The following is a 71,685-nucleotide window of genomic DNA, read 5'->3' on the forward strand; positions in this document are numbered from 1 at the left end:
CGCGGTAAACGGCGCGGCGCTGTAAAATTTTTAGGGCACATGAGCCCTGGTGGGACAATGTTTTCGGAGAACGGCGCGGTAAACGGGGGGGGGGGGGGGGGGGTGTTGTGGGCGGGGTCAACATTTCAATATTTTGTCAGGTTGCATTAATGTACCACCCTTTTAAGAAAGATATCGTGCTTGAGTGACATAGACCCATATGGACCTGATAGTGTGATTATCTCGATAATTGATGTGTGCTAAGACCTGCATTGAAGAGTGTACACTCATGTGACAACATATGAAACATGCATGCGGTTTGTTTGTTACCGTGTGCATATGAATCATACACCAGCCTTATGTTATGTATTACCACATGCCGTAAGTTGGGTCTTCAAATGAAATTGTGATCTAATTTCGTGGAATATGCATGTAAATATGCGGTACATAGAAAACCATTTATAACCAATCACTATCATGATCAGAAGCACAAACAAAACTTGACAAATGATCAGAATCAATCTCTTTTCCGCTACGTATCGAGTGACCTCGGTCTTTGTGGCACATGAGCCCTGGTGGGACAATGTTTTCGGAGAACTAGCTAAAACCCAACCTGTAAAAGGTGTCTAACATGACATGCTGGAAACTAACTGCTCCTCTTGTCACATGCGGCAATACAAAGTAAAAAAGCAAACACCAAACAATTAGTGAATGGTCGGTCAGATGCGACCGAGCCAAGCCGAGCCTCCCTAGGCCAAACGTTGCGAAAATTCTGGCTACAAATTACTTAAAATAATGAGTAGGGGGAGATGGAGGGGATGTCCATAGTTCAACATTTTGGGTAGATGTATTAACATGGTGCGATTCATAAAAATAATGATACTTGAGTGACATAGACACGTTGGAGATAATCATTTGATTACTGGGCGACTAAGAGCATCTCCAACAGACGCGCTATATAGGCCGCGCGGCATAAAAACGTCCGATATAGCGCGCGCGGGACAGAATGTGGCGCTCCAGCAGGCGCGGTAAACGGCGCGGCGCTGTAAAATTTTAGGGCGCGCGGCTTTTGCACAATCCGGAGCGGCATATCCGCGCGCGTCGGCTACGAGCGCGCGGCATCGCTCGTCCAAGCGCGAAAAGCCAACGGCTGGAAAATTCCTCCCCGCGCCCGCGCCTTCATTTCCCCACCTACCGCCGGCGCGAAATCCAGCCGCCGCCGGTCGACTCCGCCGCCGCCCCGCTTCGCGCGCCGCCGCGTCGTAGATCCGCGTCGCCCGCACCTCCTCCTGGCAGCGGCGGACGTTCCGCCGCGCTGTGTCGCTCGCGCGGCCGTCAGCGAGGAGTTGTAGCCGGCGGTCCTTCTCCGCGGCCCCTTCGCGCCGCCGTCGCGTTCTCCTCCGCGCATGCGTCGACATGTCGTCCTCCTCGTCGTCGAGCTTGCTTGCAACATGGCGCGCCCATGGTGCTCGCCCATTTGCTCGCAAGGTATGAACCTCCGCCGGCCGGCCTCTATTACTCGCCTTGATGGGGGTTCCCGTGCAAGCGACGAGGCCCGCACATAGGATTGCCCGATTCATTGCCTCATACCATGCCATTCGGTGCAACGACACACATGATGATCTTCAAAAAGATCTCATGGAAGAATGGTGGAATTGGAATGGACAACAATAGTTCCATATTTGTTGTATTTGTTTGAAAACTATGTGTTGTATTGTCTCAAAACCATGTTGTATTGTTGTATGTGTTGTATTTGGTGTGAAGTATTGTTGTGAACAATGTATTGTATTTGGATGGTACAATATATTTGTGAATTTTTATATATTGTTTCATCTTCTTGGATGCATATTTGTGTGTGTTTGCTGTTTGCGCCGCGTCCGCGCGCTGCAAAATGGCGCGTCCGGCGGAGGTGCTATTTTACCGCGCCAACGCGCGCTGCAAAATGGCGCACCCGGCGGAGGAGAAATCGATCCGACGCGCAGCAACGGTATAGCGCGCGTAGAATTTTGCTTTTAGCGCGCCGCGATATAGCGCGCCTGCTGGAGATGCTCTAAGATAGATGCCTGCTAGAAGCACCGTGAAATCTATCCAACATATGTGATGCACCATGCCCGGTGCCACTTTTGCTCCCAGCCACTTGCACTCAGCACTGTCACCAGCCACATTGCTAGTTCCTACCCTGTTTCCGGCACAAAACCGACCTGCTGAGGGTACACATGTTTTCACCGGGCATGTTTCTCCGCGGCAAGCTCCAAACTAATCCGGCAAACAATATGTAGTGATTCTACAGATAGCAAGTTGCTTGGCAAGATCACGTTCCGTGACAATTGCATTTTGATATGCTAAAACGAGACAATAAAGATGGATGGCCTAGCACAAGGTGGAGTGATGTGGACGGTACAATTTTCAATCATGGGTTTATAACTGGTGCTCGCAAGTGAAAGAATGATTAATTACATGGCTGTATGTTAACTCCAATCCCATGAATTAATGAAATGAAATCGATCCATGGCGATCATGAAGCTCACTCATGTTTATGGCCGAGCTGATTCCACACCTGCACAGCCCCTGCCAAGAACACCTCGATCCATCATATTGATCTGTATGTGCCGTATGATTTGTTGTTGTTGACAATTCCTGTTCATGATCTGATGATGCTGATTTGGGTTTCGTCTCCTTGAATGTGTCAAGATCTCCATGAAACGAGTTTCTGAGTTTGCAAATGACATGTCAAGATCTCCACAAAAAGGCAGGCTCATGATGAACCGAGACCATGCAGCTGCTTGGTACCCACTCAGTTTGGTTAAAAACATACTTGCAAATTCCCATCTTCCAGATAGTACTCTTTCACCCGTTCAAACGTTTGATTCTTTGCAAACTAGTGATGCTGCAGATATATAGCAAGTTGTTTGCGAAGATGGATTTGGGATGGTACTAAAACGAGCCAATAAAGATGGGATGCTCTAGCACAAGAGGTGGAGTGATGTGGACGGTAGAATTGTCAACTACCGTGTTATAACTGGTGCATCAAGGTGAAATAATGATGTCTGGCGGTTAATCACATGACTGTGTTAACTCTGATCCCATGAATTGCTGTAATGAAACCAATCCATGGTGATGGTATGGCTGATCAGCTCATGAAACACCCTGCACAGCCCAGCCAAGAACTTATCATCCAAATACGAACTTGCTATATATGCTTGTGTGATTTGTTGCTGTCAATCATTCTTTTCCATGATGTGATGCTGCAGATTAGGTTTCCTCTGTTCGAATGTGCTAAGATCTCCATGAAACGAGTTTGTAAGTTTGCAAATGACACGCCAATTCGAGGTTCACAGGGGTAGGCTCACCATGAACCGAGACCATGCAGCTGACTGGTGATCACTCAGTTTGGTGAAAGCAAACTTTCAATTTCTCATCTTCTTGACAGCCTTTCACTCCTTCAAACGTTCGATTGTTTGCAATTACGAACTTTGCTAGTGCTGGACTTTACGAATTCGGTTTGTTGGGGTTTCGATTTGGCCAGCTCGATCATCTCGCTTGGCAGAGAGTAGTACCACACTCATCGAGCCAACTTTGACCTCTTCCTGGACACATTTCCTAAATCCGAACAGTGACAATTTTTTTCGAAAATCTCAATTCCATACCTCGTGCAATCAAATACTCGACGCAGATCGCAACATGGTTGAGAAATCATCCGGAATCACGATCAATTTCGGCCGGAGAGGTAGAACAGGCCAGCTCGTATCACACGGTAGACTTTCCCCAACCACAAGAAGAAGCTCCGATCACTCCCCTGCAAAAAAATCCGAACTCCAGCTAGTAATCGCAAATGCAGCAGCCGTGAAGCCTTCCACACGTCCACACCTACCATAGAACGTCGGTGCTCCGGCGAGCCGGCCGGCCGTCGCGCCGGTGAAGGGAGCAAAGCCGGGGTGAACTCACACACGAACAACAAAGAGCGTCCCAAGTTGTGTCACTTGGGTCGCGTTCAATCGATCCGCAGCCTACCGAAACGGCGACGGATCGGCGCGGTTCCGGTACCGACGGGTAGCTACGTTAGCCTGCTACATGACCATGCCGGAAAATCTCATTGTTCGCCGGCGCTCCCCGTGCCGCCGGCCGGAAATGTCCGGCAAACTCGCACAACTGCGCCGTCCGGACCAGTCCCGGTTCTCCGACGATTTTCTCCCAGTACAATCAACCAAACGAAACAAAATTTATACCATTGGAAAGCTATGATATGTACCTACATGATGCAAGAAATTCCAGCAGGATTGGTGGACTGTACGCAGAGATATTCGATCGGGAATCGGGAGGAGAAGCACACTCTGGAGGCAGGATCGCGAGGTCGAGTGCCGGGCAGGCAACTTGGGGGGGCGTCAATCCGTGGCATCGCATGGGGAGAGTGGAAGACCGTTGGATGGGAACAGATCGGACGGGTCAGGTCCAATGACGGCTGCGCGGGGTGGCGATCCGTGGCGCGGCGGTCTGGACCAATCAGCGCGCGGAGGCCGTCTTCCCGGCGTCTCCACTATATAACCAGCGCTGGCTCCGCCACGAGGTCCTCACCCACCACCGCGCACACACAAGCTCCGGCAAGAAACCTCAGCACCAGCAAGCGCTCTCCTCGCTCCCAGCCAGCATTATGTCGACCGACGTCGCCGCCACCGAGACCCCGGCACCCACCACGGAGGCGCCCGCCGCCGACCCCGTGGTCGAATCCCCGGCCGAGACCGCCGCCGCCGACCCAAAGCCCGCCAAGGAGACCAAGGCGGCCAAGGCCAAGAAGCCCTCCGCCCCCAGGAAGCCGCGCGCCACCCCCGCCCACCCGACCTACCTCGAGGTACCCTTCTTCCCACCGTTCTTTCTCGTTCTCGTTCGTAATTCCGTTTGTTCGTTCGTTCCTGGATCTGACTGGTTTCGGTTCATGTTTGTTCCGCAGATGGTGACAGAGGCGATCACGACGCTGAAGGAGCGCACGGGGTCGAGCCAGGTGGCCATCGCCAAGTTCATCGAGGGCAAGCACGCGGCGCACCTGCCGGGCAACTTCCGCAAGATCCTGCTCGTCCAGCTCAAGAAGCTCGTCGCCTCGGGCAAGCTCACCAAGGTCAAGAGCTCCTACAAGCTCGCCGCCAAGGCCCCCGCCGCCGCCAAGCCCAAGAAGGCCAAGCCCGCCGCCAAGAAGAAGCCGGCCGCCAAGAAGCCCGCCGCCAAGGCCAAGGCCCCCGCCAAGAAGAAGCCTGCCGCCAAGAAGCCCGCCGCCAAGGCGCCCGCCAAGAAGGCCGCGCCCAAGGCCAAGGCTCCCGCCAAGACCAAGGCCGCCGCCAAGCCCAAGGCTGCCGCTGCCAAGCCCAAGGCCGCCGCCAAGAAGGCCGCGCCGAAGGCCAAGGCCCCTGCCAAGACGAAGGCCGCCGCCAAGACCAAGGGTCGCCCCGCCAAGGCTGCCAAGACCTCGGCCACCGCCACGCCCGGGAAGAAGGCGCCTGCCGCGGCCGCTGCACCCAAGAAGCCCGCCGGCAGGAAGCCGCCCACCAAGCGGACCGCGCCGGTGAAGAAGGCCCCCGCCGCCGCCAAGAAGGCGCCCGCCAAGAAGGCCGCCAAGAAGTAGGCCAGCACTGCGGGAGTTTCCGTGCTCGGTTTCCATTAGCGGTTTTTCTTGTTCTGTGTTGTTGCTAGCTGAGTTGGGAGGGGTACTAGGCTGTAAATTTGATGTCGGGGCGGGGGTACAGCGGTCTTCCATCCTCTGGACCCATGGGGATCATCTGTGTGTGTGTGTGTTGTGTGAGAAGATGTTGATGATGACGAGCGAGTCTGTATTAGCAAGTCTGAATTCTGTAGCTGATTTAAGGGTTTATTGTAGCAACATCAGTCGAAATCACAGTAATTTAATTCCGAATTCTGCAGTTTCTTGTGTTAGCTCTGAGCTATTGTTCTCTGCATCTGACCATTGCTTTGTTGCCTGTGAGTTTGTTCTCTGCATCTGACTCATCCAAATGGAAAGTTCACTGCAGGCATATAGTTTTAGTTCTGAAGAATATACGGAGTATTTGAGATCTGAAAATGTGTTGGCGTTGAATTTAAGCAAAATCACTAATCTGCTGCATCTCCTTAGTTCTAGATCTGAAAATGGATTTGAGATCTGAATTGAGATCGATTCAGTTGGTGAGAGTTTGCTTGTTTTTTATGGCAATTCCAATCTTCTCGTCTCCAAGTTGGCTTCCGTCCAACGCCAAGTAGTACGTGGCTGGCTGGCTTTATGAGCTGTAGAAAAGGCTGTTGTATTCTCTCTGTATAAGACCGACCGGTGCGTCGGTTACTAATTCTGAATATTCAATCAATACGTTTCTAGGCCTCCGTTGATTCTGCATCAGCTGCCACTCCTCTGGGTTAATGGCCGTCTACGTGCATAGTACTGGATTCCTACAAGTGCCATGAGAGGTATTGATCTGTATATCGAAAGAAACCCGGCCTAGATGTATGGATGGGCTGCGTGTTCTTCATTCTGTGGGCTAGCATTGATGGTAGTACCTTAATGAGATCTTAATGGTGTAATAGCAATAGTCAGGCCGTTAATGGCGAGTGGCCGCCGGCGCCGGCCGTGGATTGTTGGCGGAGGCGGGAGAGAATGAGTTTGGGAAAAGGCAGCCCGGGAACATTGGGCGCAAGATTCGCAGTAACCGCCCGTCACCTGTGGCAGGCAGGCAAAGACGTTTCGGTGGGGCGCGCGCGCGCGCTCGCTTTCAGTTTTTTCCGTTTCCGCGCTTCGACCCAGCCTCTCTCTTTCTTCAGCCAGCCAGCGATGGACCTGTAGATTCGTAGTACAGTACCTGTGGAGCCTGCCGTAGCGAGCACAGATTGGCCAGAAACTGCCATGCGAATGTGCAAACGTGTAGATGTAGATGAGTCAGTGGCTACTTGCGTGCAAACCAGAGGTAAATGAGTGGGAAAACTCGTGCTTCACCGGCCATAAAATTGGAACAATTTGAGGCCGAGATAATCATGGGTATCATGTTTACATGGATCGGGGTGGTGATGTACCGGCAGTGAGGGTGTGTTTGGTAGGCTGTGTCTATAGAGAATCACTATCCCTCCTCATACATGATGACCTCAACTAAGTTGAGTTGAGATATTGGCATGTGTTTGGTAGTCTGGGTTTGCTGAGACATGCTGAGTTGGGAAGTTGTTTGGTGGGTTCGTATGTGTTGAGATTAACAGGAGGTCCATATTTTACACAAAAGCCCCTAAACAAAAAAACGAAAAAAGCAATCGGGTCCTCAGATCCCGATTGAGACGAACGTGGCCCCGATTCCGGAAGGATTCGTGCCTGGTGGGGCTTGCGTCTCGCCATAGGTCCAGAATCTCGGTGGCCGGGGCGGAGCTTGGTGCTCGGGGGCGGGACACACCAGCGGATGCCGTGGCGGCGGAGCTCGGTGGACGGGGGCGGAGCTTCATGCTCGGTTGTCGAGTCCAGTGATACGTCCCAAACGTATCTATAATTTCTTATGTTCCATGCTACTTTTATGATGATACTCACATGTTTTATACACACTTTATGTCATTATTATGCATTTTCCGGCACTAACCTATTGACGAGATGCCGAAGAGCCGGTTGCTGTTTTCTGCTGTTTTTGGTTTCAGAAATTCTAGTAAGGAAATAATCTCGGAATTGGACGAAATCAACGCCCAGTGTCCTATTTTTACACGAAGCTTCCAGAAGACCGAAGAGGATACGAAGTGGGGCCACGAGGTGGCCAGACAACAGGGCGGCGCGGCCCAAGCCCTGGCCGCGCCGGCCTGTTGTGTGGGCCCCTCGTGACGCCCCTTGACCTGCCCTTCCGCCTACTTAAAGCCTTCGTCGCGAAAACCCCAGTACGGAGAGCCACGATACGGAAAACCTTCCAGAGACGCCGCCGCCAATCCCATCTCGGGGGATTCAGGAGATCGCCTCCGGCACCCTGCCGGAGAGGGGAATCATCTCCCGGAGGTCTCTTCATCGCCATGATCGCCTCCGGATCGATGTGTGAGTAGTTCACCCCTGGACTATGGGTCCATAGCAGTAGCTAGATGGTCGTCTTCTCCTCATTGTGCTATCATGTTAGATCTTGTGAGCTGCCTATCATGATCAAGATCATCTATTTGTAATGCTACATGTTGTGTTTGTTGGGATCCGATGAATATTGAATACTATGTCAAGTTGATTATCAATCTATCATATATGTTATTTATGTTCTTGCATGCTCTCCGTTGCTAGTAGAGGCTCTGGCCAAGTTGATACTTGTGACTCCAAGAGGGAGTATTTATGCTCGATAGTGGGTTCATGCCTCCATTAAATGCGGGACGAGTGACGAAAGTTCTAAGGTTGTGGATGTGCTTGTTGCTACAAGGGATAAAACATCGATGCTTTGTCTAAGGATATTTGTGTTGATTACATTACGCATCATACTTAATGCAATTGTCCGTTTTTTACAACTTAATATCGGAGGGGTTCGGATGATAACTCGAAGGTGGACTTTTTAGGCATAGATGCATGTCGGATAGCGGTCTATGTACTTTGTCGTAATGCCCCGATTAAATCTCATAGTACTCATCATGATATATGTATGTGCATTGTTATGCCTTCTTTATTTGTCAATTGCCCAACAAGTAATTTATTCACCCAACATCCGTTTATCTTATGGGAGAGACACCACTAGTGAACTGTGGACCCCGGTCCTATTCTTTACATCCGAAATACAATCTATCGCAATTGTTCTTTACTTGTTCTTCGCAAACAATCATCATCATCCACACTATACATCTAATCCTTTGTTTACGACAAGCCGGTGAGATTGACAACCTCACTCGTTACGTTGGGGCAAAGTATTTTGATTGTGTTGTGCAGGTTCCACGTTGGTGCCGGAATCCCTGGTGTTGCGCCGCACTACACTCCGCCGCCATCAACCTTCAACGTGCTCCTTGGCTCCTACTGGTTCGATAAACCTTGGTTTCTTACTGAGGGAAACTTGCTGCTGTACGCATCACACCTTCCACTTGGGGTTCCCAACGGGCGAGTGCTTTACGCGTCAGCAAGCTAAATTTCTGGCGCCGTTGCCGGGGAGATCAAGACACGCTGCAAGGGGAGTCTCCCACTTCCAATCTCTTTACTTTGTTTTTGTCTTGCTTTACTTTATTTTATTTACTACTTTGTTTGCTGCACTTAATCAAAAATACAAAAAAATTAGTTGCTAGTTTTACTTTATTTACTGTCTTGTTCTCTATATCGAAAACACAAAAAAATTAGTTACTTGCATTTACTTTATTTAGTTTGCTTTATTTACTACTGCTAAAATGGGTACTCGTTGAAAATACTAAGTTGTGTGACTTCACTAGCACAAATAATAATGATTTCTTATGCACACCTATTGCTCCACCTTGCTACTACAGCGAGAATTCTTTGAAATTAAACCTCGCTTTACTCGAATCTTGTTATGAGAGAGCAATTTTCCGGTGTTAGTTCTGATGATGCTGCTGCCCATCTTAATAATTTTGTTGAACTATGTGAAATGCAAAAGTATAAGGATGTAGATGGTGACATTATAAAATTAAAATTGTTTCCTTTCTCCTTAAGAGGAAGAACTAAAGATTGGTTGCTATCTTTGCCTAGAAATAGTATTGATTCATGGACTAAATGTAAGGATGCTTTTATTGGTAGATATTATCCTCCCGCTAAAATTATATCTTTGAGAAGTAGCATAATGAATTTTAAGCAATTAGATAATGAACATGTTGCTCAAGCATGGGAGAGAATGAAATCCTTGGTAAAGAATTGCCCAACCCATGGACTAACTACTTGGATGATCATCCAAACCTTTTATGCAGGATTGAATTTTTCTTCGCGGAACCTATTGGATTCAGCTGCTGGAGGTACCTTTATGTCCATCACTTTGGGGGCGGCAACAAAGCTTCTTTATGATATGATGATAAATTACTCTGAATGGCACACGGAAAGGACTCCACAAGGTAAGAAGGTAAATTCTGTTGAAGAAACCTCTTCCTTGAGTGATAAGATTGATGCTATTATGTCTATGATTGTGACTGGTAGATCTAATGTTGATCCTAATAATGTTCCTTTAGCTTCATTGGTTGCCCAAGAAGAACATGTTGATGTGAATTTCATTAAAAGTAATAATTTCAACAACAATGCTTATAGGAATAATTCTGGTAACAACTATAGGCCATATCCTGCCGCTAATGGTAATGGTTATGGTAATTCTTATGGGAATTCTTACAACAATAATAGGAGTGTACCCCTGGTCTTGAAACCATGCTTAAAGAATTTATTAGTACACAAACTGCTTTTAACAAATCTGTTGAAGAAAAGCTTGATAAAATTGATATTCTTGCTTCTAAGGTTGATAGACTTGCCTCCGATGTTGATCTTTTAAAATTGAAAGTTATGCCTAATAAGGATATTGATAATAAGATTGTTACTACAGCAAATGCCATCCAAGTTCGAATTAATGAGAATATTAGATTGATGGCTGAATTGCATGCTAGGTGGGAAAGAGAAGAAAGTGAAAAACTAGTTAAAGAGAATAATGTAGCTAAAGTTTGGACTATTACCACCACTAGTAATGATAATGCTTCACATGTTGCTACACCTCCTACTATCAATGGTAAAATAATTGGTGTTGGCAATGTTTCTACTCCTAGTGCAAAGTGTGCAAAATTACCTGGAACTGCTAAAACTGTTGAAACTGCTTGTGATAAAACTGCTGAAATTTTTCAAAATGTTGGCGACAATGATTCCATTGCCGTAGGACATCGTGATTTAGACTTTGACGATTTTCACATCTCTGAATTTATAAAGTTCTTACAAAAACTTGCTAAAAGTCCCAATGCTAGTGCTATAAATTTGGCCTTTACAAAACATATTACAAATGCTCTCATAAAAGCTAGAGAAGAGAAACTAAAACTTGAGACCTCTATTCCTAGGTAGTTGGAAGATGGTTGGGAGCCCATCATTAAGATGAGGGTCAATGATTTTGATTGTAATGCTTTATGTGATCTTGGCGCAAGTATTTCTGTTATGCCTAAGAAAATTTATGATATGCTCGACTTGCCACCATTGAAAAATTGCTATTTGGATGTTAATCTTGCTGATAATGCTATAAAGAAACCTTTGGGGAGGATTGATAATGTTCGTATTATGGTTAACAATAACCTTGTCCCCGTTGATTTTGTTGTCTTCGATATTGAATGCAATGCATCTTGTCCCATTATATTGGGAAGACCTTTTCTTCGAACTGTTGGTGCTAGCATTGATATGAAGGAAGGTAATATTAAATATCAATTTCCTCTCAAGAAAGGTATGGAACACTTCCCTAGAAAGAGAATTAAGTTACCTTATGATTCTATTATTAGAACAAATTATGATATTGATGCTTCGTCTCTTGACAATACTTGATTCACACTTTCTGCGCCTAGCTGAAAGGCGTTAAAGAAAAACGCTTATGGGAGACAACCCATCATTTTACTTGTGCACTTTTGTTTTATATTTGAGTCTTGGAAGTTGTTACTACTGTAGCAACATCTCCTTATCTTTATTTTATTGCATTGTTGTGCCAAGTAAAGTCTTTGATAGTAAAGTCAATACTAGATTTGGATTACTGCGCAGAAATAGATTTCTTGCTGTCACGAATTTCGATCTGCCTCTCTGTAGGTTACTCAGAAAAATCTGCCAATTTACGTGCGTGATCCTCAGATATGTACGCAACTTTCATTCAATTTGGGCATTTTCATCTGAGCAAGTCTGGTGCCTCAAAAAATTCGTCTTTACGGACTGTCTCGTTTTGACAGATTCTGCCTTTTATTTCGCATTGCCTGTTTTGCTATGTTGGATGGATTTCTTTGTTCCATTAACGTCCAGTAGCTTTGTGCAATGTCCAGAAGTGTTAAGAATGATTGTTTCACCTCTGAACATGTGAATTTTTGATTATGCACTAACCCTCTAATGAGTTTGTTTTGAGTTTGGTGTGGAGGAAGTTTTCAAGGGTCAAGAGAGGAGGATGATACAATATGATCAAGAAGAGTGAAAGGTCAAAGCTTGGGGATGCCCCCGTGGTTCATCCCTGCATATTTTAAGAAGACCCAAGCGTCTAAGCTTGGGGATGCCTGGGCATCCCCTTCTTCATCGACAAATTATCAGGTCACCTCTAGTGAAACTATATTTTTATTCCGTCACATCTTATGTGCTTTACTTGGAGCGTCTGTTTGTTTTTGTTTTTGTTTGAATAAGATCGGATCCTAGCATTCTTTGTTTGGGAGAGAGACACGCTCCGCTGTTTCGTATGAACACATATGTTCTTAGCTTTATCTTTAATGTTCATTGCGAAAGTTGGACTATTTCATTCATTGTTATATGGTTGGAAACGGAAAATGCCGCATGTGGTAAATGGTTTAATGTCTTGAATAATGTGATACTTGGCAATTGTTATGCTCATATAGATCATGTTTAAGCTCTTGCATCATGTACCTTGTACTCATTAATGAATAACTACATAGAGCTTGTTAAAATTTGGTTTGCATGATTGATCTCTAGAGTCTAGATATTTTCTCGGTTAAGGTGTTTGAACAACAAGGAGACAATGTAAAGTCTTATAATAGTTACAATATGTTCATATGTGAGCTTTGCTGCACCTTTTATACTTGAGTTTGCTTCAAACAACCTTGCTAGCCTAGCCTTGTATTGAGAGGAATTCTTCTCGTGCATCCAAATCCTTGAGCCAACTACTATGCCATTTGTGTCCATCATACCTACCTACCACATGGTATTTCTCCGCTATTCCAAAGTACATTACTTGAGTGCTACCTTTAAAATTCTATTCTTTGTCTTTACAATATATAGCTCATGGGACAAAATAGCCTTAAAAACTATCGTGGTGAAGAATATGTACTTATGTGTCTTATTTCTTAATAAGTTGCTTGTTGAGCGGTAACCATGTTTCGGGGACGCCATCAACTTTTACCTTTGTTGAATATCATGTGAGTTGCTATGCATGTTCGTCTTGTCTGAAGTAAGGGAGATTTTCATGATCAAATGGTTTGAGTATGCATAATGTTAGAGAATAACATTGGGCCGCTAACTAAAGCCATGATTCATGGTGGAAGTTTCAGTTTGGACAACTAATCCTCAATCTCTTATGAGAATATTAATCGTTGTTGAATGCTTATGCATTAAAGAGGAGTCCATTATCTCGTTGTCTATGTTGTCCCGGTATGGATGTCTAAGTTGAGAATAATCAAAAGCGAGAAATCCAATGCGAGCTTTCTCCTTAGACCTTTGTACAGGCGGCATAGAGGTACCCCTTTGTGACACTTGGTTGAAACATATGCTATGCAATGATAATCCGTGTTAATCCAAGCTAATTAGGACAAGGTGCGAGCACTATTAGTATACTATGCATGAGGCTTGCAACTTATAAGATATCTTATACATAACACATATGCTTTATTACTACCGTTGACAAAATTGTTTCTTGTTTTCAAAATGAAAAGCTCTAGCACAAATATAGTAATCAATGCTTACCTCTGCGAAGGGCCATTCTTCTACTTTATTGATTGAGTCAGTCTACCTATTCTTTCTATCCCAGAAGCAAACACTTGTATCAACTGTGTGCATTGATTCTTACATGTTTACTTATTGAACTTGTTATATTACTTTGTGTTGACAATTATCCATGAGATATACATGTTGAAGTTGAAAGCAACCGCTGAAACTTATATCTTCCTTTGTGTTGCTTCAATGCCTTTACTTTGAATTTATTGCTTTATGAGTAACTCTTATGCAAGTCTTATTGATGCTTGTCTTGAAAGTATTATTAATGAAAAGTCTTTGCTATATGATTCATTTGTGTACTCATTATCTTCATCATTGCTTCGAATCGCTGCATTCATCTCATATGCTTTACAATAGTATGATCAAGATTATGATAGCATGTCACTTCAGAAATTATCTTTGTTATCGTTTACCTACTCGAGGGCGAGTAGGAACTAAGCTTGGGGATGCTTGATACGTCCCAAACGTATCTATAATTTTCTTATGTTCCATGCTACTTTTATGATGATACTCACATGTTTTATACACACTTTATGTCATTATTATGCATTTTCCGGCACTAACCTATTGACGAGATGCCGAAGAGCCGATTCTTGTTTTCTGCTGTTTTTGGTTTCAGAAATCCTAGTAAGGAAATATTCTCGGAATTGGACGAAATCAACGCCCGGGGTCCTATTTTTCCACGAAGCTTCCGGAAGACCGAAGAGGATACGAAGTGGGGCCACGAGGTGGCCGGACAACGAGGCGACGCGGCCCAAGCCCTGGCCGCGCCGGCCTGTTGTGTGGGCCCCTCGTGACGCCCCTTGACCTGCCCTTCCGCCTACTTAAAGCCTTCGTCGCGAAAACCCCAGTACGGAGAATCACGATACAGAAAACCTTCCAGAGACGCCGCCGCCACCAATCCCATCTCGGGGGATTCAGGAGATCGCCTCCGGCACCCTGCCGGAGAGGGGAATCATCTCCCGGAGGTCTCTTCATCGCCATGATCGCCTCCGGATCGATGTGTGAGTAGTTCACCCCTGGACTATGGGTCCATAGCAAGTAGCTAGATGGTCGTCTTCTCCTCATTGTGCTATCATGTTAGATCTTGTGAGCTGCCTATCATGATCAAGATCATCTATTTGTAATGCTACATGTTGTGTTTGTTGGGATCCGATGAATATTGAATACTATGTCAAGTTGATTATCAATCTATCATATATGTTATTTATGTTCTTGCATGCTCTCCGTTGCTAGTAGAGGCTCCGGCCAAGTTGATACTTGTGACTCCAAGAGGGAGTATTTATGCTCGATAGTGGGTTCATGCCTCCATTAAATCCGGGATAGTGACGGAAAGTTCTAAGGTTGTGGATGTCTTTGTTGCTACTAGGGATAAAACATCGATGCTTTATCTAAGGATATTTGTGTTGATTACATTACGTACCATACTTAATGCAATTGTCTCGTTGTTTACAACTTAATACTTGGAGGGGGTTCGGATGATAACCTCGAAAGTGGACTTTTTAGGCATAGATGCATGCTGGATAGCGGTCTATGTACTTTGTCGTAATGCCCTGATTAAATCTCATAGTACTCATCATGATATATGTATGTGCATTGTTATGCCTTCTTTATTTATCAATTTCCCAACTGTAATTCGTTCACCCAACATCCGTTTATCTTATGGGAGAGACACCACTAGTGAACTGTGGACCCCGGTCCAATTCTTTACATCTGAAATACAATCTATCGCAATTGTTATTTATTGTTCTTCGCAAACAATCATCATCATCCACACTATACATCTAATCCTTTGTTTACGAGCAAGCCGGTGAGATTGACAACCTCACTCGTTACGTTGGGGCAAAGTATTTTGATTGTGTTGTGCATGTTCCACGTTGGCGCCGGAATCCCCGGTGTTGCGCCGCACTACACTCCGCCGCCATCAACCTTCAACGTGCTTCTTGGCTCCTACTGGTTCGATAAACCTTGGTTTCTTACTGAGGGAAACTTGCTGCTGTACGCATCACACCTTCCACTTGGGGTTCCCAACGGGCGTGTGCTTTACTCGTCATCATCCAGCAGCGGAGGTATGCCAGGGCGCCGCCGGACGTGTGAGGGGAGCTAGGGACGGCGCCATGGCCACGAGGAAGACGGCGGCGCGCTCGCAGGGACTGTCGGCGGCGAGGGAGAGGCGGAAGCGCGCGGCCAGTGTTCAAGGGAGAGAGAGCTGAGAGAGAGGTGCGGGGGGGGGGGGGGAATGCAAGGCTTGGACGGGGGCGGGTGGGCAGCCGCGTCCCACGCGTGGCTCTGCGGGTCGCACGAGGCGGTTTTTTCGGATGCCCTCAGCCGAGCTCACTTGAGAAGCTCGATTTGAGCTTCCCAACCCGACCAGGCTGAGGGGCGTTTTCCGTGCGAGGTGGGCAGTGCCCAGTCGGACCGACCCGACCTAACAAACAGCAAAAACTGAGAAAAGGTGGGATGAGGTGGGAAAATCTGAGTTCACCCGGGCTGCCAAACACACCCGGAGTCTCCGGCTTTGCAGTATCAAGTTTTTTTTATAGGGCTAGTGCCTCAGAAACCACAAATGAAGTTCGAACTGGATTGTGTTTATTTACCTTGAAAATATGAACCGGCAACTGGATTGTGTTTATTTACCTTGAAGATATGAAATAAGGAAAATTCGAATGATATTCTTTGTGATGATAATGCCAAAAAAGATCAAGTTGGCCCATGTGTCTTTCTTCCTTTTCCTTATGTCAGTCATTAGAGGCCTCTTGACTTTTCTCTTCCCTATTTTAGATTTTTTGTGCGTAATCGTAATATAGAAATTATCAATTACAACCTATCTTTGCTTAGTGGGCACAAAATATCCATGCTGCGCCTGGCGTAAGAGCTCATTCCAAACATGTGGAAATTCTTAGTTTTAATAACAAGAAATTTAGTTCACTACTTGCAAAACATTTAGTTATTCAAATGTATAAGCAGAGTTTTTAGATGAACTCGGTTAATCATCCTAACCAAGATCAATTGTTGGCCGCGTAATGGATCCTGCAACACTATTTTTGCACCCCCAACCAAAACCTCCCACATTAGGATTGCTTGTTAATGGTTGATCAAACTTGATGGATTCCCTCTCCGAAACAAGAAGTTTTGGCCTGAGAGGTACTTGACTTGGTTCTGCTTCACCTCGTTTTTTTAAGAATACCGAGTCGGGTTCTTCTCCTGCCAGTATCGAACAAAACATGCTAAAAAATATCTTCATGGATACCTGCTCGATTTAGATCGCGAAAATCGTACAGATTTTATGAAACCATATGCGATGACTCGAATCCATAATTAATCCTATTTTCGATAGGACCGTGAATCTAATATTTTAGAAAAAAATAAGTCTCTTCTCTTTAATTTTTTAACTTCAATTTATTACCCTAGAAAAAGAAAAACCTTCTGCCAAGAAAATTTATTACCCTAGAAAAAAGAAAACCTTCGTGCTTTAAATCTGTGGTATCCTTCAAATCTTCGCTATCCTTCCTGTCTTCGATACGATCCACAGAACATGTTGATCTTCTGCCAAGGCAAGGCCTTCTTTGCAAGCAATAGCTTCTAAAATGCCTTGGACCATAGGTGGAGAAGGTACAACAAGTGGAGATCTCACCACTTGATCTAAATCCACTTCGGCTAATTAGTTCTTGACGAACCGAAGGGTGGATAAGGGACTCTCGAATGTATATCTTCATGAATAGATTTATGTCTCGCTGGCCCAAATTGCCCAGAGAGTAACAATTACCTTAATAAATTCCCTATGCTCCGGTTTTTGATAAGGAAAAAAAGATCAAGTCCTTTGCAGTGCAACACTTGATGTTCCGTAAGTTCTTCACGTAGTAGTGCTCAAACACACCTTATCATTGTACAATCCAGCAAGGAATGGCGCCGATTATCATTAGCAGTGGTACAAGTTGGATTTGTCACCATATTGCGGCGATGACATACTTCGCTTGTTGGAAGAGACTGGTGTGCAAACCTCCATAAAAATACTCATATGTTGTTGGGAACTTTGGTCTTCCAAAGAGTAGTCTAAGATTTCTGCTTGGTAGCTGAAGATGAACTAGCAGGCCGACTTTTGAGCCAATCTTTTCTAACTTTCCTCGTTGCAACCATCAACTGATCGATAAGCAGAACAGGAAGAGAAGGTATCCACTCTCTCAAAATGCCACACCCATGTATCATTTTGGTTAATAGTGCTGAACGGGGTTGACTTGATTATCTCAATACCCGTGGGAAGAAAATGTTCCTCTAACGCTTGAGATTTCCGCTCTCCACAAGTAGAATCAACGAGTTCTGATTTCTGAAACTAAAATAGGAGGGTTATTAGTTCTAGGTATGGCTGGGCAAAACTGAAACCGTGCAAACCCAAGCAAACCAGCTAAGGCCTCATTCGGTGCCAGCGTTTTTTTGTGTTTTGAGGAGTGTTTTCAGGAGTGTTTTGGGTGAAAACGCCAACCACCCAAAACACTACTCAAAACACTACAAAACCTCTTCTACCTAAAACACTTGTTTGGAACACAGGTTTTGCAAACGAGTGTATTCAAGTGTTTTCAACACAAATGGATAAAAATTCAATCTTTTTTAACAGTTTAAACTAGACTTATATCACAAATAAAAACATGATCTTATTAGCTCACTAGAATCGATAGAAGATCAATAATTACAATGAAAATAGAAATTCAATAATTGGTACGGTTAGCTCATCGCCTTAGATCTCATAATCCACTTTTCGGACACATGAAACAAATAGAGGAATTCAAGAGGTGTAAGAGTACGGATCCATGCAAATAAATAACGTTTCAACTCAGTTCCAACAGCAAGTATCTTCAGACACTGAAGCTAAAGACTTGCTAAACAATAAATTATCCAGTATTATTTCAGCTCAGTACTAACAGTACATATCTTCAGGCCTGGTCCCTAATATCTTCAAGCACAGCAAAGGGCAGCATGAATATAAGTCTTCTCTAAGCCATGCTCATCTATAAGTACCCTGCATCAATAAACAAGTTGAGAGTAAAATGAAACTCTAACTGGTAACTAAGCCTTCCTGGCAACTAAATTGCTACAACAGGACCATCATCATAGATCAGTGCACTTAAAAGCAGATAGTTAGTATTCTGATGAAATGCTAGACGACAATCATCGAGGAAGTTCTAAGTAGTAAAAGTTATCTTATGCAACACTATTCAGACCACCAACTGCAAGAGAAAAAGATGAATGAGTGCAGTGCTTCATAGGCCCATATATATTTAGACAGGCATTGCTATTCCAAGTGCACATTGCTATTCCAAGTGCACAGGAAGAACATACAGCAACTCTACCAAAACTGAACCTCACTTAGCATGAAACGACCATCGCTAGCAGTAGCCCACTGTTTAACTTTCACTTTTAGTTCCGAAATTAGCTGCTAAATAGGTATGAATTTGTATTCAAAAACACGACCATTTCTTTCCCTCCATACCGACCAGGCGGTCAGCGGCAGGGCAATCTAATGTTGACAAGGAACATTTCTTACAAAGAATGGAAATAATATGCAAACATATCTACTTATCTGTTGTTAACGAGATAGTGGGTGACGATGCAAATGCTCCTACCTTGGTCAGCATGCATACTTGACCAATGATCATTATGCAAATTTCAGACCTGGCTTGTAATATGCACTTCTTCAACCATTCAGTAGATAACCATCTCATCCAAATTCGAGGTTGGAACCGTTCGCGTTTCATTCGTCAGCCAGAGTGTGTAGCTAATGGCTAATAGATTTTCTATACATCAAGTCCAGAAACCAATCAACTGATCCTAACCTTTGAAGCCGGTCCAGTACAACAAACTATCAAGGAGGACTAATCTCCGTTGAGACATGGAAGGTAACTGAATCAAATCCTAACTAGCATAGAGACACTGCATAACAATCAAGATCCCAAATAGCAGCGAATTTTGTACTTCTATAGGCAATTCATGCGAATCTCACATCAAGAATCAAGAAACGAACCAGATCCAACATCAAGAAACCGTAGACCTAACATCAATAACCGGATCCCACATCAAGAACATCGGGAGAGGAGAACATGCTTACAGAAGAATCCTCCTTGGCCGGAGAAGAGGGGCGGCAAGCAAGCGCTAGATGACGTCGAACGGGAGAGAGGGCGAGCTGGTCGCGTGTATCTCCACCCTCGCCGGCGGTGACGAAGACAGGGCGCTGGAGGATGGCGTCGAACGGGAGACAGGGGGCTGGAGGGACGACGTCGAATGGGAGAGAGTGCGGCGGACGGAAGGCGTCAAACGGGAGAGCTTCTGCGGCAATCGCCTTGCGCCGCCGCCAGCAACGAAAACGCGAGGGGGGTGGAGCGTTTCGATTCCACCCCGACCCGACGTGTCTTCGGGTGTTTTCTGGGCCCTAACCCGGCCAAATCCGGTCCACCGAACGGCCTACGAGTGTTTTGAAGTGTTTTGGAGTGTTTTAATCTGGCCCGAGAAAAACACCTCAAAACCGGCCCAAACACTTCTGAAAACACTGGCACCGAACGAGGCCTAATGGTGAGGTAGTTCATTTTCCTTCGCAAACGAAATCAAAACTTTCAATCTAGTTTCAAAAAATAAAATAGCCGAAACCGGCTAAACCGGTCAAACCGTTTTTGTCCATCTCTAGTTCTGGGCTCAACAGCCATCAGCCGCGTGCTTCTACGAACTAGGAAGCCAGTTGGAGACGGAGTGCACCGCACTGTGCCGTGGAGCCTGTGCTTCTAGGAACTAGTCTGGGCCTCAAACGTTTGGCCATTTGCTTGGGTTCTCCCAAGGTCCGGTCTCCTCTCAAAGTTCCCACGCAGCCCTCTTGTCAAAGCCCAGCCCAAGGCCCTCCACCACGACCACAGGCCCGCTAGACTACATCCAGTAGTGTTTCGTTGCTAAACTATGGCCATTCTTCTTCCACTAGGAAAGAAACTAAGGCTTAACTAGTGTTTAATTCGTCGCTAAACTATGGCCATTCTTCTTCCATTATCAGGAAAAAAAAACTAAGCCCATCATCTTCTGACAGCTGAGGCTTAATTTGTCAGTAATCTCCGTGGCTGGGACCTGATTGCCTTAATTAATTAAGGAAGCAAAAGTTGCAATTGGATTGCGTGGTAGGATACCATGATGGAACCATTTGGCTTACATTTCGCTTAAAGCGTCCCCTTTTGTGCTAACCGAAACGGGTAACCCATCACCAAGGATTAACCCGCACTCTTCTCCTTGCAATCCCATGATTAATTCCCTGTACCTTCAGCCTTCAGCCTTCAGGCTCCAAGCCTCCAAAGGTTCCAACTTCCAAGGGTTAACAGCGATGAGTTATTCTCTGTATAACATATTATTGATTGTGACTAGTTCATGCTATTTGTTTTAATGTGGCAAGTTCATGTTTCAAATGAACGCGGTTAGTTCATGTTCGTAGGGCAGCGCAGCTGTTAAGTTTGGGATCTCCGCGCTAGCAATGCCACCTCCATGTCGATGTCGTAGCGAGCCCTGACCCGCCGTCTCCTCCTCCTCCTCCTCCACCACCACCACCATCACCGCCACCGCCTCCTCTATCTCCCGTTTCTTCTGGTCCACCTCTGCCACGCCTCCACCATCACCTCGCGTGCCATGTGGTGGGCCACCACCCTTGAGACTAATGTCCAACCAGGCCTGCCCCTCGATAGTCATGAGCTTGCGGGCGGCCTCGTTGCGGTGGGCGTTCTAGAACGACGGGGGCAAGGGACCGCTGCTCGTCGCTAACATCCGACGCATCTCCATCATCGTCGAGGTCCACGTCCACCCACGCGCCGGCGGGGGGATGCTGCACCCCCGCTAACGATGCATGCGCCTCCTCCAGCAAGTGGGGCCTAGGCGTCCGCTAGGTCCGCGTCGGTCTGAGTTCCTAAAGTCACCTCTAGCGACAATATCACAGCTGTTCCACCTCCTCCCTCGCCGCCCCGACATGTATTGCGACCTCCGCCTCCCCCATCCCCTCGGTGTACAACATGTACCGCTACTCGTGTTCTGCTTGTTGGACATACACGGTGGTCTCCTTCGCCTCGAATGCCTCCCTCACAACGAGCTTCACCATGTCGAGGTCTCGCGGGAAGCGGACACGCGCCATCTCTCTTAGGCGGGCCTAGGCAAATGGCCAAACGTTTTAGGCCTAGGTTTTCCCATCCACCTCGACGACGCCTCCTCTCTTATAACCACGACCAGGGCAGGAAACAACAAGGCACGCGCGGGACGCCGGTGATGCAGTTAGTGACGGAACAAGCATGTATTAATCGTCACGACGTCCATGGCGGCTAGGCCTGCCCCCCAATCCAAATAGACAAGAGGTGAAAGCAGCCACGTTCTATCCGTAGGTCGATCCGAATGGATCGAATAAGAAACCAATTTATGTCCGAAATGGATCGACCCACTAGAGATGAGTAAGAGAGTACAATACCCAGCTATTCCCTGCATAATGCATACTACCATCTTGCCTTGTTCACGTTATTTCCTTTTTACTACTATTGTGGTTAGTTTCACGCTCTTTGTTTTACTGTGGTTAGTTCATGTTCTTAGGGAAGCTTTGTCGGCCGAGTACTCTACCGAACACGTACGTATAGTAGTGGAGGCCGGCGGGACGACGTGAGTACATTTAAAATGCTTAATCACTCACGCAGGGCCGGATCATGGGGTGATGCATGATGCTTACGGTTGACCGGCTACGCTGCTTAATTGTCAGGTAGAAGAAGCATCCAATGTTCAGCAACGGGTCGGGGCCTCTCTCACCGTGGTCCGGTCGGTCGCGTTCCTCAGCTCTCGTCTTCGAGATCTTCTGTGTCAAGCCATGAATATTTGTGTTGGGAACTCCAGTTGTTCTGTTTGGTTTGCACATTTCTGTCGTGCAACTCTCCAATGTTTAGCAAATACTCATCCGTCTCAAATTAATTGACACATGCTTTAAAAAAATGAGTGAACCTACACATTAAAACACGTTTAGATACTTATGTATCTCGAACAAATTTAACTAAGACTGAGTGAGTTAATTTGAAATGGAAGGCAATACTTAGTTTGTGGCCTCCGCCGCCCTTATGTTTAGCTTGCAATTATGATATAATATTGGGAGTTTATCTTTGAAAATATTGGGGATGAAAAGTGTTGATTAGACTATGAGTCGATGCATGCTAAAAATCGGAAGAAGCTTTTTGGGAAAGAATTTCTAAGAGCCATGACTATCATATGTTTTTGTGTTTAAACACTTTATTCTTGTGACCCTCACCTCGCATCCGAGGCGAACCTATTGCAAGAATGACCGGCTACCTTTCTATATATTATACATAACTTTTGTTTTAGAATGAGGGTGTCACTGACTATACATACATGTAATGTAATGTATCAAATAAACATGGTTTGGATACGGTGTCGTGTGCACCCTGTTTGATGAACCTGGCACGCTCCCTACCCTCCATAGCATATTCTAATGTGCTTATCTTTCTTTTCTCGATCATTGTCTCTTCACCTTCGATTTTCTCCCCTTGCACAATCACACCGTTGATGACTAGATTTTTAGATTTTGGTTGTTCAGTGCCACTAACAATGTGGCATGGTAAGCATCAATGTAAGCCTAGGAACACTGACTTTATCCATATGGCCGCTAGCCAACTCTAATGTTATCGAACATATCCACATCACCGGCCTCCCCCTCCGGCATCTTCTCATTTTCATTTTTTTTTCGATAAATTGCGCTTTATTACTCAAAGTTTCAAGCAATACACCTAGCCTATGCATAACCAAGATGCACACAACCGTCCAGAACGTTAAAATCAGACAAAGTCACTACAAAAAGTGGAATAAAGAACATAGCTACTCATCCGAAACAACCACAGGAGGCAAGATTCTACGACTATGTAGCCACTCATGTTGGGTAATAAACTCATTGGCCGTTTCCTCCAACCGTGTAGACACCTTCGTAAAGGGGTTGCGGTCCTCCAGGAACTGGAGCGGTGACCATAAACGGAGAAAAGCCATACACCAATAGATGCGTAAGTGAAGAACATTTATCATTAAAAATATTATCATTTCTACATAGCCAAAGAGACCATATTATGACAATCGCTCCCACCCTGATAAGAACCTTAAACCTAGAATCCACTCCATTCAGCCTATTGCTAAAAATATTTGCAATACTTTTTGGAGGGTATAAGGTAGAATCTATCTGAATGATTGACCATATAGAGCTAGCAAACCGGCATTAGAAAAAAAAATGTTTTATTGTCCCTTCTTCATGACAGAAAACACATCTCGTATATCCATGTCAGTTACGTTTTGCAAGGTTATCTTTAGTAAGAATGACGCCATGACGAAGTGCAAACACCTTAGTTTCCAATGGTATCTTCATCTTCTCATTTTCGTACTCCTAGTTCGTCGTCGGAACAACTTCACTCCCTATTGTCGATGTTAGCAGAAAAATAATGTAAAATAACATGTATTTGTACCGTGTCCGTGAAATATTGAAATACCACATGTATTCCACACTATATGCGTGAACAGGTATGATTCGTGTGCCACCACGGGTCCATGTCAAGCCATGACACGGCAAAGGCACCTCCTCCACTTACACGTGGGCCCCATCACGGAGCAGCTTCGCGGAGGCGCAACGCACCACCCCCTCGTGCACCTGGGGAGCCACACGGCGAAAGGCACACTTGATCTGCACACACACACACACTCTCTCTCGGCAGCACGGTGAGCTTTAGCTAGGGAGGTGGGTGGAGCCAAGCCGTGGGAGGGGGGAGGCGACCTACCTACCGACGGCGGCGCGGCGGCGGGGGGACAGGTGAGGCCGGCGCCGCGAGGTCAGGAGGCAGCAGCCAGGCGAGCTCCCCCCGCTCCGCACCGTCCATGGCGGCCAGCGGCGAGGGGGGCGGCGACGCCTCGGCCGCGGCCAGGCGGCGGTGGGATCTCACCAGCAAAGCGCCGGAGAACATGTAATGGCTACATTAGTATTAGTAGTACTAGTTAGTACTTATTACCAGCTGCATTTTGTTTGTCTGTATTTTTCCTGTTGGGGATTGTTTACACGGGCGTGGTTCCTTAGCAATGTTGGTTAGTCAGAGCCCTTCTTTTGGCTCGCTGCGTTAGATCCGCGGGGGGCGTGCATGATTTATGTGGGTTTTCGCGATTTAAGGGGATTTTTTTTTTGCTTGGTCTAGATTGGCGAGCTAGGGTTTCAGTATCGGAAAGGGGGAGGTAGCTTTAGCTTAGCCCGCAAAATGTCTCTTATTCAGCTGCTGTTTGCTTGTATGAATCCTAGCAGTAAGATTGTCTCGGAGCTTGGTTGACAGAAGGAATGCTCGCCAAGGATCCCATCAGTTCTTCTAAAGATTTGAGAGTTTGCCTTTTCCCCATTCTTCGAGAGACATAAAGCTTGGAGTGCATCGATGTCCCATCTTGTTTTAGCATGCTTGAAGAACCATTCGAGGATGCTCGAGAAATTTCTGATGGAGCTGCCTCTGGACTTCTACTGGCCATTTTTTTTTGCGGAGAACTGGCCATTTCTTAGCTGTCACTCAAGAAATTTCTGATGGAGCTGCCTCTCTACTGGCCATTCTTTTTTTTTTTTGCGGAGAACTGGCCATTTTTTTTTAGCTGCCACATATTGCAGGAATTTTTAAATGCAACTGTTTCCGAAATCATAAGCTGCCCCATGTGAAGATTTTGAGATATTGTCGTAGTGGCCGGCCTCGTTCTTAGGATTGGGCAAGTTGACTTTCTGGGATCCTGTTCAGATACTGTATCGCCCGCCGGTTGAGATCTGGTGATCTTTGTCAATAATTACATCCGCTAGACTTTCTGTGCATTGTCGAGGAAAATCGTATGCGTATCTTGTGTCTTAATAGATGCATGGCCACATAAGTGAATATGTTGTCACAGATTATTTCCTTTTTTATTCAACACTAAGGCATAGGCTGAAATGCTTTTATTTCATCTAGAACGATTTGATTCAGATATCCAATTTGAAGAGCTCTGAGAAATAGGAAATTATAGGTTTGCACATAAGAGGTGTCCAAATAGAAAATATTGCTAAACTGCTATTAAGTTTATACTTTAGGGTCAGTGGCCACGTATATATGTGGGCATTATAATTTTTTATGGGGGACTGGCTATCATAATGCTCAAGTTAGAAGCCTACCACCATTTGCCTGAATGCACTAAATGCACCTGACTTCTAGTTCATCATTGGAGAGTGCTTAGAGTATTTCTTTATGTACTGAAGTTGCTTGCATGATATTTGCGGTGTATAGTTTATGAGATTGTATCTTTTATTTGTACAAGGTAGTTGAAGCCTTCAATGTTTAATATACACTGTACTCTAATCTATTCCTCTCATTAGAATTCCTAGAAAGCTCCAGCTAGCTTCAGAGCTGTACTTGTATTTATATTCTTTATTTTCTGCAGTCCAATGGTGAAAGAGGCTGTGGAAATCTCCACGGATGAAGAATCAGACGGTATTGTTATATGCCCGCCAGATGGTAACACTCGTGATTGCGAGGAAGTTGTTAGTGGCAGTGAGCATGATAGTTCTCCAGAGGGACAAGCAACCTCTGTGGAACCAGTCATAGACGGAGAGACCGAGGAAGACAAGCTTGTAAACCAAGATTCGCTGAAGTTGATCGATCAAGAAAATTTGGCTCTTCCTAAGTCACCAGCAAAGCCTAGTATGTCTGGATCAGAGAGGTCCAAGCGTACTGTTCCTCAACCATTCACTCTCTCAACTCAAAGAAGGGCTTCTGCAGGAGGAAATGGTGTCGTGGCTCACCCATCCAGTGATGGAGAAAAATCTGGGCAAGGAAGTAGCGCCTCTCCAGCAAGCATGATAAAGAAGGTATGCTTGATATCTCTGTGATCTTTAACATTGTATTATGATTGCTGGCTGCTGCCAATGTGACGACGTGCCTCTAGTTCTGGAGTTTATTGTAGATTACAATTTTATTTTATTTTTGGCCCTAATGCCCATGAAATTTCTATAAATACTTGCATTGCTATGGTAATGTTTACTAACTACTACCTCTGTTCCTAAATGTAAGACGTTTTGGAATTGAACTCCCAAAATGTCTTATATTTAGGAACATAGGGCGTAGATCATATGGAAGCTGTCTTATAACTAGCTGGAGTATGTTGAAGAGCTCCTTTGGCTTAATAGATCATTTCAGTTGATAATGCTTGGAACAATCAACATTGTAATATCGCAATGTCTTCTGATTCAAGAGCTCCTTTGTGTGCTGAAGTTTATTTTTCTTCTCTTTTGTCAAGGAACATCCTGAATTTGGTTGTGAACATGAGCATGCATATTTGATGCATGTTAGTTGATGACATGTGTCTTTTCTTTGTTCCCAACTGTTGTGTCTATTTCGCTGAAGATGTCATCTTGTAAGCTTCCTATGGAGAGCTGGTTCTGTTGACAGAATTATTCTGTCCATTACTGCAGACAAATCTGATGGCACCTAAGAAGACTTCGCAGCCTGGTCATACTTTTCACCCTCAAGAAGACGATTCCTGTTCTGTGACTTCTTCGTATCCTTTTCTAATTTATAGTCTACAGTTCTACACTGTTCTATCATTATGTGCCTATAATTTTAGTTTTTGGAGATGTTCTTCCAATTTTCCATTTCAAGGCTCAAGTCTGAAATATGACTAGAAAATATACAGTGTTCTGGCAATTTTTGTTCTTGTGTTTTTGGAAGATCTTCCAGTTTGTTCTATCAAACCAAAATCTGTATCTTCTCAATTGACATTGTTCTCTGAACTGGAAACATTGTCAACATGATGTTTTTCCTGAGCTGCACAAAGAACAACAACTTCGACAAGAGCTGGCAAAACTAAGACAACTGTTGCCTTTGCCCCTACATTTGTATGTGACGACCGTGCTGACAAGAGGAAGGAGGTGTGTATGCAATTTGACTATGTTATGACAAGACAAAACGATCATTTAGTACACAAAACAATTAACTGCTATTCATACCTAAAGAAAACCTGGTACTTACAATATTACTAATTCTTCAGTTCTACACGAAATTAGAAGAGAAGCAGAAAGCTTTGGAAGAGGAGAAGAACCAGGCTGAAACAAGGAAAAAGGTAAGAACATACGTCGTTTCATATCATGGGTCATTTTAGTCTTTTAGGCCTTAAGAAAAATGGATTTTCGAGCATTATTGCGTGATGCATGCTGCGTATATCAGAAATATAATTGGAATTGTTATAGAACTATAACCAGTGCAATTGAAAAATATAGTTTTGTTAGATTATGACTATATCTCCCTATATTGGGGCTTATTTGTATATTTACAGTTGGGCAATAGCACTATATATGTATATCAAGATTATTGAATAACATGGTATCCGAGCCTAGGTTAGACCCTTCCAAATTCTAGCCCTTGGTCCACAACCTCCTGCTACTGGCAATCTTCTTTGACCAAATGCATATCTTTTAACTTTTTGTTGATAATGTCTTTCTGTAGAGTGATTTAACTACCATTACTAACATTTCTCATGTTCAATTTTCGTGTAGGATGAGCAAGAAGCAGCTTTAAAACAACTAAGGAAGTCCTTGGTCATCAAAGCCAAACCCATGCCAAACTTCTACCAAGAAGGCCCGCCTCCAAAGGCTGAGCTTAAGAAGGTAATCCTGATTTCTTGTATTTCTGTATAAAAAGAGCACTTACAGTTGCTTATATGTGTTTTGTAAATCATTTCTTGTATTTAATGCAAGAGATATTTCCTAGGAGAATGCTGTATACATCACTGTAATGTGCCAATTCCTTATTAATAAATGTGTTGTTTTCTTCACTGAACAACACTAGTTGCCCCTAATACGGAGGCTTATCATAGCTGTAATTTGCTCGACAAAGTTACATCTGAAAAGGATTTCCAATTATTTTTCTTGAGTAACTGTTGATGCATCATAGCATGGTTTTAGGGTAATGTCCAAGTGTAAAATTTAGCCAAGTTTCCATATTGTTAGCTGTACCGACTACCGGCAAGAAATATGACAGGTTTGTGGCTTTGTTCTATGAAGGTGGCTCCAACCCGCGCCAAATCACCAAAGTTCACAAGGAGAAAGAGCTACAGTGACACACCGCCAACCCCAGAGTCAGCAACTGCCAGCGCAGCATCTCAGCGGTCACATCGTCACAGCATTGGAACTCCTAAAGATGCCAACAAAGCTCAGTGCTCGCCGAAGAGTGGTGTAGGTGCCAAAGCCAGAGCCGTCAAACCTGTGAGCTGAAGGCCCTCCGAAAGACCATGGAGCAGCCAAGCTTGAAGGGCCACAAATCTCGCTGTACAAACCCTAACTCAAGGCTTCTCCGCTTTTATGGCATTTCGCGATTAAGTTAAATCATGTAAGGAGTCAGTCACCTGATCGTTTAAAGCCCTCGACGAACTAATTCGTGAGCTGAACTATTGTATTTCTATGGTGGATGTTTGCCTGGGTAGTTTGCAGATTGTCTCAAGTTCTGTTCTATTCACCATCTTGTTATGTGTTCTGCTCATGATATTGTTGTTATTACCACTGCTGGATTGGATAATGGGCAGCAACAACTACTAACACATCGCTCTGAAACGGATTAGGTAAGTAAATGGTGAACTGAGAGGAGCTCATGCATCAGGTGCTAGTGGCGGGTTGTCTGGTTGAATTGACACTTTTCCTGTTAAGCTTTGAATTTTGCAAATTTGCGGGAAATGCTGCAAAACCTGTCCCACCATGAGAACGGCTGGGCTACTGTTACATCTGGAAATAACTCCATGACATGGAAACCCCTTAGCAATAACTTTTTCAACGTCCATTTTCAAAATGGTAATCTATTCACGTTTACTTTTCAATCTGAAAAGGAATGAAGCACTACTAACGTCAGGTATCAATTTTTAGCAGATAAACTGACCTTTTCCCATTCCCCGACCCAGTTTTCAGAAAATAAAAGAAAATGCGGAGGAAGAGGTTTATATGGGACACGATGCCTTATTTTAATTGAGAATTCAGAAAGACACCCTGTTATGTTTATTTCGAAAAGAAAAGATCATGTCCATTTACCTGTCGCCTCTTCTTCTTTCGTCTAATCTTTCTGTACAGTTCCAACCTGTTGTGACAAGTTTCGGAGGTACACATCTCAGAGTTGATGCTCCATTTGACTGGATTTATTGTTATTGGTACACGTAAAATCTCTGTCTTTAATCTTTTGTTTATTGGTTCTTGGTAGTTGGCGAGTAGTGCTCCAGGGCCCAGGAAACGGAGGAGATCTGAGCTTTGTTTCTTCCCCTTCTCCTGATTCCCTTCTCCTGGTCAAACACAAGGAAGATCGATCGAAGACCGCTTGGACAAATGGGATGAAGGTATGTTAATCGTCCATGCGATTGGATAGTTTTCATTTTTCAGTTTTGGTTTGATTTGATCTGCTTCGCATTTCCGATCGGTTTCTCTGCTGTGAAACTTCGAAGTTTGCTTTGATGTTCATCATCAGTTTGATTAGCAAGCTTTTAGCAGCCCTGCAGCTCCCCTGCTTCACCTAAACTCCAGACTTAATTCTGATTAGCCATCTTTGTGTAGTAGTATCTTCATCTACAACCCTTCTTCCCAGGAAAGAAGCAACCCTGTAAATCCATTGACAGCCTACTGAAGTACTCATTCATCCATTCCCAAGTCAAGATCAATGGCTCCAAGAACAAGAACTAATGGCAGCACAACCTACCGATACCAGCAGTTCTCCGCTCTGCTATCCTCGGCGGTCCTCGAATGGGTCTTGATGCTGCTGATGCTGCTGGAGGGGCTGCTCTCCTACCTGGCCACGTCCTTCGCGCGCATCTGCAAGCTCCCGCCGCCATGCCCGATGTGCGCGCGGCTCGACCACGTCTTCGGCGACGCGCGCTACCGGGACCTGATGTGCGGCTCCCACAAGGCGGAGGCATCGACCTGGGCGTTCTGCCATGTCCATCATAACCTCGCCGATGTCCACGGCATGTGTGAAGGTTGCCTGCTTTCCTTTGCCGCCGACGGCAGGTCGAACCTCGAGACCTACCGGTCGTTGACGGGGAAACTTGGCAGTGTTGGGATCGGCGACGTGGGTTGCAGGCATGGCTCGAGTTTGGGAAGCGGGTCTGGAGGAAAGGGCATGGAGGAGGGTGCTTTGTGTTCGTGTTGCTCCGTGACAGTGAAAGGCAGATCCTTCCCTTTTGCGGTTCTTCAGAGAGATGATGCTGATGTTGACATTGGAGGGTTTTCTAGAGATGTTTCGAGAGATCGGTGTGTCGATGAGGTCGATCATGCTGGGTATAGTGTGCTCAAGACCTCTGATTCTGAATCGGAGCTCCTACAGCGCATCGGTGAATCTCGAAGATCGCCGAAGGATGCCGCCGCCATCAATAATTTGAAGGAAGAGTTTACTTTTGGTCATACAGAAATAAAGATTGCAGATGGCAATGCTGAGGAGGAAGTACCCAATTACTCTGAGCTGGCACAAGTTCAGGATCATGTCACGGACAAAATCCATCCTGAAGATCCAAAGGAGTGTCCCAACATCAAAGCAAACATTCAGTCAAATGATCTTCCCAGAACAGATGGTGAAGAGATCACTAGAAATTCTGGCACCAGAGGTATGCATTATCCATCACAAATATTCATATGTTTTCCCCGTGTCATTCTTCTATTTGCACATGTGAAGACAATGCCATCTTCTCTTCCTGTAGATAAACCAGAAGATGATGTTTGGCACAATGCCCTTGATTCCACTGAGGAGTCGCCAGGAACTACTACTGATAGTGACAAATCTGCAACAGATGAGCCGAAGCCTGAATTTTCTGACAGAACCACAACACGGCAGGATTCCTTCATAGTTCATCATGACCTGAAGCTGCTGCTCTCACAGGTCTCCACCTCTTACCGGACACCTGATCCCTCGGACGTCTTCGCCGCCGATACACCGAACTCACAGGAACAGCAGCATGAACAGGCCGTACTGCGCAACATCACCAGAGTGCTCTCTCTGCAGAGGAACTACTCAGGTGTCTCTGACGGCAACATATTCAACACTGAAGGTGAAGCAGAAGAAGGAGGAGAATGCAGCAGCACGGTTGATGCGCTGAGGCGGCAGGTGGAGCTGGACCGCCGGTCCATGGCGGTGCTGTGGAAGGAGCTGGAGGAGGAGCGCAGCGCGTCGGCGGTGGCGACGAGCCAAGCGATGGCCATGATCACGAGGCTGCAGGAGGAGAAGGCGGCGATGCGGACGGAGGCCGCGCAGTACCGCAGGGTCATGGAGGAGCAGAGCGCGTACGACCGCGAGGACGCCGAGAGGCTGGCCGGCGAGGTGCGGGACCTCGAGGCCGAGGTCAAGAGGTGCAGGGCGGAGCTCAGCGACCAGGCGATCGCATGCGACATCCGCGACCAGATGCGGCTCTTTCCGCGCCCGAGGGGAGGCCGCAGCGTGTCCGGACTATCCGCAGGGGAAGAATCCTCCGGCGGCTTCGTGGACGAGGAGAACGCTTACATCTCGAAGCAGCTGAGAAAGCTGACGGACAAGCTCCACCGGTTCTCGAACGACAGCAGCCGGATCATGACGGCAGACCTTGCCGGCGACGAACAAGAAGACGTAAACGACGGTGGCGAGGAGGAGGAGGACAGAGCGGAAACCTCGGAGGTCGGGAGGCGCGTGAGGAACGCTGACAACTTCACAAAATGGCAGCAGCTTCAGTACATGGAAGTGACCAAGGTCCGCGGTGGAGACAACGGCGCTTTGGTCGGCGGCGAGAGCGAGAACATGGCGGTACTGGAGGATGAGATCTCCGAGCTCAGCGGGAGGCTGCAGGCGCTGGAGGCAGACCGGAGCTTCCTGGAGCACAGCGTGAACTCTCTGAGGAACGGAAGGGAAGGCGAGGCGGTGATCCACGACATCGCCCACAGCCTCAGAGAGCTGCGAAGGACCCTCGGAAATGATGTGTTCGATCGTTAGCTCACAAAGTTTCAGAAGTTTCAGAGGTTGGCCATGTGACATTACTACAGAGTACAGAGGTAAGAGCATCTCCAGTCGCGTCCCCCAAACCGTCCCCCAAAGCGATTTGGGGCGCGCCGGACAAAAAAAGCGTTCCAGCCGCGTCCCCCAAAGCCCTTTTTTGTCCGGCGCGCCCCGATACGGTGTCCGGCGCCCCGAGCCCGTCCCCGTCCCACGGGGGACGCACCGGGACGCCGGACACAACGAAAGCGAGGCCAACCGACGCGGGCCCGACCCGTCAGCGGCACAGGGAAAATTCGTCTCACACTCCCGCCAAATCCCGCCGCGCACAGGCCTCCCAAAACATATCCTGCCGCCGATTCATTTCTCCTATCCCGCCGATTTCTTTCTCCCTCCCGCCGTGCACCCGCCGCCGCCGCTACCCTCTCCCCATTCCATGGCGCCGCCGACAGCCCCCAAAAAGATGGCGAAGAAAGCGGCCAAGAAGCCGCCGGGCAATGCGACGATAGGGGCGAAAGCGCCGTTCGCGAAGCCGCGGAAGGCGCCGGCTGCGAAGAAGAAGCCCGAAGGCATGACCGAAGATGAATGGCAGCAAGATTGCCTGCGCCGGAAGCTATCGACGGCGGAGCGGAAAGGACGGAGGGCGGCGGAGCTGGAGAAGAAGGCTCGCGGCGGCGCGCAGCACTCGCGCATAATCGCCGGGTGTATCGCCGCCACCAACGCGAGCCCATATAGTACGAACGTGCCGGTGTACGTTCGGGAGTCTTCTCTCGTCGCAAGCCGCCTTCTACAACGACGGCCCCTCCGCCACTCCCGGGTGCGTGACGCCTAACTTGTCGCCGCACTACCGGGATGCGCCGCCGCACGGCGGCTTCAACCCCAACAACCACTACTCCCCGGCGTACGAGCAACGCGAGCAGGACCCGGTCCGGACGGCGGCCCTTTCACCGGCCGCAGGGGTCCGCTCGAATACGACGGCGCCGGTGCTGAGGAGGACGACGGGGTTGAGGAGGAGGACGACGAGGAAGAGGACGGGGTGGAGGACGACGAGGAGGACGACGTTGAGGACGAAGAGGGCGGCGACGAAGAGGGCGGCGAGGAAGAGGACGACGAGGGTGCCGGTGACGATGATCTCGTGGAGGTAGACGCGGACGGCGTGAGGACGAAGAAGAAGAAGAAGAAGAAGGCGTCGGGCACACGAGGCCCGAAGTGGACGGTTCTGGAAGATCTTTGTCTCTGCGAGTCGTGGGCGACGGTGAGCCATGACTCCATCATCGGCGCCAACCAAAAAGGCGGGAAGTATTGGGCGAGGATCAAGGCCGAGTTCGATGAGCGCAAGCCGATCAACAGCGACTACCGGAAAGTGCCAATGAAGAGGAGCCAGAAGGCAATGTCGACGCGATGGGCCATCATCCAGGCGTCGGTGAACTCCTTCCATGGGTACCATCACGACTTAGAGACCAGAGGCGACATCGGCGCCGACGTCGGCCAACTGGTACGAATGTTTCTTCCATAATCCGTAGCGCCCACATTGTGTTCGATGAAATGACTCTGCTTTCTTTGGTTAGTTTGATCGGGCTATGGAATTGTACGCCAAGTACTCGGATGGTCACGAGGCCGTTCGCGCCGACGCATTGCTATGGCAAGCTCAAAGTGAATGAGAAATGGAAGTTGACGCGCTCGTCGTTGTCCAAGGGGAAGGACGCCATTGATCCGGACGCGTCGCCGGCAACGTCGGCAGGGCGTCCTACCGGCAACAAGGCTGCCAAGGCCGCCTTGGCCGACGCTGCGTCGTCCCGAGAAGACGCAGGCGTCGATCACGAAATGCCTCGCCGACGTCTCCTCGACCTTTATCTCCCGCGACAAGAAGGCCGACCAAAGGTGGGCCGAGCTGCTCAAGAGGCAAGAGGAGAAGCCGGAGCTCAAGAAACGCAGGGACGACATGTCCCCGCCGAGAACGTCGACGAGAGGAATGTCTCCCCGGACGCGAGCGGCGCACAACTTCTTCAAAGGCCGGATCCTCGACGACATCGAAGCCAAAATGGCGGCGGCGGACGCGGCGGCCCCGGCAGCGGCATCGGCATCGGCGGCAGCGGCAGCGCAGCAAGAGCAGGGCCGACGCGTCTTCTACCGCTACACTCGCGTCGGCCTCCGCGTCGGCGACGGAGCGCACGCACCATGCACAGGAACAGAGCGGATCGCGACGAGGTCGTCGTGCTCGACGGGCCTGCGTCGACTCAGGACACGACGCCGTCGACCAACCCCTTCTTCTAATTTGCATGCACCACCGGTCCGTAATATGATCGCGCGCCCAGTACTTTGATCGATCGCCGCTACTCCGATCGCGACGAACCGGCGGGAACGATCTCTTTTGAATGCATCTATTTGAATTTCTGATTGGGGGCGGCGTTTGGGGGACGCGGCTGGGGAGCGACGTCCCCCAAACGCGGCACGAACAAAACACGTCCCCCAAACGCTCAATCCGGCGCGCTTTGGGGGACGGTTTGGGGGACGCGACTGGAGATGCTCTAATAATTCTGCAATCATCTTTGCTCTAAAGTGATCTTTAGTCTGATGGAAGTTCATTTGAACTTCTCATAAAAGTTATCCTCTGATCGATTCAGTGATTAGCACTACCAGTAATTTCCATCTTCGATCCTTGTGATTTTGTGATATAGTACTACTGGGTTTGAGCTAACTGAGGGGTTGTGCATGATGTAGGTTGTAAATAATGATGAGACTGGTTGATTCCGCTATGGGCTATGGCAAGCATGTGTGAATACTGTGGCTGAACGTGTTGGTGGGTTTCCAAGTTCGCCGGGATCTTTTTGCGTGGAGTGTTTGTTGTGCAATGCATCCAAGAATCAGAGTGTATGATAGTTGACTGAATTTGCACCTCTTTGGTGTACATATTTTCTTTTGCACCTCTATCTGTTTGTTGTCTACAGTTTTCTTAGTCCTTGCTTTTGGGTCAATATATACTCATCATCGTCCTCATCTCCATCCATATACCCTGTAGACTTAAAGTTGTAATTACATGTTGCAGAATTGTGTACGTCTAATTAATGAAACAAATTTTAACTAAGAAAAAAAATGCTTTGTTTGGCCCATCGTAGACGAACCAAGTTTTAAACCAAACAAACATGAGTCAAGTTTCAACACTGACTAGATATCAACCCTCGATTGACCCAAATGAATTCCGCTGATCACGAGGAGCTTCTCGAGCACAATATAATAACAATGTAGTAAAAACTCATGAGAAACAAGAAATCATGGTCATGAGTGTTCTTAAGTTAGTTTTTAGTTTGCTAAAACTTCTTGGTTGTTGTTTAATAGTTTTGATTTTTCTTCTTTCTATTATTTTTTTCTCCTATCATTATTTATTTCTTGATTTTATTTTTGATTCTCATTTTTTGTAATTTCCCTAATTTAAATCAGATCCTTTTTAATGTTACTAAAAGAAATGTTAAAACTACATTACTATTATTCAAAGTAGTTGAGGGTTTCCTTCCATAAATAGTTGGGTTCTTTTAGAAACAAATTTTCTACATTTTGTTTGGTAAACTGATTTTGTCGAAAGGGGAAAGGTACCAACAACACCAACTTCTTCTAGTTTCAAAGTTTTGGAAATACTTAATACAACCACTTGGAAAGTAAGGGAGTCAGGCAAAAAAATTCCACTTATCTACCTAATTAGTTTAGGTATGTTGTAATTAAAAAGAGCATAACCATTTTTTAGGCCAATCACTCTTTTGACTTTGGAGTAGGACTCCGTATCAATAGACTCCCTCCATACCGATTTATTAGAATATTACACATTTCGGGAAATAACTCTAAATATTAATTATCATATCATTGGAAACTTCTTTTGAATATGAAACCAATGGTATAATTTTTATGACATATGTCTAATATTTTGTTGACAAAATTAATAATTTTTTCCACGAAGTGCGTAATACCCCTCCGGCCTAAAATATAAATCGTTTAAGGATTAGTCAAAAGTCAACGTCTTCTAATTTTATAGACAAAAACATGGACAACTATAACACTGAATCAATATCTATAGATTCATCATATAGTATATTTTTGGCCCAAACCTTATAGTCGATTTGGGCTAGGCTGATACGAACATGTCGATTTTGGCCCAGTCGACTGGATCATATTTTTTTAAAATCCCTAAAATACGTCTTATTTCGAAAATTAATAAAAATGTATTATTTTAAAAATGTAGGTTCTCCTGCACCGAGTGGGTCAATATGTTCCTCGAATCGTCACTTTCTGCACTATCGTCCTCTTTTAACAAATTACATTCAAGATAAAAAAAAGTTTATTTTCACCTTGTTTGAAAAAACTTAAATTTTAAATATTGTTCATGCATTATAAAAAAATAAGTTCACATATTTAAATTTGTCATAATTTCTAAAATATTCATGGAGTCGGCTAAAATATTTAAATGTTCAAAAAATGATCGTGTTGAAACAAATATCATTTTCTATTTAAAATGACAACAATACTTTGCAACAATTGATTTTTCAAATAATAAAAATGTTGATTAAACAAAAAGCATAAATCATAAATGAAATATAGGAAAAATAAATAAAAATTTAGAAAAACCAAAAATAAATAAATAATTGAGTGCTACGGAGCTGGCGAAGACTCATGGAAAAAGACCCACGCGTGTCGGGGACAATACACTGCTCCTCACCCCGCCGCTGGGGTGGGCAGCTATCGCAGATTGGTCTCAGGTTGGTGATTGCTGGGGATGGCTGCCATGACTGCTAGGGCGATGATGGCCAGGACGTCGTCGAGGAGTGACCAGGGTGGCACCGCTGGTCGGGTTGGTGGCGGAGATCCTGTCCGGTGGCGCCATGACCGGCGGTGAAGGTGCAGGGCCGGGTCGGGTGGTGGTGGAAACCCCTGGGTGTATCTCGTGTCGCCTCTCCGGTCCTCTTCGTTGCGTGGTTTGGCCGGTTTCGGTGGGTATCGACCCTACTCGACCGTCTCCTAATTTTTGGTTGCCGACCTAGCCCTCTAGGATGCTGTTAGGGTTTGGTGCGGCGGATCTTGCAGGTTGCCGGCGAGTGGTGTGGGGGCTTCTGGCACGACATGAATAAAGGATGCGGTCCTTGGATCCCTCTCATGCCATGCCAAAGATCTGCTTGATGCTTGTATCCATTCATCTAGCCGGAGTGTCGAGTTCCGAAAGGCTCCGCTGGCAAACTCTAATGGACGATGTGCCTAGAGATTGCTAGATCGGATGGTATTCGATAGTGCGCGACCATGTTTTTCTAACCGTTTTGTTTCAGAGGGAGCGAGGCGAAGCTGCTGTTGCCATCTTGGGACATGGCTTTAGTTTCATGATGAAGCTAGTCACGGAGAATGTCATTAAAGCTAAAATCTGTGAACCAATAATGATGGTTCGAGTCCTCGCGCCGATAAGGTTCTGTCTTGATTTTTTTTTTTTTTGAACAGGGAAGGGTCCCGAAGCACCCAGAAGCTGCATTATATTTCGTCGGTGACAACACAATTTACAAAGAGGAACTCTAGGAAATTTAAAGCTACAGACAAACCCTCAACTTTTACAACCAGGACCCTCGAAGAAAAAGCAGAAAAGCAATCAGGTCCCTTGCCACCTTCCTCGCGTCGGAGTCTCCAGTTGCGGCCAGCAGCAGCACCGCCGGGGACGAAACCACTTGGGATGCAACCACCGAAGAGCGCCGCACTTCTGGAGATGTAGAGCCTCCACTTTAGCACGCCGGCCAGGAGGTTATTGATGAGATGACGCCAGCGAAAGATCCGAAGATCAGCTGAGAACGCCAGAGCTCGGAGCAGCCGCCATTCGGCCATAGAAGTCGACGGCAGGACGGCCGGAGGTCGTCGACAAAGCGCCACCGAGGATGTGCTCCAATGAGTAGAAGCAGCCAATCTTCCCCATCGCGCAGATCCCTCAGCATCTATCGTCCCACCCTTTCTTCCTCCATCTCCATGATGGCAAGAGAAAGGATGAAGAACCACAGATCTGAGCAAATCCGCCCGAGCCATAGACATGGGCTTATTGAGAGAGGAGCCCCGGCCAGATCCGCCTCCTTTCTTTATCCACCATGGACGCCAGAGAGGGAGTCGAATCCTCCGCGCCCCAGCGCTGCACGCCAGCGCTAGGAGCAGGCTCAAGAACGGCATAAAGCCAAAGCTCCACAAGGGTAAACACGACCTAGATCTAATCCTAAACCTACTACTAGTATGTACAGCCTGCACCACGCATCCACCTTGTCGCCGGCCGGCAGCGCCGCCGGAGAAGAGAGAGGAGCGGGCCAGGTCCGCCCTAAAGGCGACTCTCAACGGCAACGGGAGGAGAAGAGCGAGAGGAGGGAGAGGGAAGGAAGGGGAAAGTAGACTTGCGTATCTAAAAGTTCCGGTTCTGTCTTGATGGTTCGGTACTTGGAGCACAGGTATGGAAAAATTGAAATGCGTCTAAGAAAAAGCTCGCCACGGGCTTTGTTCCATTTCTCACACGCGCGCTAATCGTTGAAAACGTACTCCTTCCGGTGTCACGGCGCGCGTGTACATATTGGTCTGCTTTGCTCTGCGCCCGTGCGCGCACGTTTACGGCGCCGACGGGACGCACCCACGCGCGCGGAGCAGAGCAGAGCAGACTGAGCAGCAGCTCGATTAATTGACAGATCGTAATGGTTTTCGTGTTAGGCGCATCGCATGATCCATCTGTCGATCTATCCCCGCCTCACAAGTCACACACATGCAGGATGCAGCGCCGCCGCGTCGACTTCTCAGGCGCATGCAAGCTGTTTCTGCAAGCAAGGTAGTGCGCTCCCTGGAATATCTTAACCCCAAGCTACGAACGTACGCTTTCCAAGTCCAGTCCCCGGAGAAACTAGTCAGCCCTGCGCGTGCGTGCACAACGTGAGAGAGCGACAGAGAGTACACAAGCATTCTCTGAGATCGTGACACGTACGAAGAAAAATGCACCATCCATTTCCTCGTTTTTCTTCCCTGATCGAAGAAATTAGGCAAGTTCTGGCCGGCCGGCTAAGTCGATTCGTTGCATTTGCATGCGGCGTTCATCTGTCTCTCCACTCTCTACAAGCATGCTCATGCACGCATGGAGTATATATACACGATCACACACGCACGCTAGCAGAGAGCAACCAATCGCCGTTGGCCACCATGAGAAGACATACCGTGGCGGCGGTTCTCGTGCTGCTCGTCTTCACTATTGCCTCCGCTAGCAGCGGCGGGACGGCAGCGGCGGCGCGGCCACTGCCGAGCCCGGGCGCCGGGACGGAGCGCACGGGCATCGACACGTCGGCGCAGCCGTCTAACTGCACCTACGGGAACAACACCGGCGGCCAGTGTCCTCCCAGCCCGGCACATAACTAGTTACCGGCTGTGCCGCTGCGGCGATGAACTCGCGACCTGCTGCCTGGCCGACCGTTGTATACTCCAGAGCGCGACGGAGTCCTGTGCTGTCTGGCTCCAAGAGCTCAGAGCCTCGGTCGACCGGTCGGTACCGACGTACGGCCGCCACGGAGTCCTGTGCTGTCTGGCCTGCTGCTTGGCATGCCGCATGCATCGGTCAGCTCAATTCAACGCGCACCACAAGCTTCGATTGTCATGGCGCGCTTAACAGTGGCTGTCGCGGTGACGTACGGCCGTCCTCATGCCCTCCACCGATGCCGATAGTATCCATGGATTCAGTATGTACGGATAGCCTGCCCGCTAAATAGGGTTATGAATTGCATTTTCTGTCTGAATTTTACGGGATGGGTACCAGATCGAGAACTCATGATCGAGTTGGACTTGTAGTGCACGGATTCCGCTCCATGCATGGATACCCATTTTATATCCATCTGACCGGTGGGAACCACCTCTCAATACCTCTGCTGTGTTTGTTTGCAATGAATTGGGCTCTGAATTGAATTGGCAATGGAAAACCAAATCAACCAATTCAATGGAATACCACAAAGAGTGTTTGGATGCGCGTGATATTGAGCTATAGACTTCAGGTTTCAATGGAATACCAAATCTTGTTTGGATGCCACGTGTGTGGAAATGAGAGTATTTTGTCTCTGAGTAATATTATTTTTCACACAATAATCCAGAATATGTCTCACAAATAGCACAAAGTGGATACATTATGTCTCAGATAAGCATTCATATGACAAACAACAAATTTCTATATTTCTCAAGTTCATATCTCATATCATAGTACAAGAAAATACGAAATATGCCCAAGTTTACATATGCCCAAGGTAAGGATGAATTTCGAACTTTCTATGTCTCAGTACTACTTCTCCTCAATTTCTGCAAAAATGAAATCCAAAAAAATTCATCAATGGGAGGCCGCCGGTTCACCAATGGGCAGAGGATGCCGCCGGTCGACCACCAATGGGTAGGAGATGCCACCGGTCGACCACCACTTCCGACCGCTGGCACACGCAGATGAGATGGGAGGCCGCCGGTTCACCACCTCTCGCCGCTCGACCCCTTCCCGCCGCCGCTCTACCACATCCCGCCGGCACACACAGAGTTAGGGTTTGGATTGGGCGGGGAGGAGGCAGCCAGGGTGAAGGGGAGGAAGGGAAAGAGGAAGGGCGGGGGAAGAGGAAGGCGGGTGGAGTGGGAGGAGGGGATAGGAAGGCGGCGGAGCTTACCTGGCGGCGCCGCTGCCTTCACCGGCGAGGGCGACGACAGGAGGTGAGCGAGTCGCACTTGTGTTTTCGGGTGAGCGATTCAGAGCGAATACGGCGCTCTGGACCTCTGAATTGAGCGTTGTGTTAAGTTGCCCCGCGGGGGGTACGCGTGGAATTGGGCCATGATTCCATAATCCAATACATAGCACATCCAAACAGCGGAATTGGACCCTCAATTTCAGATTCCCCAATACCAAGCCCAATTCAGTGCATCCAAACAGGGCATTCAATGATTTATGTAAATGTGTTTGCCCGTTAGAATTTACATATACAATCTATAGTCCAGGCCTGGATCTATATCGAAACCTATTTATTTTTTTACTCTTTAGTCGCTCCCGTAGGCATCTCTCACAAGTTGAAGTAAGTTCAATGCAACACAATTCATTTGCTGCAAACAAAATTTAAGACATTAAAATGATAGATAGCTTAAAGGAAAACCATTTTACCCTTTTACTACATTCAATCTTTAACTCTTCATTTGTCTTTATTTTCCCAAGGTCTCAATGATTAGTCTCTTTGTCTTTCACACAATTTATCCTTTTACCCCTAGTCATGTATTAATTCATATGTTACCCCTTTAAGAAATTTTCATGTCTTGAGCTCTACGAACTACGAGACCATTTTAGTAGCTGACTCAGACATCACACTATAACATATCAAAACATGATTACATGAGTTATGTCAAATCTTGAAATAAGACGACATATCTACAAATTTCAACTAGAAAGCGAGTGATATCTGGTCTAAAATATTAAGAAATTTTAAATAAAGTTAAAATGAGATATTTAATTTTAGCTTTTGAATTCCAAATTGATCTAAATTTAACGCCATAAAACCATTATAATTCAATTAATATACTTTCTCCTTTGTTAAGTCTCAAAATTACGTCGTCAGACTAACTCAACTTTTTTACCCTAAGTATCACTAAGGAAGTGGCAACCTTTTCATGTACTGGGTATCGACGAGATAATGATCAATTCATAGTAAAAAGGTTTGCTGATGTGTCCTCTGAGAGCTGTGATATGATCCAAATGGTCTCGACCAGCCTGAATAGACCAACACCGAGATAAAAAAAATTTAGGAACGCCCTCCATAGATTTGGTTCCATCCTTCTTTCTGCAACAAACTACGACCTTACCCGGCCCACATGGAACTGAAAAAAGAAGAATTGTTTCAATTCATTTCCAGAAATTTGTTTATGCATCATAGGACCCAATACGGATCACACAAACTGAAATTGAACGGGGAAATGGATCAATCGAAATTTCAAACCAAACCGGACCACTCTGCCAATTCTGGGAAGCAAGTAATGTTTAACACAGGGACAAATAGATTCTATTCTAGGATTGCCGTGCTTAGCAGCACTATATTAATATTATTTCCTCCGTTGTTAAATACAAGGCCAATTTGCTTTAAAAGACAAACCTTGAATAATAATTTGTTAATTAAATATGAGTTGCATGTTATTTAAAACAATATTATCGAATATATATCCAACAAAATATTTTTAAATAATATATAACTTATATTTGGTTAACTAAATCATTATTCAAAGTTTGACACGAAAAACGATGTAGCCTTATGTTCATGAACACATGGAGTAGAACCAACCAAGCAATTATATATTCATCATGGATCCCGTTCCATTGCTCACAATAAAGGTCGTTTGATTACATCTCAAGACAATAAAATGATTAAATCGAGGGAGTTGGAAAGAGCAAGAAAACTACTCTAAACGGGCGCGGAGTAAGAAGGAAAGTACTACTCTAGACGATCTTTCGATTCTTTTCCTCTTGCATGCCGGTGTCGAGCGAGCAACGCCTTATGCCCTACATGACGCCGCTGATAATGATCTCTGTGGCGTCGAACGCCACCCTGACTGCCGCCTCCTGCTGCTGGTTCCTCCTCGCGGACGACGCGTCGCCCTTCAAGTCGGCGGAGCTCCTCGCGCTCGACTTCGGGCCGCCGCCGTTGGTGCTGGTGGTCGTCGGCGGGGGCTTGTAGTAGGCGCGCGACGTCTGCGGCAAGTGCGTGTAGGAGCGCACGGCGATCCGGTACGCCATGTCTAGCAGCTCCTCGTATGCGCCGCACTTCGCCATCGCCATCTCTTACTACGCTTCTTCCCGGACGGCCGAGAACTGACAGGGTCTTCTTCTTCCCGACGAAGACGAAGATCGTGCTCTTCTCTTCCACGACCTGCGGCTTCTAAGTTTAATTTTTGCAAACGTGAGCTTGGGATCGACTGAGACGATGCTGCAGGCGTTGATGCAACGGCTGTGCTATTTATCGGTCGGTGGTGATCCAGTTTGAGTCGGAGTCGGTCTACGTTTCGGACTCGACGGCGCGTGGATGCCACGAAACCTATTATGCCTTCCATATTTCGGTTTGGGTCGTGCTGAGCCCCCGGGGCTTCCCCCGATCAGCCACCTCGTGGCATACAGTCTCCAATTTTGTCTAAAGCAATTGCTTCTGTACGTGTAGCAAACTATTTCTCTGCTTTGCTTCATCGTAGCAGAATAAAAAGTTCAACCAGAAAAAAAAGAAAAAAAAACCGTGGCACAAAAACGTCCAATGAGTTCTTGTGGGAGACCTCATGACAATTTTTTTTTGTATTTGCAGCATTTGACAAGAGATCATAGCAAACAGCTAGTACTATTGTAGCATCTCGCTCGCGTGTTCACAACAAAACACATACGAGTTAGTAGTGTTCAAAAAACTCTAATGCATCATCAAAAAATTCGTTAAAAATAGCCTTGTACTCTAGCACCGACTTCGCCGGAGCAGGCATGCCTGCAACAAATCCTGCCGGTAGCACCTCATCCCACCGCTAGGGGAAATGGTACCTTTAGATGGCACCGCCATCCTTCCTAAGTAGCACTGATGCCCAAATGCCAGCACTGCTTCCCCCTACATAGCAACACCTCCATCCACCGTTGGGAGCAACCACGCCAACTGATGGCAACACCACCGCACTTCGTTGATAGCACCTCCACTCACTTGTGGAAACACTGACCGGCTTGCGGTAGAGGCATCATGGGCCTCCTCGAACCCCGAACCCACCGGCCGCACGCAGGAGAGAGGAGGGGTTGCTATTGTCTCACCACAAACAGAGGCAACTGTAATAGCAGCAGAGCCTCGTCGAAGAGAGGCCCACCAGATTGCGCTCCCCCAAATCCGCCCGTGGAGCCGATCCCGGATCGAGGACGACATGCGCCAAGTGAGGGCTCATCGAGGAGGGGCGATATAGCAGGACCATGCGAACTGGACGAGGTCGCCGTGTCGGGTGGAGAGAGGACACATGCATCGTGGAGCTTGTAGGCGCGGGGATGTCTGTGAAGAGATCTCCTAGCCACAGGGGTGATGATACATGTAAAATATATCCTTGAACTTTGTAATTTATTAAGATAAAATCCTTAATATTTGGGATTAACCTACTAATATCGGAGAATTGCAAAATTTTGAGTACTATACTTTAATAGAAATTATATGGAAATCGTAAAGAGTTCTAACTGAAGTAAAAATTGGAGTTTCCCAAAATCTCTACAAAACTCCTTTTATGCATAGCTAAGGAAGTGGTAACCTTTTCCGACGACACAGTGGGAGGATGATCAATTCATCAAAAAAGGTTTGCAGGAATACACCAACACCGAGGTAATTTTGTAACAGACGAGACTTTCTGAGAAGGTGCTCTCTGCGCACCTACATATATCTGGGTATCATTGCATTAAGATCCGCAAGCTCTTTTTTCCGTGTCAAACAATTTCTATTTTTTTATGTGTCACGTCATACAATATTTGAACTTCAAACTTTTCAGATCACTGAAACATAACAATTAGAATGTGCGAAAAATAATTCGGTGCACATGCACACATATATCCGGGTTATTCAAAATGCATCATGGTCCGCACAAGCTCTTTTTCCCCTCTCAAACAGTTTTTCTTATTGTTTTTATCTCTCACATCATACAATCTTTGAACTTCAAACATTGCAGATTATTGAAACATAACAACTAAAATGTAATAAAAATATTTTATTACATTAAAAAATATTTAAGATTTTTTATGTTTTAAATATATTAAATTCTAAATTGCGTAAAAAATTCTGAACTATTGATCCCACGTTATAGTCGTTATTTTTCAGTGACTTGCAAAGTTTTAAATTCATATACTATATTGTTTGAGAGATATGAAAAGGTAAAACTCAAAAAAGTGTGGGCGTGCAATATCATGGTGCTCACTCGCAATTTTTTTTTGGACAAATGTCCTCTAAAGATTTAGTTCAATCCTTTTTTCTGCAAAAAATCAACCTCTTACCCACATGGAACTGAAATAAGAAGAAGTGTTTTGGTCCGTTTCCAGAACTTTGTTTTTGTATCCTATAGTAGGATCCAATGCAGATCATGGAAACTGAAATCGAATGGGTGAATCGACCGATTGAAACTTAAAACTGAACCAGCCGAATAGATTCTATTCTGGAATTGCCATGCCTAGGACAGAAACCACAAGAGTAGACCGAGCTACATGTAGTTCGGTTTTTAAAAAATTCAAAATCAGTAGTTTAAAGTTTTAGAAAAATCTGAAAATAATTCAAGATGTTAGATTGTTGTGTTCTACCACCGTGTAAAATTCCAACTCAAAATACCCTGTATTTTGTCATTTTTATGCAGTCCACAATACAAGGTATTTCGAGTTGAAAATTTTCTCATCAAGATTTTCTTTTCAGATGTTTTTAAAACATTAAAATATCATTTTCAAATTTTTGAAAAAAAGCTGTGTGTAGCTCGAGCTACAAATTAAGATCAACACTCGTGCCTAGCTAGTAGCACTATATAATGTGTAATAACATCGCTCATTCACTTGTAGAACCAAACCAAGCAAAATGGAATTATATATGGATCCCATTCTATTGCTCACAATAACGCTCGTTTGATTGCATCTCAGTTAAAGTATAAAATGATTCGGAAGAATAACGCTAGGGCGAATGTGTCCAACTCTCGTACATGTTCGACAAGCTTCGTTCAATCGCCAACGGCCTCAGCGCAAAATCGAGGGAGTTGGGAATCAGAATAATAAGAAAAGTAAAACTAAACTACTAACTCTAAGCAAATCGTCCTGACAGGATCACAGGCCACAGCAGTCGATCGACCCGTTGCAACTTTGTTGGCCCGGAGCACGATCTTTCGATTCTTTTCCTCTTGCATGCCGGTGTCGAGCGAGAACGGCATTATGCCCTACATGGCTACATGACGCCGCTGACGATGATCTCCGTGGCGTCGAGCACCGCCCTGACCGCCGCCTCCTGCTGCTGCTTCCTCCTCGTGGACGACGCGTCGCCGTCGAAGTCGGCCGAGCTCCTCCTACTCGCGCTGGCGGTGTTCGTGGTGGCGGTGGTGGTCGTCTGCGGGGGCTTGTAGTAGGCGCGCGACGTCTGCGGCAAGTGAGTGTAGGTGCGCACGGCGACCCGGGCCGCCATGTCCATCAGCTCCTCGTACGCGCTCCACTTCGCCATCGACATCTCTTGCTGCGCTTCTTCCCGGACGCCTCCGCGAAGCTCCCGACCAAGATCTTCCTCTTCTCTTCCAAGAACTGCTGTTTCTTGATCTCCTGCAAACGTGTGCCGGCGGATCGACTGAGACGATGGAGGGGTTCATGGGAGGGCTGTGGTATTTATCCATCCATATCGGTGGTGATCGAGTTGGAGTTTGAGTCGGAGTCGGTCTGTGTTTCGGACTCGAGGGGCGCGTGGACGACAGCATGTGCTTACCCTTCCATGTTTCGGTTTTGGTTCGGTGGTGCGCGTGACCGGGAGAACCCTCGCGCCGTTTATTATGGCTGCTGTCTAGCTGCCGTTTCCTTGTATACACGAGCGAGAGAAGATATTAAGGAAAGGATAGTACTGATAATCCTCCGGAGGATATTTTCCTCCGAGCCTCCGACTCCAGCACCTGACACGTGTCCCCCAGAACCACCCCACGAACAGAAAAAGGTAGCCACACCCCTGAAAACTGCCAGCGCTACTCGGTGCTCTGCTTCGAAGCCATGGTGCGAGCCCTCGCTGGCAGCATGACAGCATGATGCAGCACCGGTCACTGCTACTTTGGCTTGCAGCTCGCCGCCGGCGCTCTTCCCGCAGCAGCACCCCATCCCCCTACACGCACCACCGCCTGCGTCGTCGCCGAAGAAGACGCCCATCGCAGCACCGTTGCTCCCCTTGCAGCACAGGCGGCGACGCCCGATGGTGGACTTTCAACACGGAGGCGGCAACGCCCGGCGGTGGACTTGCAGCACGGAGGCGGCGCCGAAGTCGGCGAGGCTGAAGCACTGCGACGGTGGGATTCCAGCACTGGGATGGTGCTCCAGGATGGGCTTGCAGCATGAAGGCGATGCTGACAATGACGGTGTTGCTCCTCCGTCGCCGGAGAACCCCGACGCGATGTCGCTGGTGCAGCAGCACCGCCGTGCACCCTTGCAGCAATATCGGCGGCCTTATGTAGCAGCACCGCACACCTCCGGTAGCTGCGCCGCCGCATGTTTGCAGCATCCCCGGCGCATCGCAACCAACGGAGAACGGACGATGAAAGAATCTTGGGCCGCCCGTGGGAGCACCACCGACGGACGGTGGGAGCATCGCCCATCGCCGGTGGGAGCAGCGCCGAACGCCCGTGGGAGCACCACCCATCGCTCGTGGGAGCATCTCCGCCATGTCGTGGAAGCAGCACTGGCCGCCCGTGGAAGCATCTCTGCCGGGCCATGGAAGCAGCGCCGACCGGCCGTGGAAGCACCGCCCGTCGCCCGTGGGAGCATCTCTGCCAGGCTGTGGGAGCAGCGCCCGCCACCCATGGGATCACCGTGGGAGCATCTCCGCCGGACCTAGGGAGCATCAGCGGCCGCCCGTTGGAAGCAGGTCCCCGCTGGTCGTGGGAGCAGGTCCAGCAGCCCATGGTGGAAGCATCGACGGCGAAGCGTGGGATCAGGCTCGGCCGCCCATGGGAGCTCCGGCCACCCATGGGAGCTACGCCTCCTACCACTTGAGCACCGCCGCCAGCGCCCTTGCATAATCCAGCCTACTGTAAGCTGGGATGGAGGCGGTGGAGAAGTCGCCGTTCATGTTGCGAGAGGTGGAGGTGGAGGTGGAGGCGGCGTCAGATCGCATGGAGGCGGAGGCGGAGGCGGCGAGCGCTGGCCGCAGGAAACGGGATTTCGTCGAGCTCTCGATGCAGAGGATTTGGGGAATTAAAGACATTGGAGAAACGGAGGAGGAAGATAAGGGAGAGAGAACGGTGTTGTGGGACCCGCGGACACGCGTCGTGAGAAGGAGCCGGAGGTTGCGTCTCGCGGAGCCTCCGCCTGATATAAAGCGTTTTCCTTAAGGAAAGTACTGGGCGTCCTCCGGGGGATTTGATTTCCTAGCCCCCGGGTTCCCGTGCTGACACGTGTCCTTTTTACTGCTGGGTAGCAAAAAAAATCCCGATTTTGCTTCAGTGTAGCAAAAAACGATTCGTTCAGGAAAGGAAGAAAAAGGCTTATCTCGCCAGAGAACTTCGCCGGAGACCTCGCCGGAGACTCGTATCAATAAACTTGCGCTATTGTAGCAAAAAATCGACACCGCCGTAGACATCGACACAGACTTCGCCGGAGGCCTCACCGGAGACCTAGCCGGAGACCACGTAGCAAACATATTATGTAATTGTAGCAAAAATGCAGAAAAGTTGTAGCAAAAAAATAATCCCTATGTAGCAAAAATTAACAAAACAAAGACCTCATCGACGGAGACCTTGATGTCTACGGGTGCTTCTATTCTTGTAGACAGTGTTGGGCCTCCAAGAGCAGAGGTTTGTAGAACAGCAGCAAGTTTCCCTTAAGTGGATCACCCAAGGTTTATCGAACTCAGGGAGGAAGAGGTCAAAGATATCCCTCTCATGCAACCACCGCAACCACAAAGCAAGAAGTCTCTTGTGTCCCCAACACACCTAATAGGTGCACTAGTTCGGCGAAGAGATAGTGAAATACAGGTGGTATGAATATATATGAACAGTAGTAACGACGCCAGAAAAGTGCTTGCTCGCGTGTGGTTGATGGTGGTAATATTGCAGGAAGTACAGATGCAGTAAAACAGTAAACAAGCAGCGGTAGCAGTATTTAGGAACAAGGCCTAGGATCATACTTTCACTAGTGGACACTCTCAACATTGATCACATAACAGAATAAATAGATAAATGCTAGACTCTACACTCTCTTGTTGGATGATGAACACCACTAACTTGTAGAATTACACGAACCCTCAATGCCGGAGTTAACAAGCTCCACAATATTCGATGTTCATATTTAAATAACCTTAGAGTGCATGACAGATCAACATAACCAAACCAAGTACTAACATAGCATGCACACTCGTCACCTTCACGCTACGAAAGGAGGAATAGATCACATCAATACTATCATAGCAATAGTTAACTTCATAATCTACAAGAGATCACAATCATAGCCTACGCCAAGTACTACACGATGCACACACTCGTCACCATTACACCGTGCGGGAGGAATAAACTACTTTAATAACATCACTAGAGTAGCACACGGATAAATTGTGATACAAAACACATTGCAATCATAAAGAGATATAAATAAGCACTTCACTATGCCATTCATAACAGTGAATAAGTATTCTGTGAAATATAGCCTAAGAGACCCACACGGTGCACACACTGTCACCTTTACACACGTGGGACAAGGAGTCTCCGGAGATCACATAAGTAAAACCCACTTGACCAGCATAATGACATCTAGATTACAAGCATCATCATATGAATCTCAATCATGTAAGGCAGCTCATGAGATTATTGTATTGAAGCACATAGGAGAGAGATGAACCACATAGCTACCGGTACAGCCCCGAGCCTCGATGGAGAACTACTCCCTCCTCATGGGAGACAGCAGCGTTGATGAAGATGGCGGTGGTGTCGATGGAGAAGCCTTCCGGGGCACTTCCCCGTCCCGGCGGCGTGCCGGAACGAGACTCCTGTCCCCCAGATCTTGGCTTCGCGATGGCGGCGGCTCCGGAAGGTTTTCTCTGGTTTCGTCGAACGTGGTAGGGTTTTCGCGACGGAGACTTTAAGTAGGCGGAAGGGCTAGGTCGGTGGAGTCCTGGTGGGGCCACACACTAGGCCGGCGCGGCCAGGGCTTGGGCCGCGCCGCCCTACAGTGTCCCCACCTCGTGGCCCCACTTTGTTTCCCCTTCGGACTTCTGGAAGCTTCGTGGAAAAATAGGACCCTGGGCGTTGATTTCGTCCAATTCCGAGAATATTTCCTTACTAGGATTTCTGGAACAAAAAACAGCAGAAAACAGGAACTGGCACTCCGGCATCTCGTCAATAGGTTAGTTCCGGAAAACGCATAATAATGACATATAATGTGTATAAAACATGTATATATCATCAATAATGTGGCATGGAACATAAGAAATTATCGATACGACGGAGACGTATCAGCATCCTCAAGCTTAGTTTCTGCTCGTCCCGAGCAGGTAAACGATAACAAAGATAATTTCTGGAGTGACATTCCATCATAACCTTGATCATACTATTGTAAACACATGTAATGAATGCAGCGATCAAAACAATGGTAATGACATGAGTAAACAACTGAATCATAAAGCAAAAACTTTTCATGAATAGTACTTTCAAGACAAGCATCAATAAGTCTTGCATAAGAGTTAACTCATAAAGCAATAATTCAAAGTAAAAGGTATTGAAGCAACATAAAGGAAGATTAAGTTTCAGCGGTTGCTTTCAACTTATAACATGTATATCTCATGGATATTGTCAATGTAAAGTAATATAACAAGTGCAATATGCAAGTATGTAGGAATCAATGCACAGTTCACACAAGTGTTTGCTTCTTGAGGTGGAGAGAGATAGGTGAACTGACTCAATCATAAAAGTAAAAGAAAGACCCTTCGCGAGAGGAAGCATTGATTACTATATTTGTGCTAGAGCTTTGGTTTTGAAAACAAGAAACAATTTTGTCAACGGTAGTAATAAAGCATATGTGTTATGTAAATTATATCTTACAAGTTACAAGCCTCATGCATAGTATACTAATAGTGCCCGCACCTTGTCCTAATTAGCTCGGATTACCGGGATTATCATCGCAATACACATGTTTTAACCAAGTGTCACAAAGGGGTGATGCGTGTAGTTGACACGTCCGTTGGGAACCCCAAGAGGAAGGTGTGATGCGCACAGCGGCAAGTTTCCCTCAGTAAGAAACCAAGGTTTAATCGAACCAGTAGGAGTCAAGAAGCACGTTGAAGGTTGATGGCGGCGGGATGTAGTGCGGCGCAACACCAGAGATTCCGGCGCCAACGTGGAACCCGCACAACACAACCAAAGTACTTTGCCCCAACGAAACAATGAGGTTGTCAATCTCACCGGCTTGCTGTAACAAAGGGTTAACCGTATTGTGTGGAAGATGATTGTTTGCAGAGAAAACAGTAAAACAAGTATTGCAGCAGATTTGTATTTCAGTATTAAAAGAATGGACCGGGGTCCACAGTTCACTAGAGGTGTCTCTCCCATAAGATAAAAGCATGTTGGGTGAACAAATTACAGTCGGGCAATTGACAAATAGAGAGAGCATAACAATGCACATACATGACATGATAAGTATAGTGAGATTTAATTGGGCATTACGACAAAGTACATAGACCGCCATCCAACTGCATCTATGCCTAAAAAGTCCACCTTCAGGTTATCGTCCGAACCCCTTCCAGTATTAAGTTGCAAAGCAACAGACAATTGCATTAAGTATGGTGCGTAATGTAATCAACAACTACATCATAAACAACACATATGTAATAACTTGATAATTAACATAACATGGTATTCTCTATCCATCGGATCCCGACAAACACAACATAGAGTATTACAGATAGATGATCTTGATCATGTTAGGCAGCTCACAAGATCCAACAATGAAGCACAATGAGGAGAAGACAACCATCTAGCTACTGCTATGGACCCATAGTCCAGGGGTGAACTACTCACTCATCACTCCGGAGGCGACCATGGCGGTGTAGAGTCCTCCGGGAGATGAATCCCCTCTCCGGCAGGGTGCCGGAGGAGATCTCCGTAATCCCCCGAGATGGGATCGGCGGCGGCGGCGTCTCAGTAAGGTTTTCCGTATCGTGGTTTTTCGCATCAGGGGTTTCGCGACGGAGGCTATAAGTAGGCGGAAGGGCAGATTCGGGGGCTGACGAGGGGCCCACACCACAGGGCGGTGCGGGCCCCCCCTTGGCCGCGCCGCCTTGTGGTTTGGCCACCTCGTGGCCCCACTTCGTATGCTCTTCGGTCTTCTGGAAGGTTCGTGGCGAAATAGGCCCCTGGGTCTTTGTTTCGTCCAATTCCGAGAATATTTTGTTACTAGGATTTCTGAAACCAAAAACAACAGAAAACAGCAACTAGCACTTCGGCATCTTGTTAATAGGTTAGTTCCAGAAAATGCACGAATATGACATAAAGTGTGCATAAAACATGTAGGTATCATCAATAATATGGCATAGAACATAAGAAATTATCGATACGTCGGAGACGTATCAAACATCCCCAAGCTTAGTTCTGCTCGTCCCGAGCAGGTAAAACGATAACAAAGATAATTTCTGAAGTGATATGCCATCATAACCTTGATCATACTATTTGTAAACATATGTAGTGGATGCAGCGATCAAAACAATGGTAATGACATGAGTAAACAAGTGAATCATATAGCAAAGACTTTTCATGAATAGTACTTTAAGACAAGCATCAATAAGTCTTGCATAAGAGTTAACTCATAAAGCAATAAATCAAAGTAAAGGCATTGAAGCAACACAAAGGAAGATTAAGTTTCAGCGGTTGCTTTCAACTTGTAACATGTATATCTCATGGATAATTGTCAACATAGAGTAATATAGCAAGTGCAATATGCAAATATGTAGGAATCAATGCATAGTTCACACAAGTGTTTGCTTCTTGAGGTGGAGAGAGATAGGTGAACTGACTCAACATAAAAGTAAAGAGAATGGTCCTTCAAAGAGGAAAGCATCGATTGCTATATTTGTGCTAGAGCTTTTATTTTGAAAACATGAAACAATTTTGTCAACGGTAGTAATAAAGCATATGAGTTATGTAAATTATATCTTACAAGTTGCAAGCCTCATGCATAGTATACTAATAGTGCCCGCACCTTGTCCTAATTAGCTTGGACTACCGGATCTTTGCAATGCACATGTTTTAACCAAGTGTCACAATGGGGTACCTCCATGCCGCCTGTACAAAGGTCTAAGGAGAAAGCTCGCATTTTGGATTTCTCGCTTTTGATTATTCTCAACTTAGACATCCATACCGGGACAACATGGACAACAGATAATGGACTCCTCTTTAATGCATAAGCATGTGGCAACAATTATTATTCTCATATGAGATTGAGGATATATGTCCAAGACTGAAACTTCCACCATGATTCATGGCTTTAGTTAGCGGCCCAATGTTCTTCTCTAACAATATGCATGCTCCAACCATGAAGGTGGTAGATCTCTCTTACTTCAGACAAGACGGACATGCATAGCAACTCACATGATATTCAACAAAGAATAGTTGATGGCGTTCCCGAAACATGGTTATCGCACAACAAGCAACTTAATAAGAGATAAAGTGCATAAGTACATATTCAATACCACAATAGTTTTTAAGCTATTTGTCCCATGAGCTATATATTGCAAAGGTGAATGATGGAATTTTTAAAGGTAGCACTCAAGCAATTTACTTTGGAATGGCGGATAAATACCATGTAGTAGGTAGGTATGGTGGACACGAATGGCATAGTGGTTGGCTCAAGTATTTTGGATGCATGAGAAGTATTCCCTCTCGATACAAGGTTTAGGCTAGCAAGGTTATTTGAAACAAACACAAGGATGAACGGTACAGCAAAACTCACATAAAAGACATATTGTAAACATTATAAGACTCCATACCGTCTTCCTTGTTGTTCAAAACTCAATACTAGATATTATCTAGACTTTAGAGAAACCAAATATGCAAACCAAATTAGCAAGCTCTAAGTATTTCTTCATTAATGGGTGCAAAGTATATGATGCAAGAGCTTAAACATGAGCACAACAATTGCCAAGTATCAAATTATCCAAGACATTTTAGAAGTTACTACATGTAGTATTTTCCAATTCCAACCATATAACAATTTAACGAAGATGAAACTTCGCCATGAATACTATGAGTAGAGCCTAAGGACATACTTGTCCATATGCTACAGCGGAGCGTGTCTCTCTCCCATAAAGTGAATGCTAGGATCCATTTTATTCAAACAAAACAAAAAACAAAAACAAACCGACGCTCCAAGCAAAGTGCATAAGATGTGACGGAATAAAAATATAGTTTCAGGGGAGGAACCCGATAATGTTGTCGATGAAGAAGGGGATGCCTTGGGCATCCCCAAGCTTAGACGCTTGAGTCTTCTTAGAATATGCAGGGGTGAACCACCGGGGCATCCCCAAGCTTAGAGCTTTCACTCTCCTTGATCATATTGCATCATACTCCTCTCTTGATCCTTGAAAACTTCCTCCACACCAAACTCGAAACAACTCATTAGAGGGTTAGTGCATAATAAAAATTCACATGTTCAGAGGTGACACAATCATTCTTAACACTTCTGTACATTGCATAAAGCTACTGGACATTAATGGATCAAAGAAATTCATCCAACATAGCGAAAGAGGCAATGCAAAATAAAAGGCAGAATCTGTCAAAACAGAACAGTCCGTAAAGATGGATTTTATTAGGCCACCAGACTTGCTCAAATGAAAATGCTCAAATTGAATGAAAGTTGCGTACATATCTGAGGATCATGCACGTAAATTGGCTTAATTTTCTGAGCTACCTACAGGGAGGTAGACCCAGATTCGTGACAGCAAAGAAATCTGTAACTGCGCAGTAATCCAAATCTAGTACTTACTTTACTATCAAAGACTTTACTTGGCACAACAAAACATAAAACGAAGATAAGGAGAGGTTGCTACAGTAGTAAACAACTTCCAAGACTCAAATATAAAATAAAAATACTGTAGTAAAAACATGGGTTGTCTCCCATAAGCGCTTTCTTTAACGCCTTTCAGCTAGGCGCAGAAAGTGTATATCAAGTAACATCAAGAGACGAAGCATCAACATCATAATTTGTTCTAATAATAGAATCATAAGGTAACTTCATTTTATTTCTAGGGAAATGTTCCGTACCTTTCTTGAGAGGAAATTGATATTTAATATTACCTTCCTTCATATCAATAGTAGCACCAACGGTTCGAAGAAAAGGTCTTCCCAATATAATGGGGCAAGATGCATTGCATTCAATATCCAAGATAACAAAATCAACAGGGACAAGGTTATTGTTAACCATAATATGAACATTATCAACTCTCCCCAAAGGTTTCTTTTTAGCATTATCAGCGAGATTAACATCCAAATAACAATTCTTCAATGGTGGCAAGTCAAGCATATCATAGACTTTTTTAGGCATAACAGAAATACTTGCACCAAGATCACATAAAGCATTACAATCAAAATCTTTGACCCTCATTTTAATGATGGGCTCCCAACCATCTTCTAGCTTTCTAGGAATAGAAGTTTCAAGTTTTAGTTTCTCTTCTCTAGCTTTTATGAGAGCATTTGTAATATGTTTTATGAAAGCCAAGTTTACAGCGCTAGCATTGGGACTCTTAGCAAGTTTTTGCAAGAACTTTATAACTTCAGAGATGTGGCAATCATCAAAATCTAAATCATTACAATCTAAAGCAATGGGATTATCATCCCCAAGGTTGGAAAAAATTTCAGCAGTTTTATCACGAGCAGTTTCAGCAGTTTTAGCAGTTTCAGGTAATTTTGCGCGCTTTGCACTAGGAGTAGAAGCATTGCCAACACCAATTATTTTACCATTGATAGTAGGAGGTGCAGCAACATGTGAATCATTAGCATTGCTAGTGGTGGTAATAGTCCAAACTTTAGCTACATTTTCCTCTTTAGCTAGTTTTTCATTTTCTTCTCTATCCCACCTAGCACGCAGTTCAGCCATTAATCTTATATTCTCATTAATTCTAACTTGGATGGCATTTGCTGTAGTAACAATTTTATTTTCAATATCCCTATTAGTCATAACTTTCGATTTCAAAAGATCAACATCAGAGGCAAGACTATCAACTCTAGAAGCAAGAATATCAATTTTATTGAGCTTTTCCTCAACAGATTTATTAAAAACAGTTTGTGTACTAATAAATTCTTTAAGCATGGCTTCAAGTCCAGGGGGTGTATTCCTATTATTGTTGTAAGAATTCCCATAAGAATTAGCATAACCGTTACCATTATTATAAGGATATGGCCTATAGTTATTACTAGAATTGTTCCGATAAGCATTGTTGTTGAAATTATTATTTTTAATGAAGTTTACATCAACATGTTCTTCTTGGGCAACCAATGAAGCTAATGGAACATTATTAGGATCAACATTAGTCCTATCATTCGCAAGCATAGACATAATAGCATCAACCTTATCATTCAAGGAAGAGGATTCTTCAACAGAATTTACCTTCTTACCTTGTGGAGCTCTTTCCGTGTGCCATTCAGAGTAATTAACCATCATATTATCAAGAAGCTTTGTTGCTTCACCAAGAATGATGGACATAAAGGTACCTCCAGCAGCTGAATCCAATAAATTCCGCGAAGAAAAATTTAGTCCTGCATAGAAGGTTTGGATGATCATCCAAGTAGTCGAGTCCATGGGTTGGGCAATTTTTAACCAGAGATTTAATTCTTTCCCAAGCTTGAGCAACATGTTCATTATCCAATTGTTTAAAATTCATTATGCTACTCCTCAAAGATATAATTTTAGCAGGGAGATAATATCTACCAATAAAAGCATCCTTGCATTTAGTCCATGAATCAATACTATTCTTAGGCAGAGATAGCAACCAATCTTTAGCTCTTCCTCTTAATGAGAAAGGAAACAATTTTAATTTTATAATATCACCATCTACATCTTTATACTTTTGCATTTCACATAGTTCAACAAAATTATTGAGATGGGCAGCAGCATCATCGAACTAACACTGTGAAAATTGCTCTCGCATAACAAGATTAAGTAAAGCAGGTTTAATTTCAAAGAATTCTGCTGTAGTAGCATGTGGAGCAATAGGTGTGCATAGGAAATCATTATTATTTGTGCTAGTGAAGTCACACAACTTAGTATTTTCAGGGTTGGCCATTTTAGCAATAGTAAATAAAACAAACTAGATAAAGTAAATGCAAGTAAACTAATTTTTTTGTGTTTTCGATATAGCAAACAAGATAGTAAATAAAGTAAAACTAGCAACTAATTTTTTTGTGTTTTGATATAAGTGTAGCAAACAAAGTAGTAAATAAAATAAAGCAAGACAAAAACAAAGTAAAGAGATTGAGAAGTGGAGACTCCCCTTGCAGCGTGTCTTGATCTCCCCGCAACGGCGCTTGAAAATATGCTTGATGGCGTGTATTTCACACGTTCGTTGGGCAACCCCAAGAGGAAGGTATGATGCGCACAGCAGCAAGTTTTCCTCGGAAAGAAACCAAGGTTTATCGAACCAGGAGGAGCCAAGAAGCACGTTGAAGGTTGATGGCGGCGGGATGTAGTGCGGCGCAACACCGGAGATTCCGGCGCCAACGTGGAACCTGCACAACACAACCAAAGTACTTTGCCCCAACGAAACAGTGAGGTTGTCAATCTCACCGGCTTGCTGTAACAAAGGATTAACCGTATTGTGTGGAAGATGATTGTTTGCAAATAAAAAAGTAAAAACAAGTATTGCAGCAGATTTGTATTTCAGTATTAAAGAATGGACCGGGGTCCACAGTTCACTAGAGGTGTCTCTCCCATAAGATAAAAGCATGTTGGGTGAACAAATTACAGTCGGGCAATTGACAAATAGAGAGGGCATAACAATGCACATACATGGCATGATAAGTATAGTGAGATTTAATTGGGCATTACGACAAAGTACATAGACCGCCATCCAACTGCATCTATGCCTAAAAAGTCCACCTTCAGAGTTATCGTCCGAACCCCTCCAGTATTAAGTTGCTAACAACAGACAATTGCATTAAGTATGGTGCGTAATGTAATCAATAACTACATCCTCGGACATAGCATCAATGTTTTATCCCTAGTGGCAACAAGCACAACACAACCTTAGAACTTTCGTCACTGTCCCAGGTGTCAATGCAGACATGAACCCACTATCGAGCATAAATACTCCCTCTTGGAGTTACTAGCATCAACTTGGCCAGAGCCTCTACTAATAACGGAGAGCATGCAAGATCATAAACAACACATATGCAATAACTTGATAATTAACATAACATGGTATTCTCTATCCATCGGATCCCGACAAACACAACATAGAGTATTACGTATAGATGATCTTGATCATGTTAGGCAGCTCACAAGATCCAACAATGAAGCACAATGAGGAGAAGACAACCATCTAGCTACTGCTATGGACCCATAGTCCGGGGGTGAAGTACTCACTCATCACTCCGGAGGCGACCATGGCGGTGTAGAGTCCTCCGGGAGATGAATCCCTCTCCGGCAGGGTGCCGGAGGAGATCTCCAGAATCCCCCGAGATGGGATCGGCGGCGGCGGCGTCTCAGTAAGGTTTTCCGAATCGTGGTTTTTCGCATCAGGGGTTTTGCGACGGAGGCTTTAAGTAGGCGGAAGGGCAAAGTCGGGGGGCTAACGAGGGGCCCACACCACAGGGCGGCGCGGGCCCCCCCTTGGCCGCGCCGCCTTGTGGTCTGGCCACCTCGTGGCCCCACTTCGTATGCTCTTCGGTCTTCTGGAAGGTTCGTGGCGAAATAGGCCCTGGGTCTTGATTTCGTCCAATTCCGAGAATATTTCGTTACTAGGATTTCTGAAACCAAAAACAGCAGAAAACAGCAACCGGCACTTCGGCATCTTGTTAATAGGTTAGTTCCAGAAAATGCACGAATATGACATAAAGTGTGCATAAAACATGTAGGTATCATCAATAATATGGCATAGAACATAAGAAATTATCGATACGTCGGAGACGTATCAACGCATCACACCTTCCTCTTGGGGTTCCCAACTGACGCGTGTTGTACGCGTATCAGTTCTGTATAATGAAAAGATGAGTCAACACAACAAAACTATCGAACCCGAAAAAAGAATAATACAATTCGAAGAAAAAGTACTTACAACTTGAAGGGCATGGGTACTACTGAATGGTTTCACACGACAAGAGGAAGGAACATCACTCTTCTTTCTCAAAGAAGTGAAGCGGCGTACTAGCTTTTCCAAGTCCTTCAAGGAAAGATCTTTGGAAATCCGAGCAACGTCACCAACACCCGAATATAACTAGAGGGGATTCGTGCGAGCTTGAAGAGGTTGTACTTGAATCCGCAGGAAGTGCGCAATAATCTGCACACCCGATAGTTCTTGCCCTTGAGTGTTCTGCAACGCTTGGATCCGAGCAACCAGGGACTCGGTGGCCGCAGTTTCCTCAGCTGTGGCCTCTGCATCCCAATACTTGCGTCTCAGAATGTCTTCCGACAAGTCGAAAGCGGCAAGACCGTATTCCTGAGTGTCAGAAGACTCGTTCTTGACGTATAACCATTTCCTACGCCAGCCTTGGACGGAGTCGGCAAACTTCAAATCAAAATAACCGGCTTTTGGCCGCAGACAGATACAGACACCACCTACATTGTAGATGGCGTTCTTCGAGTGGTTCCGGTGGAGATAGAAAATACGCTTCCACATGCTCCAGTGGGGTGGATGCCAAGGAAGCACTCACACAAGGTGATAAAGATAGATATGTGGAGGATAGAGTTGGGGTCAGCTGATGGAGCTGGATCCCATGAATGAAAAGAAGTCCACGAAGGAATTCGTGGACTGGAACGGATAATCCACAGACAAGAAAGTCATTGAAAATTACCCGAAATCCTTCAGGAGGATGGGGAACACTTTCGTCCCCTGGCATCTGCATCGCTTTATCCTTGAGAAAGCCCATATTCTTGAGCATGCGGTGGTCCTGAGACGAGATTTTGGATCTCTCCCATCCAGAAATTTTCTCCTTCTCCACGCGATCAGCGGTACCAGCGGCAATGTTCTTGGTGCGTTTGGTCCGGGGAGCCACGGCGATGGAGCGTTGGAATGGAAAAGGAAAGGATAAGCTGGGTGCAGGAGGTGCTCAAGGAGAATGGGGATTAGGGCAATGGCAGAAGCAAATGAACTTTGCGACGGAGCAAAGGGGAAAAGTGAGTCCCAGGGTAAACCTTTATAACCTGGAAGATGAAGTGGTTCAACCGTTGGATGCACACAGGTTGATCTTAGTCATACATGTGACAGTGTGGTAAAAATATTTTATAGTTTATTTTGGAATTAAGGAAGTTACTACGAGCGTGCCGAGAATGTCGGAGGACGTGCAAGCCTCACTTGCGCGACGTGGGGGAAGAGCAGAAACTTTGGGCCCACAAAACAGTGATCCACCAGCAGTCGTATTTTCCCGAGGCGACCACACATGGTTTTCGTCAGCATCGAAGTCATGGTTCAATAAATCTTCGAGTTGCCAGAACAATATATAGTCAGAAGTAAAAATCGGGAGCCTATGTCTAGGCTGCAAGCACCTGTTCATATGCTCGGGGGCTACTCTTATCAGAAGTATTGAATATACTTCGTATTGAATATACTTCTGATAAGATGCCGTGTTGATAATGAAAATATAGAGTTGATTAAATAGCTAAATTTGAGCCTACACCCAAGTGCAAACACTCGGATGTAGCCTCGGGGGCTACTCCCATCGGGAGTGCTGGTCGCGCACCCGATGAAATATAAAAGTAAAAGGAAAGAAAAATGACAAGACAATATAGAATGAAGCCGAAGATTTTTTTCTACGTACATCTTCGAGTTACATATAACTCGTCATGTACTCCCATCGGGAGACCATGATATTATTCAATATATTATGTCAACCCGACGAAATAAAGAATTCCATCAGCCGTACAAAGGCACTCGATAATATATTCTCAGAGCGCGTCCGTCGCGATAAAGACTGTGAATGTCGTGACTCATAAAAGGAATCACGAAGGTAAGACCCCAGGATCCGTCATGTGTGGAGTGGTACCGCACACAAATACGCTCTCCCACTTTATCAACATCAACAGATGTGAAGAAAAATCCCGATGTACGCATTGGGTACTCGATATAATTTGATTCACGATAAGTCTTGAAGCGGCACGTATCGAATTACACCAGTATTTCAGGTTCGAGTCCAGGGACATGAGCTTGAAGTAGGTTTATGCGGGTTTGCCACGAGAGCAATTTACTGATATCTGATCCGTCAGATGAACCAACCTCATTTACCATTATCCCTGTACAAGATAGACGTTGAGCAAAATTTGAATGTAACTCGAAAGCTTTATTAAGCAGATGCACGACGGAGATTTAATCGACTCTACGATTCACGCAAAATCTTGGGGGCTGCTGACCTAGTTATGCCTACCAGGCTTGTCGAATAAGTACCCTAGGTCCACACGAAAGCAGGAAGCTTTCAGATTAGGAAAGTAGAATCAATATAGGAAAGGCCCAACGTGGCCCGACATTTTGTAACTTGTACGACATGGAAAAGCCTCGGCTTCGCCTCCTATATAAAGGGGAAGCCGAGGAGAAAGAAGGCATCGACATTATTGTAACCTAGCCACCGTAATATTGAGTTGAGCATCTTTGTTCGGCTGAACCTTCGAGATCTACTTGCCCTCTACTTCTTATGAAACCCTAAGTCTACAATACGTAGGCATTGACGAGTTAATCCTTCGTCACACACTCCACTGATGTGCGTGTGAATGTTGTTGTTTAGATTTGAAGTTTGCTGGTTTTTTAGAGATGATCTAGATAGTGTAAAGCATTGAGTAAAGGGGGGAAGAGTCCATCCATTCATTGACCCTTGTTAGAAAGGATGAGACCTCTCCACTAATTAATGCAAATATAACCCCAACGAAATCCATGATCTAGAGAGTATAGTAAGTAAAGTTCAGTTCAAATAAATTTGTGGGAATTGTTTTCCTAGATTTTTGTTAAAACATAGCAAGGAAGCTCAGACGAACTTTGAGGGGTCGGAATATCAACTATAAATCTATAATGTGCTTATAAGAAGGATAAAAGGTATCTAACAGAGGATTGCATTTTATTGCTAGAGAAAGTGAGCAAATAGGTTCAGCTCTACCTAGTAAAGAGCTAGATAGGTGTTTAATGAAAATAGGGATATACAAATAAAATGGATACAGAGAGCTAAGTAAAATGAGCTTTTAGGAGGGTGATTCAAGGTGATAAAAACATCCTGATGCATACAACTTGTTTTATAAACATTTGTTTGGTCCTGCTGCGAGTTGAAAGAGCATGCTCTATTTCTACGGTTTTGTGTGTTTGATAAGAACACTCGCATAAGAATTTTATCGTATGTGCTCAAATGTGTAGGGATCAATTTTAGCACTACGGATGATGACCCATATTTTTATATTGGTCATATATCTAGTTCTTCTGAATTGGATGGTTGATCCTTATTATTTGTTGAAGAGGACTTGTTGAGGAGAAGTGTATGTGAGAAGAGGAGGTGAAGATAAGCCTCGAATTTTCCCAGGCCGGATCATCCGGTCCCCAAGATTCAGTGGCGGCTGCTAGTGTTGTGGGCGGACGGAAATTCCATCCACCCCTGGAAGTGATTTTCATCCGGCCCTGATTCTGTGAGTTTGCCAAGTGCAGAAAAAGGGGACCGGAAGTTGCCCCGGAAGTTTGGGCCGGAAGTGATTTTCATCCGGCCCCTAATCTGAGAGTCAACCAGTTGTGGATAAGCCCTGGCGCACCCCCGGGTTTTGGGGCGGACGAAAATCACATCCGAGCCCTGGAAGTTCCCAATATCTGGGGTCGGCCGGATCATCCGCCCCAAGCACAGTCATCGCCGAGCCCGGATCATCTGGGGGGGGGGGGGCATCCGGGGTTAACAAACCCGGATCATCCGCCCCCTAAGATTTCAACGGCTCCAAGGCCCCATACGGGCTATAAAAAGGGGACCCTTCTTCCTCCTCAGAACAGATCTGCAAGCACGGAGACCACACCCTCTCTCCTCCATAGATCTTGAGCTTCAAACGCGTAGATCTCCGTCCTTAGCCAACAAAATTCCCCAAACTCTGGGAATCAAAGGAGGAGGGCTAGATCTACCCAAGAAAAATTATGATTTCCCTACTTATCCTTGGTGGACTTCGAAAGCCTAGATCTCCTTTTGTGGGGTTCCTTGAATCTCGTTCTAGATCTTCTTGTGACTAGTCCGTGATGTCGTTTGGAGTCTCCGTCCTTTGTGGAGTTCGCCTCAACCTTGTTTGAAGGCTAGCCACCTCGGCCGGCTTTGCTTAGTAGAGAAGTAGGTACGTCTTTGTGGTGTGCCTAAGAGGAAGAAGATGCCTCCTTTGTGGCAGTTGGCACATCTTGGTGCCACACCTACTCAACGTAGACGTTCCTCCTTTTACTGGATGGAACTACGGGAAACATATCGTGTCTCGTCGTATCCGCGGTTTTCCCCGGTCGTACCGCTTCCCATTATACTTTTTTTTTTTGCATCATGTGCTTCGTTTGTCCTTGTTTGCATCGCATATAGGCTCACCTTTCCTGTTGTGCAATCCTATTTACGTTACGCAACCTACATAAAAACTGAAAAATCTAAAAACTTGGTAGCCCCCCCTCTAGTCGCTACTTCACCCTTTCACCAGCGATGTTAGTGCTTTGCCTAGAAATTCGTATCAATTGTGTTTTAAATAAAACATAAAAAAGTTGCATGCCCACATGGCCTGCATGTGGAGTTTTTTTAACACCTCTATTCCATGTTATGTGCTGATATTTTGAATTTATTTACAATTTGTATGATGGAATGACCGATATTTTTAGATTATATTATGAGATCCTTACCTTATTACCTAAATATAGATATGCAACTACAATACAACTTCTTAGACTAATTTGCTTGCTTATTGTGTTTTCAGACCACTCCCTCTGTTTTTAAATATAAGACATTCTTTGAAATCCCCGAACGTGTTATATTTGGGAAGAGAGGTACTAGTAATTAAGTTCATATCAATAGGGGTATTGTGGCTCCCGATAAAAATAATAGCTCTAGTACAAATAACTTTTTTTAAAGAGTGGTTTATTCTAGATGAGGTAATTATGTTGCATGAAACTTTGCGGGACGGGGAAGGAGCGGACACCCTCGCCACAAAGTCCCGTCGGCCATCACCGCCAAGTTTAGACTACCATCACCAGTCAGTCACCACTCTAGAAGGCTCGACCGTTGTTTCTGTTCTATCTTCCTGGCCATTACTTTGTCATCTTGTTTCTGATGCCGTGTCAGCGGCCATTACTTTGTCATCTTGTTTCTGATGCCGTGTCAGTGTGTCGCATGTCCTCATGCTATGGGTTCTGAATTACATGTTCTAGTATTATTATGTGGAGAAATGGTTTCTGAAGTTCTTAGCACAGACCAGTTCTTCTGATCAAATAGCTTCGTGTACATGGACAAGATAAACAGTCTAGCCGACTGAGAAATTCCTCTTAAATTTAAGGGATTTCTATTTTCGTGCCCTCGGGTCCTTAGTTGTGCTCAGTTTTCCCCAGCTCCTTAGTTTTTCCTCAGTTTTATCCAAGCCTTTGTCTGAAACCATCACACGTGATGTAACGGCCGGTTGCCCGACGGTTGACCGTTATCTTCTGACTAGTGGGGCCATGTAGAGCCCGCAAAGACACGTCAGACCATCCATCTTTGTTTGACCGGAAGCATCGGTGTATCCCTGACCAAAACGCGCACGAGTGGGGCTTCGGTATATCGAATGACAAGTGGGCCATGGCGCTGATACAATGGGAAATACACGGGTAGGAATAGATTTTTAAACGGAGCTCTACAGCGATGGCACGGAGGAGGTGGCCTGCGGGGTGCCGAGATGAGATCGACGTCCACAAAGAACTGCATGAGGCGAGACCAGACGCATTAGATAGATATGAACTAGACGCGTTTAACCATGCAAAGAAGAGAAGAAATGGTCGACGACATCGACGACTACCTCAAAACTTTGACTGACCGTGTCCGACACGAACGCGAGCAATGTAGAGAAAACTAGTGTCTCTCCTTTCTGGCGTGTATAGATGGGTGCTAGAAGAGTGTGGTGGCGAAGGGAAAGACCTCGCGGTGGTCTGTGGCGTCCCAGCATAGCGGGGCGGCGTGGCCGTGCCCACAGCGGCGTGCATGCATATTCGGCATTGGCATCAGCATGTACGTTCGGCATTGGCCTCGGCGGTATCTCTGGTGTGTCAGTGATCGAATGAGGGGACGGGATTGACGGTGCATCACGACGGTGACCTAGCAGTGGCGGCGAGCATAGTCGTTCGACCATGCCGATATCGGCATCGGCATCGTTTGGAGGCTGTGGTGCTCGAATCAAGGTGGGATTTGTTTCTTGTACGCCAAAAGTGATTTGAAACAAGTTTCGTGTTGAAGGTTAGGTAACGAAAGTTTGTAACTAAGCCCAAAATTATACTAGCGCCATGGTGAGGTTCTTTTTGATAGAGCTATACGGTTGGGCAAACTTTTTTGACACTTTTTAGATAGGGTTCCTTGTTGTTACACGTATGGCATCATGTATGGCAAATTTGGGGTCATTTGGAGATGTTCGAAAAAATCACTTTGCTTAAACGCATGCCGTTTCGTCTCACTGAAACCAGCTTTTCTAACAAGGTGATTTTTTCTACATTCTCTAAATGACCTCAAATTTCATACAGCTGATCTTCTATAGATAGATAGATAGATAGATGGTTTCGTTTTTACATTTTTCGAACTTTTTATTTTCCTTTATAATACCCAATTGATTTTCAGATTATGTAACAAGTTATGGCATCATGTATGGCATCATTTTCGCCCTAAATTTCAAATTTTGTGAAACTTTCCCTTTTAGATATTCCTTGTTGTTATAGATATGGCATCATGTATGCCAAATTTTGTTAGGTCTCACTGAAACAAGCTTTTGTAACAAGTTAGGTTTTTTCGACCTTCTCAAAGGGATTTTTTTTCTACCTTCTCTAAATGACCTAAAAAATCATACAGACGATCTTCTATACAAAGATAGGTAGATTTTTTGCGTGAAAAGTAATGGCTAAAACAAATCGGTGATGGTTTATGATTTTTTCGTGAAAATTAATGGCTACAACAAATCGGTGATGGTTTATCATTTTTTGCGTGAAAATTAATGGCTACAACAAATCGGTGATGGTTTATCATTTTTTGCGTGAAAATTAATGGCTACAACAAATCGGTGATGCTTTATCATTTTTTGCGTGAAAATTAATGGCTACAACAAATCGGTGATGCTTTATCATTTTTTGCGTGAAAATTAATGGCTACAACAAATCGGTGATGGTTTATCATTTTTTGCGTGAAAAGTAATGGCTACAACAAATCGGTGATGGTTTATCATTTTTTGCGTGAAAAGTAATGCCTAAAAGAGTTTATAATTTTTAGCGCGTGAAAATGAATACAGAAAACCGCCCTTTAGCATACTTAGAGAGTGGAAGGTAACCGCCGACAGAGAGAGAGGGGTTATCCTGCCCGTTAGATCATACGATCAACGGTCGGCGGGCACGATCCGCGTGACATGGGCTAGACCAATCAGAGCAATGTTGCACGTCTGCGAGAATTCGTGGAGGGAGAGGGCAAAACTGAGTAGTATCAAGAAACCAAGGGCACCTGTATAATAAACAGACTAAGAGATTCAAATATGAGATTTAAAAAATGGAAAATGCGTGTTTTATACAATGAAACCCATCTTGGCCTACCTCAAACTATTTGCAATACAAATATACATGAGTGTGAGAATTGTGGCCTCATTTAGACAAAGTATGTTTTGGGGAAAGCTGTTTTGGGAAGGGCTTATTGTGGAAAACCATGCACCTTCATAGCTACTAGGTGATTTGAGAAGGCCTTTGAGAAGTGGCAATTTGTGGTAAAACTTGATTTATCTATGACTTATCTATGTTTTGAGAACTGGCAATTTGTGGTAAAGACTCCATGAGTATGTGCCACTATTTTTCGGATTTTTTTGCACATTAAATGACTCATTTAACTAGTTAATCCCATTTGTTGACTGTCTGTTGACCAGCCACTTGAGGGTAAAACTGAGCATATTGCACTAGCCAGTATTAGCACTCAAGGGGAAAACTGAGCACACAAAAAATGCTAGTATATGACTCGAGGTTATATCTGAGTATATCTAAATTTCCGGGGTTAGACTCGAGGACGCGTGTTGCGGTGCAGAAATGGAAGACGTGCAATTGTTGACGCGTAGACGCGGGTCGCGGTGCGAAGTCGAAGACGTGCAATCGTGGACGCGTGTCGCATTGCAGAAGTCCAAGCCGTGCAGACGTGCAGCGGTGGACGCGTAGGGACGCGGGTCGCATTAACCACCCCTCGCCTTTATAGACGCCTCCTCCCACTATCTCTGTCACTCTCACTCGCCCACGCAACGACGCCTCTCTCACGTCCCATCATCTTATCCAAAGCTCCCAAGCAAAAACCCTCTCCCTCTCCCTCTCTTACGCCGGCGAGATGGACAAGGAGAATGCCAATCCCATCGTCGACGGCGCCGTCGGCTCCAAGCGCGACGCCTCCCTCTTCGACGCCGTCCCCTCAACAGACGTCGCCGCCGCCGCCGGTGCATCGGAGGCTGCTGCCGCCGGTGGCAGTCAGATCCCACCGGGATTTGACCCCTATGAGCCGGTGCCGTACGTCCCGCCCCCGAACCCCTACGACACCTTCCTGAAGGACCCATGGAACGAGGTAACTACGGTTTGCTTCCTTTTTTGTTTCCCCATTCCTTTTTGAACCCTATTTTTGCTGGTGTAGATGGATCTGTAGATGGATGAGTATTGGGCAAATATTTGCGCCAATTTTACTCCATTTTGTTTTGATCACTTCTTGATTTCCTTTAAGATTTGGGGTTCGGCCGTTCGGTTAATTTATGCAAGTAATAATTGGATCTCAATCGGTTAATTTATGCAAGTAATCATGGGATCTCAATCAGTTATTTTATGCACTAATCAAAAGATATCAACCGTTTAATTTTGCAAATAATCTGGAATGTGTTCAAGTTCAGATCTGGAATCTGTTTCTTTGCCTATGATGAATCGTTGGGCACAAATTTTTACAGGGAGGGTTCAGCGAACCATTGCTATGTACAAATCTGTTGTGCATGAGCTTTGGTTCGCTTACACCTTCCCTGTAGATATATAATCATGCCCACTCTAACTAAGGCTGACTCTGTTTTTCCTAACTTTGTTATCATGCACGTTCGTCATCGTTGCAACTCATTCACTCATAGTTTCTGGTTGATATGGATCAGATGTCTGGCAGCGACGTCGGCAGCGACGACGAGGAGGAGGACGTCAAGACTCGCCGAGTGCTTCGCGAAGGCTGCGGGTCGGCCGATACATCTCCTACTTCGCCAAGGGTGTGTACAGGTGCCCCTTCTGCACCAGGAGACTCGGCGCCACGGACTTCAACTGCCTCGTCACGCATGCCGAGAACATCAGCAACACCTTCCCCAAGTGGAGGGAGAGCCAGATGGGGTAGGCGGAGTCCTGGACGTGTGCTGCTGCTGCCTCCCATTTTGTTGTTGGGATCCCTTTGTTGTTAGCTAGGGATCCCTTGTTGTTATGTTGTTAATATGATGGTGCTGTCAAGAACCTCGAACCTGTTACTATGTTGGCTGCTGTGTATGCAGCTTATTATCTAGGGAGGGATCCCTATTATCTATCCCTGTTCTACTATATTTTGTTGGCCCTACTTTGTTTTCTCGATTTACTATGACTGTGAATTTATCGTACATTACCCTGGATCCCTACTAGATTTGCTGCCATATTGGACAAACAACGAGGGCCAAAAGGCACAAATAATTGAAGAAAGACGGAAATGCAAACTTCTCTAGATTTGATACTTATTTGGTGAAAAGGACAGAGAGAAAAGAGGGAAAAAAGATGCTCTTAATAATGCCAATTAGGGGCCGAGAGAGACAGAACCCAGCTCCTGCTCACGTGCGCAACCAAACGCGGTCTCGTCCTGTCCCACGCGGTCCCTTTCTACCGGCCCCACACGACGCGGCCCCACATGTGACAGAACGGTCAACTAAACGGGAATCCTGCCGTCTGAGCTGCTTCTGCGGGTTTCAAACAAGGGCTTGGAGAAAACTGAGGAAAAACTAAGGAGCTGGGGAAAACTGAGTACAACTAAGGACCTGAGGGCACGAAAATAGAAATCCCTAAATTTAAATGGAGCAGACATGCACCATGACTGCTGCTACATGATGGGAGCAAACACAGTTATTCTGCAAACATAGTCATGCTTCGATTTGAGAACATGCCAATGTCCTCGCCACATTTTCGTTACTGATAAGTGTAATATAGCAACATTCTTACAGCCATTAACTCTCCAATGAACTGGAGACCGTGTTGCTGAGTTGTACCAGAAGACTAATAAGGGCAAGTTTCTTTGCAGGCCATAAGATCGAAAGAAACCTAAATACAGCAATAACAGCCTAATCAATGGCCACATTACAGCTGCTTTGGAGCACAAAAGGACTGGAAAAAACACCGAAGACCCAACACGCCATCTTAGTCGTCAGTGGTGGATGAAGTTGAAACGTCGACTTCAGAGGACGAAGATGTAGCATCGTCGTCACTGGTTTAAAGTACTAACATCTTGCGGCTTCTCAAAACTGAAATCTGCACACACACACACACACACACGCGCGCACACACACGCATGCACGCACGCGCGCACACACACACACACACACACACACACACACACACAATGTAAATGAATTCAGATTGCTTGCTTGGCTAGCATTTTGAAGTGGGGTATCAACGTATAGCTTGACAAAAAAATGTTGTTAATATGGAGTTAAGATTTTTTTACAAAAATATAATAGCTCCTTCTGGCGGCAGCATATGGACCATATGGTCACTTTCCTAAGTTTCCTCTACTAGTATCAGGCTCCCAGCCAAGCCGAAGCAGCGATTTAGCCTTGAGGCAGAACAAGGGCAGGCAATAGCATGATTGTTTGCACAGTGTTATCAGGGGATGGCAGCATGGCCATCGATCTCCATTGATCAAACTAGTGAAAATCCTTAATATGTCTTGAAAAACCCACAAGTAAACTCTTCTGAGGACGGAGGGAGTACTACAAAGTATTCCGAGTCAACAGGCGACAAGATCGACGTCACAAAGATGCAGGGTTCGTAAGTGCTCAGAGATAAGAGGCGCGTTAAGCCGTAGTTTGAAGAAAGCGTGGCCGCCGCTGACATGGAGCGCCCGAACCCTTGCTACCAGAGCGTACTGGATCCACACGTTGGCGAATGGGTAGGACACGGTGGTATCGGCTAGATATGCTTGGATCTCACACTTGTCTAGGGGCAAGCAGTCGCGGAGGATAGAGCTTTCCTAGAAAACGAACTTAAGAATGGAAGATAATCTGAAATGTCACAATCATCTACTAGGAGAAAAATAAGACCTGCAACCGAAATTCCAGTGCGGGGTTGACTAGGGAAGGAACAATCGGCAATGCACAAACCGTTCACTGATTTGGATGAAATCTTGCGCATGTAAATGTCACAGTAATGCATCTCCAGGCTCCCTAGTACCGGACAGCTCGAGAAATGCATAGAACATTTCAAGAAAACACTGTGAAGATGTAAGGCCATCAGGTGACGGAAGAAAACAGTCATGCTGCAAAGTGCAAACATAGTCATGCTTCGATTTCAGAACATACCAATGTCCTCGCCACATTTTCGTTACTGATAAGTGTAGTATAGCAATATTCTTACAACCATTAGCTCTCCAATGAACTGGAGACTGTGTTGCTGAGTTGTACCAGAAGACTAATAAGGACAAATTTCTTTGCAGGCCATAAGATCCAAAGAAACCTAAACACAGCGATTACAGCCTAGACAGTGGCCACATTACAGCTGCTTCAAAGCACAAACGGACTAGAACAAACACCAACACCAAACACGCCATCTTAGTCGCAGTGGTGGATGAAGTTGAAACGTGGACCTCAGAGGACGAAGATGTAGGGTCGTCATCACTTGTTTGAGGTGTTAACATCTCGCGGCTTCTCGAAACTGAAATCTGCACACACACACACACACAAAATGTAAATGTATTCAGATTTCTTGGTTAGCATATTGAAGTGGGGTATCAACATAGATCTTGACAAAC

General features: G+C 45.7%; 3 protein-coding genes and 1 long non-coding RNA gene across 7 annotated transcripts; 3 read left to right on the forward strand and 1 right to left on the reverse strand.

The window, feature by feature from the left end:
• The first annotated feature begins 4,620 nt into the window (after nucleotides 1-4,620).
• LOC124700847 (histone H1-like) lies at nucleotides 4,621-5,885 on the forward strand. Its single transcript, XM_047232911.1, has 2 exons — nucleotides 4,621-4,825; nucleotides 4,925-5,885. Exons 1-2 carry the CDS (start codon nucleotides 4,628-4,630, stop codon nucleotides 5,588-5,590), a joined length of 864 nt encoding a protein of 287 aa, XP_047088867.1. The 5' UTR covers nucleotides 4,621-4,627; the 3' UTR covers nucleotides 5,591-5,885.
• Nucleotides 5,886-18,385: 12,500 nt separating this feature from the next.
• On the reverse strand, nucleotides 18,386-19,935 carry LOC124700848. Its single transcript, XR_007001845.1, has 2 exons — nucleotides 19,680-19,935; nucleotides 18,386-18,593 (listed from the first exon to the last, which is right to left on the reverse strand). It is a non-coding gene; the product is annotated as an uncharacterized LOC124700848 (long non-coding RNA).
• A 4,555-nt stretch (nucleotides 19,936-24,490) lies between these two features.
• Nucleotides 24,491-29,118, forward strand: LOC124704563 (protein WVD2-like 1). Its single transcript, XM_047236834.1, has 7 exons — nucleotides 24,491-24,576; nucleotides 26,048-26,474; nucleotides 27,078-27,163; nucleotides 27,440-27,533; nucleotides 27,653-27,724; nucleotides 28,158-28,268; nucleotides 28,665-29,118. Exons 1-7 carry the CDS (start codon nucleotides 24,491-24,493, stop codon nucleotides 28,872-28,874), a joined length of 1,086 nt encoding a protein of 361 aa, XP_047092790.1. The 3' UTR covers nucleotides 28,875-29,118.
• Nucleotides 29,119-29,521: 403 nt separating this feature from the next.
• LOC124704564 (myosin-binding protein 1-like) lies at nucleotides 29,522-35,587 on the forward strand. 4 transcript variants are annotated; one of them, XM_047236837.1, is made up of 5 exons: nucleotides 29,522-29,745; nucleotides 29,845-29,977; nucleotides 30,192-31,234; nucleotides 31,328-32,645; nucleotides 35,308-35,587. In XM_047236837.1, exons 3-4 carry the CDS (start codon nucleotides 30,295-30,297, stop codon nucleotides 32,584-32,586), a joined length of 2,199 nt encoding a protein of 732 aa, XP_047092793.1. In that variant the 5' UTR covers nucleotides 29,522-29,745; nucleotides 29,845-29,977; nucleotides 30,192-30,294; the 3' UTR covers nucleotides 32,587-32,645; nucleotides 35,308-35,587. The 4 variants fall into 4 exon arrangements, with proteins under 4 accessions (XP_047092793.1, XP_047092794.1, XP_047092792.1 ...); XM_047236838.1 differs by having other exon boundaries at nucleotides 30,195-31,234; XM_047236836.1 differs by having other exon boundaries at nucleotides 29,523-29,745; nucleotides 30,223-31,234; nucleotides 31,328-32,646; nucleotides 35,116-35,587.
• The last annotated feature ends 36,098 nt before the right edge of the window (nucleotides 35,588-71,685 follow it).

This window comes from Lolium rigidum, chromosome 3 (assembly GCF_022539505.1).
Source record: "Lolium rigidum isolate FL_2022 chromosome 3, APGP_CSIRO_Lrig_0.1, whole genome shotgun sequence".
Classification (NCBI taxonomy): Eukaryota; Viridiplantae; Streptophyta; class Magnoliopsida; order Poales; family Poaceae; genus Lolium; species Lolium rigidum.

Bases quoted from the DNA above. Each gene is read 5' to 3' on its own strand.
- LOC124700847 (XM_047232911.1), top strand. From the start codon at position 4,628: ATGTCGACCGACGTCGCCGCCACCGAGACCCCGGCACCCACCACGGAG. The intron at 4,826-4,924 runs GTACCCTTCTTC...TTTGTTCCGCAG, and splicing joins CCCACCCGACCTACCTCGAG to ATGGTGACAGAGGCGATCAC.
- LOC124704563 (XM_047236834.1), top strand. From the start codon at position 24,491: ATGGCGGCCAGCGGCGAGGGGGGCGGCGACGCCTCGGCCGCGGCCAGG. The intron at 24,577-26,047 runs GTAATGGCTACA...TATTTTCTGCAG, and splicing joins AGCAAAGCGCCGGAGAACAT to TCCAATGGTGAAAGAGGCTG. The intron at 26,475-27,077 runs GTATGCTTGATA...CCATTACTGCAG, and splicing joins CAGCAAGCATGATAAAGAAG to ACAAATCTGATGGCACCTAA.
- LOC124704564 (XM_047236837.1), top strand. From the start codon at position 30,295: ATGGCTCCAAGAACAAGAACTAATGGCAGCACAACCTACCGATACCAG. The intron at 31,235-31,327 runs GTATGCATTATC...CTCTTCCTGTAG, and splicing joins TAGAAATTCTGGCACCAGAG to ATAAACCAGAAGATGATGTT.